Source organism: Phalacrocorax aristotelis, chromosome 26 (genome assembly GCF_949628215.1).
Source record: "Phalacrocorax aristotelis chromosome 26, bGulAri2.1, whole genome shotgun sequence".
NCBI classification, from domain to species: Eukaryota; Metazoa; Chordata; class Aves; order Suliformes; family Phalacrocoracidae; genus Phalacrocorax; species Phalacrocorax aristotelis.
In genome coordinates, this window is record NC_134301.1 from 427,753 (window position 1) to 494,282 (window position 66,530).

Consider the following 66,530-nt stretch of genomic DNA (forward strand, 5'->3'; position numbering starts at 1 on the left):
CCCCGCGCGCGCCAGCCCACCCGCCTCACGGCCCGCTCCCGGCCTCACGTGGTACGGGACGAGCAGCCCATTGGCCAGGCGGGCTCAGCTGGCCTGGCTGTGGCCCCGCCCCTGCCGGCCTCTCGCCCGCGCGCGGAGCCCGGGAAGCTGGAGCGGCCCCTCACGGCTCTGGGCGCTGCGGGGCGGGAGTTAACTCTTGCTCGGCCGCAGGCGCCGCAGCCTCCTACAGTAAAAGACATGTATTTTTCCCCCTGCCCCGTGTAATTCTCCTCTGCAGAAGGAAGCAGGAAACCCTGGCAAAACCAGGAGCCGTCCGTGGGTGTCTGGGGTAGAAAGGGGGCCGGCAGGCGGAGCGCTGGGTCCCGCCAGCCCCGGGTGTAACCGGGGTGATGAAGTGAACCAACCGTGGATGCTGCTGTGTCACGCAACTGAACGTTAAGTCTGGGGACAAGCAGTGTATTCTTTAATCATTAATGCAATAGATAATGTGCTTCTGTCAGAACCCCGCTCCTTTCAGACTCAAAGCCTAAGTTTTAGATCCGCAAAGCCTCACTCCTAGAGCTTAGGGGCCAAACCTCTGTTTTAAGGGCTAAATTACAGCCTCACGTTTAGGCAGCGATGATTCAGGGTATAAATGGTTGGGAGTTACTAATACAGTCTAGCGCAGCTCAGCTAAGGCTGGGACCCGGAGCCAAAACCTGGCCGGGATAAGGAGGCAGCCGAAACAAGAACAGCCTGCACGATGACTAAAGCTTGTTGCTTTAGGGAGTCAGAGAGGCCTCGAGATTCGAAGTACCTAAACAAAGTCACGATGACGTTTGGCCTTAAGAAAAGCAGCCGTACAGAGCCACAAAGGTGAGGAACTGCAGAGCAGAGACTCGACCAGAACAGAGCAGCCCTCACGGGCAGCACGGGCGTCATCTCAGAAGCGAGTTTGCGGGAACACAAGGGTTAAGTAGCGGACACAGGGAGGAAGAGTGTGTCCTTCATCCAGAGCCCCCTGAGGAGCAGCCGGAGACACCAGCAGGCGTGGGCAAGTAACCTCTGCCTATCTGTAGCTGTTATCAGAAAGCTAATGAATGTGCCTAGGAAGCACGTACTTAACGGGCACAAAGAGACCTGGGGGGTGCCCGGTAGGAGGAGGATCCCCCGTGCAGCCGCCGCCCCCCGCAAATACAGAATGCTGCCTTTTAACTCTGCGCTGGTGTCACCAGGCTCAGCCCCGAGCTCGGGGACATCAAGAGCAAAACCAAAGCTGCGCCTGGAGAAGGGGCTGCGCTCGGGCACCTCGGGGAAGCCCGGGTCGCTCTGTAAACCAGCAATTGCCAAGGCAGCTGCCAGCGTGTTGCAGCCCCCGGAGGCCGGGGGAGATGCAGACCCCCGCGGAGCCCGCACTTCACTACAACCCACTTGGCTTTTCCCTCCGGGGTGGCTTTCTTTTGTTCCGAAGTTGCAGAGATGCCCGGCCCGGGCTGAAACCGACCCCAGCCCCCGGCCCTGCTCCTTGCGAGGAGGGAGCGCAATCCGGCTGGGCTCTCCTTGTGCACAGGGGAGAAGGAAAACGGGAAAAACCAGCGTTCTCCTTTCTTTCGAAGGGCGATAATTGCATTTCAGGGGCAGGGCGGCAGGGACTGGTCCCACCCCGCCCAGCCCCGCAGCCAGGGCTCTTCACTGGCTCAGACCCCCACGGCAATGAAGGGTCATTGCCCAAGCGGAGGAGAGCTCAGGGCTCCCGGCCACCGGGAGCTTTCCCCTCCGGGCAGGCAGAGGCGGCGGGTCGGAGCAGCCAGCGCAGCCCCGCGCTCAGAGCACAGGAAGGCAGCGCGGACAGGGCGCGCACGGGCGTCACGGGGGAAGAGCAGCAGGAAAACCCAGCCTTTGCCCCCTGCCCTTTCTCCAAGCCTCGATTTTTAGCCTCCTCTCCTTTTCAAAGAGCTAACCCAGCCTCCTCCCCCTCCGACAGTTACCGTGCCGAGCTGGCTCCGGCCAAAGTACCCTTTGCAAAACCCCATCCCCTAAGAGGGGGAGTTACTGAATGCCGCCTTTGCCTGGGTCTTTACTGCTAAGGCCGGCCCTCAGGCATCTCAGCCCCCAGAGGAGAGAGCACAAATCGGGAGAAGGGAAGACTTACCAGCGGGGCAGAAGGACTGGCTCAGAGACCACCTGTGCAAACTGGGTCCTCGCCAATCCACGGGCCCCGATGGCATGCACCCACGGGTGCTGAGGGAGCTGGCGGAGGGATTCTGGCCGAGCCCCTGTGCATCATCTTTGAAAGGCCGTGGGGGACAGGAGAGGTGCCCGAGGGCTGGAGAACAGCAAATGTCACTCCAGCCCTGAAAAAGGGCAGGAAGGAGGAGCTGGGGAACTCTAGGCCAGGCAGCCTCACCTCCGTCCCTGGAGAGGGGATGGAGCACTTCATCCTGGAGGTCATCTCCAGGCACGTAGGGGACAAGAAGGTTATCGGGAAGAGTCAGCATGGACGCACCAAGGGAAGCTCATGCTTGACCAACCCGACAGCCTTCTCTGATGGCGTGACTGGCTGGGTGGACGACGGGAGAGCAGTGGGTGTTGTCTGTCTTGACTTCAGTAAGGCATTCGACACTGTCTCCCGCAGCATCCTCACAGGCAAGCTAAGGCAGTGGGGGTTGGAGGAGGGGACAGTGAGGTGGCCAGAGCCCCGGCTCAACAACAGATCATCAGAGGGTCGTGATCAGTGGAGCAGAGCCTGGCTGGAGGCCTGTCACTAGTGGTGTTCCCCAGGGGTCTGTGCTGGGCCCAGTCCTGGCCAACATATCCATCAGTGACCTGGATGATGGGATCGAGTGTCACCTCAGCAAGTTCCCTGACATTCCCAAGCTGGGAGGAGCGGCCGATGCACCAGAGGGCCGTGCTGCCACCCAGCGAGACCTGGCCAGGCTGGAGAGCTGGGCCCAGGGGACCTGATGAAATTCAACACGAGCACGTGCAGGGTCCTGCCCCAGGGGAGGAAGAACCCCCCGCACCGGCACAGGCTGGGGGCTGAACTGCTGGGGAGCGGCTCTGTTGAGAAGGCCCTGGGAGTGCTGGGGGACAAGAAGGTGACCCTGAGCCAGCACCGTGCCCTTGGGGCCAGGAAGGCCAATGGTACCCAAGGATGCATGAAAAGGCGTGTGGAGCATCTCCCTTGGGAGGAAAGGCTGAGAGAGCAGGGTCTGTTCAGCCGCAGAAGAGGACGCTGAGGGGGGATCCCATCAGTACCTATAAATATCTGAAGGGCGGGTGTCAGGGGGATGAGGCCGGGCTCTTTTCAGCGGTGCCCAACGACAGGCCAAGGGGCAACAGGCACAAGTGGGAACACGGGAAGTTCCGCCTCAGTATGAGGACAAACCCCTTCCCTGTGCGGGTGCCAGAGCAGGGGCACAGGCTGCCCAGAGGGGCTGTGGAGTCCCTTCCCTGGAGACATCCACGCCCCGCCTGGACGCGGTCCTGTGCCCCTGCTCTGGCTGTGCCTGCTCAAGCAGGGGGTGGGACGGGGTGAGCTCCCGAGGGCCCTGCCAGCCCCCACCATGCTGGCATACTGTGAAAAGCCCTCTGATGTTGGCCTTTGCTTGTGACGTGCTGCTTTCATCCTCCCAGAGCCATTTTGTATTTATATCAACTGTATATTTTCTATAACCTCACTCATCTTCATTTTCGCTCCCCTTTGCAAGGAGCGACAACCTGCCGTTGGCATCTCGGGTTGGGTCGATGCACGAAAAGGCTCCCGCAGCGGATGGGAGAAGCCAACGGCAGGAGGGGGTGCGGCCCCGTCCCAGCTGGGCATGGGGCACCGCCTGCAGATGCCAAGAGCCTGGAGCCCGTGCTGAGCCCACAGCGAGGCACAGGGATGCAAGGGCACCTTTTCTTCCGGGTCCTCCTCTCCTCCCAGGCTCCAGAGCCGCCCGACCCGACCGCGCGTGCCGGGGGTGACACCACGGCCCAGCAACCCCCCGGACTGCGAAGGGAGCACAACAACCAGCTCTGCTTGATGGCTTCTTCCTGCAAAGCCGCAGGAAGGGAAAGGCAGGAGGGAAAAAGCACCTGCCCGCTTCCCTCCTGGCTCGTCCCTCCCTGTGAGAGAAAAGGCTTTGCAAGGACAGGGGTGAAGAAGAAACCACACAGAGTCCCCGGGAGGTAAAAGGCAGGGAAGCGGCGGAACAAGGCAGGGGACAGCCCCGGGGCGCAGAGCCCCACGCCTCACCTGCCCGCTCCCATGACCACACGCTGCACTCAAGGCGCTCCATGTTCAGTGCTCCCTTCCATTCAGGTGACAGCCAGGGAACAAGAAGGGGGCATTTCTGCACTTTGCACCTTCCCGGTCGACGGCAGAGCCAAAGCAAAGGCGAGAAGTCAAAAAAAGAACCAAAGGGGGCGGAACTGGAGCGCAGGCAGCAAATGCTCGTCCTTCGCCTGGGCCCAACTGCTCGGAGGGTCCTTCCGCTGCCCCGCCACGGAGGGTGTCCCTCTCGGCCCAGGGAGAGACGCCGGAGTGAACTCAAGGGAGGAGCCCGAGCCAGAGCACGAACCTTTTTGGGACGAAGAGGCAAGCGCAGAACACGTCACACCTCACAGAAGGTGTTTGTGTACATTCAGAGTTTATATTTGGAGAAAAGAGAAAGGCGAGGAGGAATTGGAGACTGAAAAAATAGCCCTGAATGAGGGAGCGGTAGCAGCCCCTCGACCACTACAAAACCGCACCAACACACGCACGTACACACGGAGGCGTAACGACACCCAGCTCCCACGGACTGTGATGCGCCCCTCACTTTGCTGCTCTGGAGATACCGAACGCCTGAAGCACCCCCAGGGTAACCGACAACATCTGCATGGCTTTAATGGGAATCCTCCGGCTGAAGGGAAGCGGTTTCTCCCCGGGCCTGCGTCGGCACATCCCGCAGTCACGTTCTCACTCCTCTCCTTCAGAGTCAACATTCCTAGTCGTGAAAACCGGGGCAGGGGGAAAGAGAAGAAGAGGGAGAGCGTCGTCAGCGCCAGAGCGGCCGGCTGCTGCCGATTCAGCCCCGTGTGTGGCACCAGCCCGGCAGGGAGGAGCTGGTTTGCATGCCACGGCCCCTGCTGCCTGTGGCCAGGGCTCGCTCGGCAGTGCTGGCCAGAGCACGGCACAGCCGTAGGCACGCGCCGTCGCCGCAGAGGAGCACGGTCGCACTCACGGGCCAGCCTTTACCTCTTTCCTCCCCAGAGTCAGAGCGTTTCCCTCTTCATCGTCAGCGCCTTCCACACGGTCGTGTTGGACATCTCCTCTGAGATATTAATCTCCGAAGGATCAGCCCTGCAATAAATATTGCCCAGGGCAACGCGTGATTCTGGGAACTGACGGCACCAAGTGCGTTAGCATCGGCGAGAGGAACAGGGGGGCTCGGAGGAGCAAAGCTCAGCACAAGCACAGGGGCCTTTGCCGCGTGAGGAGGTTTGGGAGGCGAGCCCGAGAGCTGCAGAGCAACGGCTCCGTGCAACGGCTCTCGCTGCTGCGCAGCCCTGGAGCGGGCTCCTAAGCCACTGCTGCTACAGATCATGCCTGCAGCTCCTCAGCTGGAAGCACGAGGCTCTCCAGCTGCGTAAAGTCCCTGACGATGAGGGTGCCCGGGCTCAAACGTGAGCTGTGCAGCCACTCTGCTTGGAGGCAGAGCCCTGCCATCGCCTCCTGCAGCCCTGATTTTCCCCCCAAGCTGACTGCTGGTGCCTAAGGGATGCTCAGGAAAGAGGCAAGTGGAGAAAATTGGGCCAAACCCCTGCAGATCCATCCTGCCAGGGGCCCTGGGCCTCCACGGGGCTTTACCTGTCACTGGGTTGCTGTGGGATATCCAAGCCGCTGGTCTCCCCCAGTTCCAGCTGAACGGAATTTGCAGCAGCAGCTGCCATCGTCTTCTGGGACTCCTGGCGTAAAAAGGGACAAATCAATTTCTCCGTCTGTGACCAAAGTGGAGAGAAACACACCAGGCGGTAAAAGCGCTGCATGTGCCCTCTCCTTGGGACCCATGGCAGCTTCAGCTCTTAATGCAGCAGGGTATCGACCTCCGCTCCAAACCTTTTGCAAGGGTTAAAAACACTATTAGCAGCAAATCTTCCCACCGTGAGTATCATCATCATCATCTTCCTCACCTTTTTTCCTCAAAGACTACTTTTTAAAATTCTCCCTCACTCAAGTGTTAAGCTCACTGCTAATTCAGGGAAAGACACGCTGAAGCTGTGGGATCTGGGCTATTGGGATCTATTTCTATTGCGTTCTGCTCCTCCCCCAACATTTCAAGACCAGCTGGGACAGAAAGAGGCCATCTCACAGCCCAAGGGAGACGACCGGCCCCGAGCCCCCAGCAAGCATTACCTCTTCTTCTTGGGCTTCGGTTTTGGCGTCGCCCAACCTCTGCTTCTTGCTTTCTGGCATCAGGTCATCCAGAAAGCTGAGCTCTCGCTTGGAGAAGCAGAAATCCATCGCTTTGCGCACAAAAACGAGAGCCAACACCTTTGTGAGGAAGAGGGAAGATGCGGTGAGGCCAGAGGCGACGCTACATCTCCCTCCAACGCTGCAAACCTCCCGCTGCCGACACCGGCAGCGGCTCTTACCATCATGGGAAAGATGATGGCGGCACGGGACGCCTTGATGCCCCAGAGCAGGACGAGGCAGATCAGCTGGATGGCGGTGAAGAAATGCACCTTTCGCAAGGGCACGTGCCGCAGGTAGACGAAATCCGGCTGGTGTTTCGCCGGCATCCAGAACAGCTTCAAGCGATCGAAGAACTGCAAAAAGCCAAGGGGGAAAAGTTGCCACCGTGGGACTGCGGAAGGTTTCTGGCCCCGTGGAGACGCGGAGGCAGTTCTCAGGGTCTCGCTTGCAAGGAGAGATCGCGGAGCCCACTCGCTTCCTCCTGGGAGCAGCCCCCAGTTGCCCTTCGCTCCACCCAGCTTGCCCGCCAGAGCTGCCCACCACATTGCAAGGAGTCCACGGTCTTCTCTCGGCGGCATTTCTTGGCCCACCCAATCCCCCGGCAAGGATTTCCACCGGTGGCAGAAACTGCCTTCCCTTGGCACTGAATTCCCCCGCTTCCACCTCACCAAAGCCCGACCTGCCCTAAGCCGTGACACAGAGAGCCCTGACCGTGCCCGCTCCCCCAGCCCTACACCCCTCCTGGGCCTCCCCCGAGCTGCTGCTCACACAAAACACTTTCAGCGCTTGCTCCCGGAGAGGTGTTTTCCCACGCCACTGCTTTCTGCCCGCTCCTACGGCCGGGAAATACCAGGGAGCAGACGTGCCGCGCGCTGTAACAGAGCCCGTACCTGAATTCCTCTGAGGGACGACACACCCATGTAGAGGAAGACGCCGTAAAGCACAGGCATTGGGATGAACTGAAAACAAGAATGGAATCCTCCGTTCTGTTCTCCATCACATTTTCACTCTTACCACTCTCTTCTACGGGCACTGCCTGAAGTTGCCCAAAGCTCTGCAGCTCCCACGGGCTTGGAGGTGGGTCGGACTTTAACCGGGAGAGATTTTGTGCGTGCGAGGGAGCCAACGCTCTGCTTCAGGCTGAACGTCTGAGTTCCCTTTTGTCACAATAAGCCTCTCTTCCAGAGAGGTGGGAGGAAAAGAGGTCACTTCACCCGTGCTACCGCGTACCGCGCTCTGTGATGGTAGAAAACCATTTCTACGTGTTCTTGTGGCAACGCGCAAAGGCGCTGGGCCTCCTTTTAGCCTAGAGATGGCATTATTTTGTGGGAGGAACACGCAAGGAAGCCCTCGGGGACCATTTCGGCGTGTTTGGCTACTTGGAATGGCTGTTCTGAGGCGCTTGCGGGAGCCAATCGCCACCGAGAAGGTGCTGCCTGTTTGAAAGGGAGCAGAGGTACTGCTCGGAACGCGCCTAATTGTAACCCACGAACACGGGTGGGCCTGAAAGACGCCTGAACATTAAAGCGGTCGTCGTGCTCGCTTGCCGAGAGCGCAGCACACTGGGGCCTGAAGGGCTGGAAAGCGTGACCGAGGCTGGTTCCCACCGCCGGTCAAGCCCCAAGGGCTGGGATTCACCTCCTCCTCTGCTCCACAACTACTCAGGCCTGGGAAGGGGGGACTCTTGTTTTTCAGAACCCCCCAAAAGCACGTGGTTGTTGGGTGTTTTCCATTTTCCTCTTACCTTTAACACAGAAGTGAAGAAGACGGAGCAGCCCATGAGCACAAAGATCATCAAGCCAGTGACTCTCTGCTCTCGTATCCCCAAAAACTTGGGTTGCTCCCCGGGAGCTGAGCAGTCAGACTCTACTTTGAGGCTGTTCACATGGGTGATGGACAGGACGGTGGCAGCCACAAACCAGGGCAGCCCCATCACGGAGCACACCCCGAGCATCACGGCCACCACAAAAAGGTCCAGGTGGTACCCGCATCCTTTCTGCAGGGAGCAAAGCAAGAGGCAGAGTGTCCCACAGCAGAAGAGCAACGACAATGCCGCAAGTCACGCTCCCACCCTACTGAGCTGAAGTCAGCTTCTTGAAAATTTAAAGCAAGGATTGGAAACAAATCAGGATGTAGCCAGTCTCTGCGCAAGCCCCTCGCATGGAAATCTGACAGGGGCTCAGACAAAGCGGATTGCGAGAGTCTGCGCGATATCGACTTCTCACAAAAAAGACATAAAACGACTTTTTCTCTTCATTCACAGAGAAATTGCCACCACTTGCAAAGAAGATGCGACTCTGAGCTATCCCTGGCAGCTCTTCAGAACGATTCCTTCCCCCAGCTGCCGCTGGCATTTTCAAACAAAAGCCCTCCTCTCTCTTGCTCCCCGACTGATTTGCTGCTCCGAAAGATTGCCCACCTCCCCTCCCCTGCCCTTTGCTCCCCGTGTCATCAGTAACCCAGGAGAGCATCCTGCCACACAGCCCGACCTCGTCCCACACCAACGCCTTCCCAAAGCTTTTGGAATAGGAGCTTCTCCCCACTCCTGCAGCCCACAGTGGGCTGGGGACGGGCTCATCTCTTGCAGCCCCTTACCTTCAGCCTGTGCTCCTTCCTGTTGACAATAACAGCCGTGATCTGCTGGTCCATGAAGATCAGGATGGTGCAAAGCAGAGCTGGGATGAGCGCAGCTGGCACCGTCCACCACGGGTTGGGGCCGATGGGGCTGATGAACCACCCGCGGTCATCTCTGGTCGGCTGCGACAAAGCACACGCATGTCACGATCCTCTCCCAGCCCAGCCGCCTCACTGCCTTTCAGTTTCCCCTCCAGCCCTGGGGCAGAGCAGCTCCCAGCCCTGGCTTCAAGTCACCCTCTCCCAGGGGGTTCAGCAGTGCCAGCGGCCTCTTTGCCAGCACCTACAGCTGCTTCTCCTGCGCGTCTCCAGAGCGCCGGGGCCGTCTTCTCGTTCCCACAAGGAAAGGATGCGCTCGGAGGTGGAAGAGGAGATGCTCACACCACCCGCATCTCCTCCAGACTCAGCCCCGTCCTGCCCTGCCCTGCCACCACCTTGTGGCATCCCCAGGGGCCGCAAACAGCTCCGCGCCAAAACACCCCCTTACCTTGAACACATGGGGCACGTGGAGCTTCGGGGACGGGATCCCAGTCACCAAGTCAATGAGCATCATGATGACGATGGTGAGGAAAACGGCAAAGTCGCTCACTGTGGCCCGTACCTGGGGCAAGAAACCAGAGCTGAAAGGGGCAGGTCGGAAATGCTACAGTGGTTTTGCACTCATGGAGCTGCGTGAGGGACAGCCCAGCCGATGGAGGGCTTGGCCTTCAAGGGCAACGTTTCCCAGCTCGACCAAGCGGTGGCAAATACTGCTGAGTGCTCCAGGAGAGCCCTCTGGGGAAAAGAGCGTGGAGACTGCTGCCGGCCACCAGCTTCTACCTACTCTGCTTGGGAAGTAACGGCTGGTTTTGAACTTCTTCAGCAAGCTCGACAGGACAAAGGTGGAGAAGAAGAGGATGCAGCACCACAAGAGGACATTAGGTGCGTAGGGGCCATCGCGCCCACAGGCAGCTCCTTGAAACTCGCCGTGCAAATACCGACATTCCTGCCGAAACAGAGCGTCAGCGCACAAAGGCAGTGCCCGTGCGGCAAGGAAACCTCGGGGAACCGGGGGGTTGTGAGGCTCTTGGGCCAAGAGCCACGACCCTGTAACTGCTGCTGCCCACGGAGATTTCTAGGTAACCAGCAGCAGCAGCAGCACCTGAACAAGCGACACATTCAACTGCACAGAGGAGAGCGGAGAGAGGAGCTGTGACGGGACACCACGCCACAGAGCCACGCCACATCCTCCGCTTGAATGGCAGGTAACCACGGCTGGAGGTGACGCCGGAGGGGAAGGACGTGCTGGCAGCTCTTGGGGACAGGGCAAGGGAACAGGGCAGGAGGGCTGAGACAGACGCGACAGGAAGGGAGAAGAGGCAAAGCGTCCCTTCCCAGGGCAGGGCTCCCAGGACACGGCCGAGAGGGGACGAAGACGCCCATACGAGCCCCCCACCCTGTGCCTGAGCTCTGCTTCCAGCAACAACAGCCCGAGAGACTGCTCAGACATGCAAATTCATGCCTGCGCCTACAGACACGCTGGGTGAGCAAGCCAGGCCTGCAGGTATTAGGAACCACTTCAGGAAGCCAATGACTCCCTTCCAGCATGAACTCAAGTCCTCCAACTGCTCCAAGAATCAAACCACCCACTTAACCTCGCTCCCGGGCGGAAACACTGTCCTGCAACAGGCTTGAGGAGGACAGTTATTCCCCACAGCGCTGGGGACCAGGTGGCCGGGACAAGGCAGACTCTCCTTCGCAGGACCAAGCAGGTTAAACCCCCCCATCAGACTGAAGCCGTGACTTTTCAGAGCAGCACCAGCACAGCTGGAAGCCCATCAGCACCGGAAGGCCTCTGACTCTTGCACCGTGCAAATGCCCCTGAGCCCGTGGCCGCGGCGCGAGGAAGCAGTGGCTCGGGCCACTTACAGTCACCGTGAGGTTTTCCCAGGCGATACCGGACACGTTGATCTTGTTGCTCTCCCAGAAGCGCAGGGTTTCGTTGCTGGGATGGGTCGGTGCCTCACACTTACAGCTGGGAGGAGAGAAGCCAAGGCAGGGGTAAGGGAAAGACGACGGAGGCGCAACCCTGAGCTCCTGCCAAGGGGCAGCGGCGTTTCAGGAGGACAAAAAACCCACGAGTAGAGGGTGAGGAGGTCGAGCTGGCTGTGCATGTGCACAGGGTAGGTCTCTCGCAGGTGACTCAGCTTCTCCAGAGCCTCGTAGATGAAGATGACGCAGATGAGGGAGGCGAAGGCTTCTTCGGTGAAGCGGGTGATGTAGCACACCAAAGAGCTGGCGTCGGTGGCCACCAGCACCATGCAGAAGGCGGCAGTCCACAGCCCGATGCACGCCCGCAGACAGAGATAGGAGAGCTTGTACTCCCTGGGAAACCAACAGAAAAAGAAGGGTGCAGAGGCCAGCAAGAGGCTCCGAGCCGTGCCTGCCTGCCTTGCTTCGGGGAAAATCGGCAGCGATTCAGGAGCGTGTCAAGGCTGGGGATGGTAAATGCACTTGCCCTGTTCTACTACGGGCGGCCTCAGGGCTGCGGTGCAGGGGGGGGACCCGCAGGAGGCGGCCAATTCTTCCCTTATCACCATTTAGCAATTATCTTGTGTTAACGCCCTGGAAGCTAACGGAGGTCAGGGCCCTGTGGTGGAAGGTAGTGTTCTGCCACATCACCCCGACGCCCCAACACCAACCCCGGCTGGGTTTGCACCCAGTCATCTGCTGCCAGCGAGTTGGGGCTCAATAGAAGTGCAATTGCACTAACAGGGCAATAAGGATCCAAGTCATCCCAACCAAAGGATTGTCCTGGACAATCCCCATTTCACATGAAAAGGTCCTGCTTTTCAATACAATCATCAAAACACAGAAAACAACTTCAATCTAACAACTGCCACCGACAAAACCATCTTTGCTCCATGGCTGCCTTCTTGCGAAGGCTCTTGCAGCACCCAGCCGCGGCAGCCAGCCTTACTTGCAGAACTTGTAAAGGATCTTCTCAAACACAAGGACGGGTCCGGTGCTCCCGAGGATGGTGAGAGGCTGCCCAGCAAAGAGGGAATACACCATGCCGGTCATGGATGCGCCCAGCAGCGACTCCATGGCACTCTGGCCGGGGAAGAGAGGCAGCCGTGAATACGTAAATCATTAGCAGGGGAGGGGGAAAACACCCCCAAACCCAAAGCAAATTCCCCGCAGCAAGGACTTTTGCGAGAGTTTCATCCTCCCCCATGCCACCCAACAGAGAGAGGTGCTCACTATGTGGCCATTGGTCGCCTCCCCCAGCAGCCCCCCAAAGGTGATGACAGGGGACATGCAGGCACAGTAGAGGAAGAGGAAGGACGCCAGACACTGCAGCCTCAGACCATCCCGAAAGTCGCTCCAGAACCACGGGGCCTTTCGCTTCACGTCCAGGATCAAACCTCCAAAGAGCCTGGAGGAAGGGAAAAAAAGAGACTCGTTTCCTGGAAGAGCCCATGGAGTTGTCCCTGCTGCAAAAGGACGCTCGCAGGCACAGAAGAGCTCTCATGGCTAAGAAGCAGCAGTCTCCTTTACCCATTTTAGACCCAGCAAAAACTGACGCTCCCCAAACAATCCCTCCAACAACAAGAGAAAGGAAATAACCCGGGAGCCTATCCTCTCTTCTTGCAACAGGCCCTTGCTTTCCGAAGCAGCAGAGCTCTGCCTGGAGCTATTTACACATCTGCTTCCACCCCAAAGCAAGAAACCTTGTGTGCAGTGATGCTGTGGCTCAGCTCAGCTGCCCACATCTCCCACCTGGCCCCTTCACTAACCCCTAAATCCTGCTGGGCAGGAGCTGCATGCTCAGATTTCAGAGGCAAACAGGAAAAAAACCCAAACTATCACAGCTCCCACCTTCCCGTCCGCTCCAGTTCAGGACCACTGTGTTTCTCCGGCTCGCTGTGAGAAGCACTGTCACCGAGAGCTCCTGGCACCTTCCTTTTTTCCTGTTCAAATCCAAATAAGATAATGAAGAGTCGTATTTGTCACCACGGGCTTGTTTTGCTTCTGGTCCAGGTGTGTGACTGGGTCAAACTGGGACCTCGTGACTTGGGGCCTCTGAGCACCATCCCCAGCCGTGCCGCCGTCCTGCCCCTCCCCCTCGCATCCCCCTCGGCCGCAGCACCCACCTGCGAAGGGACGTTTTTGGGGGGCTCGATTCGGATCGACGGATCCCACTCTCCTGGTGGCAAGACCGTGACCTGATCCAGAAACTCGTCGACGCCAGCCACGAGGTCAGCCCGGTTCTTGGCTTTGTAGGCAACGTCGTGGAAAACCTGCCGAGGGGAGACAACCTGCTGAGAGGAGAACCCATCTCGCACGCCCTAACCAGCGCAATAAGCCCTTGGCTAAATGCACAACAACTTCCCTAGAACCGCAGACCGGTGCGGGTTGGAAGGGACCTTTCGAGGCCATCGAGTCCAACCCCCTGCCGTGAGCAGGGACGTCTCCAACTCCATCAGGTTTCCCCCACGTTTCCTGCTGGAAACGGCAGGAAATATTCCCCCAAGAGGAAAAACCCGTCCATCGTGGTACTTGGACTCATCTCTTCCACAAGGCCCCCGGCCCCCAAGGCACACCACACCCTTTGGCTTAAAGGGGAGACGTTTGGCTGGCCCTGGCAATGCCACCGCTGGGGACAGCGTGCTGGGGAACCCGGGGAGAAGGACGAGCCACAGGATGCACCCAGTGGGATTTCAGCCTCCAGGGGGTGGTGGGGGGTGCAAATCCACAGGTTTGCTTTGGGGCGCCAGCAAAGGGTGGGCTCTCTGGAAAGCTGTGGGCAGCTGGGACAGCAAAGCCTCTTCCTCGCTGCCTCGGACACAGGGAAAAGGGAAGGAAGCCCAAAACAACCCAGAGGCATCTCTTATCTCCTCGCACCTCATCCGTCATGAGAGTAGCCATGGACCTGCCGATCTCATGGTACTGATGGGCTTTTCCTTCCGGTCCAAGCAAAACAAACAGGAACCTGGGCAAAAGGAACAAAGTGAGGGAGAAGAACGTGTCCTTGCTCAAAGGGCACCCCAGGGAATGCCCGGGAGCTGCCAGCCCAGAGCACGGCTCGAGACGGGACACAGAGGCTCACCGCCTCCGCCATGCATTTGAAATTCATCACAACCGATGGTGGCAAATTTCAGTTTTGGGCCAACTCTCATTAAAATTGGCCAAGGGCTTTCAAAGATCCAGCAGGGAAGGGAGAAATGAGGGTGAGGAGATGGGAGTGGGAGAAACGTGCTTGCTCCCACTGCCCGCGTTCCCTCAGGACACCAAACTGATGCACGCAACTGGGTGTTGTGTTCTTGGGGGTTTGGAAAAGAAAAGCTTTGTGCTCCTCACGCAGACCTTGTGGGGATGGGAACTTCCATCAGGCCCGAGAGGAGGACAGCCGGGGTCAGGCGGACGAATGCCACGATGGGCTGGCGAAGGAAATCCAGCTCTCCTACAAGCACGTTGGACGCTTCAGCACCGGTGGGAATCTTCTTCATGAAGTGCTGCTCCGCCTGGGCACGACAAGCCATGTTCAGGCCCTTCCCCCAAACCCAAAGCCCACAGCACTCTACAGCACACTCTGCGGCCCCGTTTGCAAGAGCAAATCTGCGCCTAAAGGCTTCAGAAAGCCACAAGCGTCTCACCTTGCTTAAATCCATCGCGCTGCTCTTGTGGCTCACCCCATTTTTAGCTTCCGCAGCGGTGGCAGAAGGGTGAGGGGTGAGTGTTTGGGCTGGCAGGAAAAGGAAAGACACTCAGAAAGACGGACAAGGAGCAAGTGCGACGCTTCTCCTTTTTCAGGACAAGTCTCACGGGGCCAAAGCCCAGCAGAAACCCTCACCTGGCTTGTCGAGGAGGTGCGGGTCCGACTGCTTCTTGCTCACATCAGCAAACAAGCAGACAATGGGGAGAAGGTTGTTTCTTTTCTTCTCGTTCTGGTGGTGATGCTTCTTCAGAAGCACTTCTCGAACTTTTGCCCGCACGCCCTCGTCAAACTCGGCGGACTCTTCTTGCTGGCCCAGGATCATATCTGGGGACAGCAAAGGGAAATCAAGCCGGCAGAGAAGAAACCCCCGCCAAGTCCCGACCCCCGCAGCCCCTGGAGAAGGCTGCGCCACGCAGGATACCCTAAGGAGGGCTCAGCCTTGCTTAGCAAGACATTTTCATACAGTTCAGCCTTTGCAACGAAAGCAAGACTTTTCCTGCGCTAAAAGACGCCATCAAAGCGCTTATTCAGCCCTCTGCAAAGATAAGTATTTCCCGTTCTAACCAATGCCTCTTTCTGGCCAGACCTGGCCTTTCTGTCTGACTCTGCGCACCTAACCCAATTCTAGGCAATCTAGAGCACAGGCTCTCCCAGAGCTTCCTTGGCCGATCGACTGCAATTTGCCAAGCCCAGGGAGAAATGTGCTAAGAACGGCTCCGGCTCCTGCACCTCCTGAAAGGGCTGAATGGAGACCTCCCAGTCACAGATCAGTTCTCCAGAGCCGCTTTCTCAGTCAACTTCAGTTACCTTCCCCACAAACAGACACTGCTTGGGCATCTGCCAGGTAAACCCTGCCTTTAAACCCCTTCAATCCCGGCATGTTAAGAAGGCAAAGGGGAAAAAAAAGAATGTGAGGAAACGGCTTGTAAGAAAGAGTTGATTTAAGGAGGTTCAGCTCCTACGCAGACGCCGTATTTCTAAGAGCAGCCTGTTACGCCCTCACACACACTCCTGTTTGGCTGCAGAATATTCTCTAATTGCTTCTGCAACCCCACAAATTGCTCTCAAAAGGATCCCGTGTGGGAAGAAAAAGCTGGTGCGACTGTTGCACGCCCAGGCTACATCCAAACCCAACCCATGACTTAAAAACCCAGTGGGGCTTCTGGAAAAGGACCCGCCGCTGGGGCAGGGCTCGATTTGGGAGTGAACGTGGCCGAGCTCGGCCCTTCCCGGAGGGATGTGGCGCCCACGGTACCTGCAATCTCTTCGATGCTGTTGGCACAAATGTCCAGCAGCACCGTGCCCTTGGTGATGCAGCTCCTCAGCTCAAAGAGGCTGTGCAAGGACAGTGTGGCCACGTAGGGCTTGCTCCAGCGCTCGCCGCCGTCTTCCACATCCTCCTCAAACTTCAGCCACCTGCGGACAGCGGGTGCCATCAGCCCCATTGCAAGAAAACAGCCCCGGCTCTGCAAGGCCTTTCCTAGAGCTACGGGGCAGCAAGAGGAGGCGACTCCTCCCATCGGCACCTGCAGCTGCCAAAGCTCCTTCCGTCCCGCAGAGAGGAAAGCGGAGCCCAGGGGCGCCGCCAGCGTGGGGACCCCTCTCCCACCGCGCCCGCAGCAGGCATTTACCTTGCCCTTTCCTTCCACTCAGCACCTTCCCCCTCTTTCACGCAGATCTCATCCAGCTCGCTGAACAAGTCATGGGGGACGTGCTGCTCATCCTCCTCGGTCCCAAGGATGACCTGCACCCGCTGGGATGGGGTGTCTGGGGGCAGAAGACAAAGCCCCGTCCCGTTACCATGCCTCAATACGGCCCGTCACGCTCACATCCAAAGGGGCCATCGGCCTGGCACCAGCTCAGCCAGAAATACTGGGCTCGCCCCTCTCCCCTGCCTCTGCCTGGCCTTGCACGCAGCCACGGAGAAGCATCTGCTCCACCTCTGCACAACGACGGGCAGCTCTCCTGCCCCACGTTCCCACTTTTAAACCCGGGATCCCTCTAAGGAAGGCGAGCCTAAACCCATTAGGCATTTAACTGCCTTACAAACTTGAGAAAAGTTGGGGAAAAAGAGGGTCTTGCTAAATAACGCCACTTTCCCTCGGGAGAACAGCACATCACTCAAACCAGCCCCAGGCACTGCTTGCAGAAGACCCCAGCACCCAAGTAGCCCCGAGGAGCTCAGGGAACGCTGCGGCGGCACTTACAGCGGTAGCCCGGCTCCGTCAGGGCAGAGTCCTTCTCCCGTTCCCGTGGCTTCTGGCTGTGGGGTCGGTGATGCCGGTGGCTCTGCCTCCCCAGCGGCATCCGCACGCCCACGTACAGGGTCCGGTGGCCTGCGAAAAAGCACCATTGGCAGCACTTTCGGCATCGCAGCGACGGTCGATGCGGCCGGTGCCTCTCGAAGCCATGCTTAAATCCCAGGAGAAGCACCGACTTCTCTGAATTTGATTGTCGCGGGACCTCCTTTTCCCAAGCCTATTTTCCTCAAACTTGGCAGAAACAGAGCAACAAGTGACGGCTCCGGCTCATCAAAGTGCCCTGAAAGTACCAAACCCCTTCTCCACCTCCAGCCTCGGCTGGACAACACGCAGACTTGCTCATGAAGCAGCGACAGAAGGTCGCTCTGCTGTTTTAGTGAGAAGCCCGGCACGTCCTGCTGCACGTGACGCGACACCGAGCAAGGCACCTTGTAGGGATTTTGTGCAAGGGGAAAACGTGCTGGGCTGGCGGCCCCTCTAGCAGGGGTTCAGCAGAGCCTCACCTTCCAGCTCCTCCTTCTCATAGTGAATATTGGCGACGGTGCTCGTTCTTCCCTGGTCAATGACCGCCTCTTCGTCATGCCTCTGCTCAGCAACGAGAAGGGGAAAGTTGGGGCTGGCTGTGGAGAGCTCCCGTACGGGCCCCCGGCCACCATCCACCCCTGCGCCTGGGCAACTCCACGGGCATCACGCCTCTGCCTGCCTCCTCCTCCTCCAGGCACGGCCCCCGCTTCAAGAAGGGCCAGGAGCTGCTCGAGCAAGGCCAGCGCAGACCTGCCAAGATGCTCAGGGGCTGGAGCATCTCCCTTGGGAGGAAAGGCTGAGAGACCTGCGTCTGTTCAGCCGCAGAAGAGGAGGCTGCGCGGGGATCTCATCAGTGCTTATAAATATCTGAAGGGCAGGTGTCAGGACGATGGGGCCGGACTCTTTTCAGTGGTGCCCAACGACCTTCGAGGCACAAAGGGGAAGCTTTGGGACTATTGAATTGATGAGGTAAAAGCGCAACTGAAATAAATCCGCAGGCTCGAGCGCGTTCTGCGGGTGTCACAGTGGGATTTGGGAGTCGCAGCTTCCAAACGCCCCAAAGCGGGCGACACAGGGAAAGTCTCCTTCTCTCTCAGAAACCACTTTGCCTCCGTGCCCCGCACAGCGACGCTAAATCTGCCCCCCGCAGCCCTCCCCGGTGCAAAGCATCTCCCCCCGCCCGTCCTGCCGCGCTCCGGGGAAACGCCAAATGGGATTTTGGGGGGAGTTTCCCAACTGTTTGGGGGTGCTTGGCCCCTCGGCAGAGCCCCGGCCGGGCTACCTGTAACTCTTCCAGAAGGGTCATTTTGGAACCCCCAGTTGGGTCCATCCTCACGTCGGTCACCAGGTTGGGGGGAGAACTGAACCTCCCGATCAATCCGGAGGCCAGAGTCCCTCAGGACACTGGGGCGAGCCCTTATAAAGTGACCGCTGATGACATCAGCCTCTCGGGTAACAATGCAGGCCATTATTTCATCCCCAAGATTCTGCCCGCTTGCAACACTCGGGGCACGGGGAGACACCAGTTCTGCTTGGAGCAAAAGCTACCCCAAATAGAGAAATGGGGTGGCAACGCTGCATCCTGCTGGGCCAAGGGCTACCCGCCGTGGCAGGGAGGATTCATCTCGTTCATCCCACCCAAAGTGGAATTCATTACACTGATGCCAGCGTTATCATGGGCTGTGGGTAAGAGTGTCCACGGGGACAAACCGGGGGCTGCTCCGCCGGTGGAGCAGGAGATGCCCTCGTCGCCCCCCTCCTTGCCCCCACGTTTCCTTACTGGCAATAGAGGAGTATTAGATTCTGATTCACATTCCACCAAAAGCCCCTGTTCTAAATAATTGGTAATTAACCCCTCTCACCCTTTTCGAGCCTCCCACTTCACAGGATATTGGTGTTGTCTTACCGGCCTGGCTCCAGGTTTTAATGTTGCTTTTACCGGCTCTGCCAACTTAGATCGTCCCGGGACTTCGCTCGCCCAAACCAAAGGAATTACTGCATTTTCCACTTCTGCGGGAACCTGCTCCTCCCTGGGGAATCCTGTAACATAAACACTCTCGCCTCTGTGGCTTTTGATTCTGGTATCCGTAATTTCATCTCTCCACCTTCAAAAGTTCTTTGTGCACCCAATTTACTTAATAGCTCTCGTCCTCCCAGAGGCAGCGGGCATTCGGGCATATACAGAAACTGGCGAGTTACCCATTGTTTCCCCAATTTGAACTTTAAGGGCTCTCAGAAGGGCCAATTTTCGTTCTGCCCCGGCGCACCAACAACATCTGCCGATTTATGACTGAATTTCCCTTTACATGTATTCAACACCAAATAAGTGGCCCGCGAATCTACTAAAAATTCTATTTCTCATTCCCTAGCTTCAAGGTAACCAGGGGTTCAGCTCGGCTTGATTCCCCCGCTCTCCTTCGTGCCGAGCTACTTCAAGCATTTGACCCAAACCTCTAGGTTCAAGTGCTTCCAGTTTCTGAAGTTTCTTTCTAATATCTGGGCCGATTGCCCCATGAATATAGAGGCCAAGTGTATTGCTGCTTCTGGGTTGTTTGTTTTTCTTTTTCTGGGTCCAAACTGGTACATTTTCTGGCAGCCACATTCAGTCTTTCCATAAAGGCGGAAGGGGACTCATTTAATTCTTGCCTCACTTCAAAAATTTTGACCAATTTCTTCCTTTTGCCATTGCCTGTCCTACACCAAATAAAATCCACCCCGATATCCAGTCAGCATTCCCCTGGCTCCCAGACGATTAGGGTCCCACTCGGGATTTGGAGATGGAGAATTCGGATCCACTCTCCCCTGTAAATCCCCATTAGCGTGTGCTCCCTGCACCTGCCTTCTGGCTGGATTCCGTACCCTTGTCTTTTCAGTTTCATCAAGCAAAGTATCCAGTGTCACAACTAGAGCAACACTTTTTCGAGTTCTCACCACAGTTTCCTCCTTTCAAACCCGCTGCCACAGAATTTTGGGGATATATCCCACACTGGTTCTGCCACTCTGGAGGATTCCGCAATGGAAAGGGTAAATCCACGTAAGCCATGTCATGCCATTTCCCTTCTCTTTTGCAAAATAACATCAACTGCAAAATGGTGCTATATTGCTGTAATTACAGGGCAGATTAATTACTTCCCCTCCTCTCATTTGCAGCTCCTCCAGCCGGGTCCCATGGGTGCAGCGGGGGAGTGGGCAGAGCCGCCCCTGGACAAGCAGCCCACACCCGGGGCCGCCCGAAAAAGCAGCTCCTCCACAGAAACAGGGAGAACGGACAAAAAAAATACGGAAAGAAAATAGGAAAATAAAGAAATAAAAAACCCCAAACCAAGCCCCTCGTTTCCCCTCTTTCCCCAGGCAGCTGCTCCTGCCCAGGGAGGTGGATTTCCCCAAAACACCCCCCCGTAAAAAAGCCCCAGAGACTCCTCCAGCTCCCCCCCACCCTTCACAACACACGGCAGCGCCACAGCGAGACCTGCCAGGCTTTTATTGTCTCCTTTTCCCCATTCAAGGGGCGACAAGAGGAGAAAAGTCCCAGCGAGAGCCCGTCAGGCAACAGCAGCGCTTCGCGGCCGGGGCCCACGCGGCGACGGCGCGGATCCAGGGGGTCGGAGCGGCACAGAACGGGCCCGAAATTAACCCCGGTTCTTTTTTTTTTCGCCCAAAGGGACCAACCCCATCAACATCCGAAGCCATAAATAACACGGATTCCGCCCCCCCCCCCTCGGTTTTATTGACAGCACGCAGCGATGCCAAACGAGAGCGTCTCTCGGCGGCTCGGGCGCAGCTCGGCCCCACACAGCCGCTCGCTCAGCCCCCACCGGCGGGGCGGGGAGAGACCCAGAAGGGCAAAGCTCGGGCCCGGAGGGAGGAACAGGTCAATAACTACAATAAAACAGAAGCAGCGACAACAACGCAACGGAAAGGAAAACACTGAGAGGGGCGCGAAACCCGGGCGGGGGGGGGGGGGGACGGGACGGGGGCGGGGAAGGAGGGGACCGAAGGCCCCGAACAACCCGCCCGTGACGCAGCCGCTCACCGCCCGCCGACCCGACGCCGCCAGGCCCCGAGCCGCAACCGCCCCGCGCGCGCCAGCCCACCCGCCTCACGGCCCGCTCCCGGCCTCACGTGGTACGGGACGAGCAGCCCATTGGCCAGGCGGGCTCAGCTGGCCTGGCTGTGGCCCCGCCCCTGCCGGCCTCTCGCCCGCGCGCGGAGCCCGGGAAGCTGGAGCGGCCCCTCACGGCTCTGGGCGCTGCGGGGCGGGAGTTAACTCTTGCTCGGCCGCAGGCGCCGCAGCCTCCTACAGTAAAAGACATGTATTTTTCCCCCTGCCCCGTGTAATTCTCCTCTGCAGAAGGAAGCAGGAAACCCTGGCAAAACCAGGAGCCGTCCGTGGGTGTCTGGGGTAGAAAGGGGGCCGGCAGGCGGAGCGCTGGGTCCCGCCAGCCCCGGGTGTAACCGGGGTGATGAAGTGAACCAACCGTGGATGCTGCTGTGTCACGCAACTGAACGTTAAGTCTGGGGACAAGCAGTGTATTCTTTAATCATTAATGCAATAGATAATGTGCTTCTGTCAGAACCCCGCTCCTTTCAGACTCAAAGCCTAAGTTTTAGATCCGCAAAGCCTCACTCCTAGAGCTTAGGGGCCAAACCTCTGTTTTAAGGGCTAAATTACAGCCTCACGTTTAGGCAGCGATGATTCAGGGTATAAATGGTTGGGAGTTACTAATACAGTCTAGCGCAGCTCAGCTAAGGCTGGGACCCGGAGCCAAAACCTGGCCGGGATAAGGAGGCAGCCGAAACAAGAACAGCCTGCACGATGACTAAAGCTTGTTGCTTTAGGGAGTCAGAGAGGCCTCGAGATTCGAAGTACCTAAACAAAGTCACGATGACGTTTGGCCTTAAGAAAAGCAGCCGTACAGAGCCACAAAGGTGAGGAACTGCAGAGCAGAGACTCGACCAGAACAGAGCAGCCCTCACGGGCAGCACGGGCGTCATCTCAGAAGCGAGTTTGCGGGAACACAAGGGTTAAGTAGCGGACACAGGGAGGAAGAGTGTGTCCTTCATCCAGAGCCCCCTGAGGAGCAGCCGGAGACACCAGCAGGCGTGGGCAAGTAACCTCTGCCTATCTGTAGCTGTTATCAGAAAGCTAATGAATGTGCCTAGGAAGCACGTACTTAACGGGCACAAAGAGACCTGGGGGGTGCCCGGTAGGAGGAGGATCCCCCGTGCAGCCGCCGCCCCCCGCAAATACAGAATGCTGCCTTTTAACTCTGCGCTGGTGTCACCAGGCTCAGCCCCGAGCTCGGGGACATCAAGAGCAAAACCAAAGCTGCGCCTGGAGAAGGGGCTGCGCTCGGGCACCTCGGGGAAGCCCGGGTCGCTCTGTAAACCAGCAATTGCCAAGGCAGCTGCCAGCGTGTTGCAGCCCCCGGAGGCCGGGGGAGATGCAGACCCCCGCGGAGCCCGCACTTCACTACAACCCACTTGGCTTTTCCCTCCGGGGTGGCTTTCTTTTGTTCCGAAGTTGCAGAGATGCCCGGCCCGGGCTGAAACCGACCCCAGCCCCCGGCCCTGCTCCTTGCGAGGAGGGAGCGCAATCCGGCTGGGCTCTCCTTGTGCACAGGGGAGAAGGAAAACGGGAAAAACCAGCGTTCTCCTTTCTTTCGAAGGGCGATAATTGCATTTCAGGGGCAGGGCGGCAGGGACTGGTCCCACCCCGCCCAGCCCCGCAGCCAGGGCTCTTCACTGGCTCAGACCCCCACGGCAATGAAGGGTCATTGCCCAAGCGGAGGAGAGCTCAGGGCTCCCGGCCACCGGGAGCTTTCCCCTCCGGGCAGGCAGAGGCGGCGGGTCGGAGCAGCCAGCGCAGCCCCGCGCTCAGAGCACAGGAAGGCAGCGCGGACAGGGCGCGCACGGGCGTCACGGGGGAAGAGCAGCAGGAAAACCCAGCCTTTGCCCCCTGCCCTTTCTCCAAGCCTCGATTTTTAGCCTCCTCTCCTTTTCAAAGAGCTAACCCAGCCTCCTCCCCCTCCGACAGTTACCGTGCCGAGCTGGCTCCGGCCAAAGTACCCTTTGCAAAACCCCATCCCCTAAGAGGGGGAGTTACTGAATGCCGCCTTTGCCTGGGTCTTTACTGCTAAGGCCGGCCCTCAGGCATCTCAGCCCCCAGAGGAGAGAGCACAAATCGGGAGAAGGGAAGACTTACCAGCGGGGCAGAAGGACTGGCTCAGAGACCACCTGTGCAAACTGGGTCCTCGCCAATCCACGGGCCCCGATGGCATGCACCCACGGGTGCTGAGGGAGCTGGCGGAGGGATTCTGGCCGAGCCCCTGTGCATCATCTTTGAAAGGCCGTGGGGGACAGGAGAGGTGCCCGAGGGCTGGAGAACAGCAAATGTCACTCCAGCCCTGAAAAAGGGCAGGAAGGAGGAGCTGGGGAACTCTAGGCCAGGCAGCCTCACCTCCGTCCCTGGAGAGGGGATGGAGCACTTCATCCTGGAGGTCATCTCCAGGCACGTAGGGGACAAGAAGGTTATCGGGAAGAGTCAGCATGGACGCACCAAGGGAAGCTCATGCTTGACCAACCCGACAGCCTTCTCTGATGGCGTGACTGGCTGGGTGGACGACGGGAGAGCAGTGGGTGTTGTCTGTCTTGACTTCAGTAAGGCATTCGACACTGTCTCCCGCAGCATCCTCACAGGCAAGCTAAGGCAGTGGGGGTTGGAGGAGGGGACAGTGAGGTGGCCAGAGCCCCGGCTCAACAACAGATCATCAGAGGGTCGTGATCAGTGGAGCAGAGCCTGGCTGGAGGCCTGTCACTAGTGGTGTTCCCCAGGGGTCTGTGCTGGGCCCAGTCCTGGCCAACATATCCATCAGTGACCTGGATGATGGGATCGAGTGTCACCTCAGCAAGTTCCCTGACATTCCCAAGCTGGGAGGAGCGGCCGATGCACCAGAGGGCCGTGCTGCCACCCAGCGAGACCTGGCCAGGCTGGAGAGCTGGGCCCAGGGGACCTGATGAAATTCAACACGAGCACGTGCAGGGTCCTGCCCCAGGGGAGGAAGAACCCCCCGCACCGGCACAGGCTGGGGGCTGAACTGCTGGGGAGCGGCTCTGTTGAGAAGGCCCTGGGAGTGCTGGGGGACAAGAAGGTGACCCTGAGCCAGCACCGTGCCCTTGGGGCCAGGAAGGCCAATGGTACCCAAGGATGCATGAAAAGGCGTGTGGAGCATCTCCCTTGGGAGGAAAGGCTGAGAGAGCAGGGTCTGTTCAGCCGCAGAAGAGGACGCTGAGGGGGGATCCCATCAGTACCTATAAATATCTGAAGGGCGGGTGTCAGGGGGATGAGGCCGGGCTCTTTTCAGCGGTGCCCAACGACAGGCCAAGGGGCAACAGGCACAAGTGGGAACACGGGAAGTTCCGCCTCAGTATGAGGACAAACCCCTTCCCTGTGCGGGTGCCAGAGCAGGGGCACAGGCTGCCCAGAGGGGCTGTGGAGTCCCTTCCCTGGAGACATCCACGCCCCGCCTGGACGCGGTCCTGTGCCCCTGCTCTGGCTGTGCCTGCTCAAGCAGGGGGTGGGACGGGGTGAGCTCCCGAGGGCCCTGCCAGCCCCCACCATGCTGGCATACTGTGAAAAGCCCTCTGATGTTGGCCTTTGCTTGTGACGTGCTGCTTTCATCCTCCCAGAGCCATTTTGTATTTATATCAACTGTATATTTTCTATAACCTCACTCATCTTCATTTTCGCTCCCCTTTGCAAGGAGCGACAACCTGCCGTTGGCATCTCGGGTTGGGTCGATGCACGAAAAGGCTCCCGCAGCGGATGGGAGAAGCCAACGGCAGGAGGGGGTGCGGCCCCGTCCCAGCTGGGCATGGGGCACCGCCTGCAGATGCCAAGAGCCTGGAGCCCGTGCTGAGCCCACAGCGAGGCACAGGGATGCAAGGGCACCTTTTCTTCCGGGTCCTCCTCTCCTCCCAGGCTCCAGAGCCGCCCGACCCGACCGCGCGTGCCGGGGGTGACACCACGGCCCAGCAACCCCCCGGACTGCGAAGGGAGCACAACAACCAGCTCTGCTTGATGGCTTCTTCCTGCAAAGCCGCAGGAAGGGAAAGGCAGGAGGGAAAAAGCACCTGCCCGCTTCCCTCCTGGCTCGTCCCTCCCTGTGAGAGAAAAGGCTTTGCAAGGACAGGGGTGAAGAAGAAACCACACAGAGTCCCCGGGAGGTAAAAGGCAGGGAAGCGGCGGAACAAGGCAGGGGACAGCCCCGGGGCGCAGAGCCCCACGCCTCACCTGCCCGCTCCCATGACCACACGCTGCACTCAAGGCGCTCCATGTTCAGTGCTCCCTTCCATTCAGGTGACAGCCAGGGAACAAGAAGGGGGCATTTCTGCACTTTGCACCTTCCCGGTCGACGGCAGAGCCAAAGCAAAGGCGAGAAGTCAAAAAAAGAACCAAAGGGGGCGGAACTGGAGCGCAGGCAGCAAATGCTCGTCCTTCGCCTGGGCCCAACTGCTCGGAGGGTCCTTCCGCTGCCCCGCCACGGAGGGTGTCCCTCTCGGCCCAGGGAGAGACGCCGGAGTGAACTCAAGGGAGGAGCCCGAGCCAGAGCACGAACCTTTTTGGGACGAAGAGGCAAGCGCAGAACACGTCACACCTCACAGAAGGTGTTTGTGTACATTCAGAGTTTATATTTGGAGAAAAGAGAAAGGCGAGGAGGAATTGGAGACTGAAAAAATAGCCCTGAATGAGGGAGCGGTAGCAGCCCCTCGACCACTACAAAACCGCACCAACACACGCACGTACACACGGAGGCGTAACGACACCCAGCTCCCACGGACTGTGATGCGCCCCTCACTTTGCTGCTCTGGAGATACCGAACGCCTGAAGCACCCCCAGGGTAACCGACAACATCTGCATGGCTTTAATGGGAATCCTCCGGCTGAAGGGAAGCGGTTTCTCCCCGGGCCTGCGTCGGCACATCCCGCAGTCACGTTCTCACTCCTCTCCTTCAGAGTCAACATTCCTAGTCGTGAAAACCGGGGCAGGGGGAAAGAGAAGAAGAGGGAGAGCGTCGTCAGCGCCAGAGCGGCCGGCTGCTGCCGATTCAGCCCCGTGTGTGGCACCAGCCCGGCAGGGAGGAGCTGGTTTGCATGCCACGGCCCCTGCTGCCTGTGGCCAGGGCTCGCTCGGCAGTGCTGGCCAGAGCACGGCACAGCCGTAGGCACGCGCCGTCGCCGCAGAGGAGCACGGTCGCACTCACGGGCCAGCCTTTACCTCTTTCCTCCCCAGAGTCAGAGCGTTTCCCTCTTCATCGTCAGCGCCTTCCACACGGTCGTGTTGGACATCTCCTCTGAGATATTAATCTCCGAAGGATCAGCCCTGCAATAAATATTGCCCAGGGCAACGCGTGATTCTGGGAACTGACGGCACCAAGTGCGTTAGCATCGGCGAGAGGAACAGGGGGGCTCGGAGGAGCAAAGCTCAGCACAAGCACAGGGGCCTTTGCCGCGTGAGGAGGTTTGGGAGGCGAGCCCGAGAGCTGCAGAGCAACGGCTCCGTGCAACGGCTCTCGCTGCTGCGCAGCCCTGGAGCGGGCTCCTAAGCCACTGCTGCTACAGATCATGCCTGCAGCTCCTCAGCTGGAAGCACGAGGCTCTCCAGCTGCGTAAAGTCCCTGACGATGAGGGTGCCCGGGCTCAAACGTGAGCTGTGCAGCCACTCTGCTTGGAGGCAGAGCCCTGCCATCGCCTCCTGCAGCCCTGATTTTCCCCCCAAGCTGACTGCTGGTGCCTAAGGGATGCTCAGGAAAGAGGCAAGTGGAGAAAATTGGGCCAAACCCCTGCAGATCCATCCTGCCAGGGGCCCTGGGCCTCCACGGGGCTTTACCTGTCACTGGGTTGCTGTGGGATATCCAAGCCGCTGGTCTCCCCCAGTTCCAGCTGAACGGAATTTGCAGCAGCAGCTGCCATCGTCTTCTGGGACTCCTGGCGTAAAAAGGGACAAATCAATTTCTCCGTCTGTGACCAAAGTGGAGAGAAACACACCAGGCGGTAAAAGCGCTGCATGTGCCCTCTCCTTGGGACCCATGGCAGCTTCAGCTCTTAATGCAGCAGGGTATCGACCTCCGCTCCAAACCTTTTGCAAGGGTTAAAAACACTATTAGCAGCAAATCTTCCCACCGTGAGTATCATCATCATCATCTTCCTCACCTTTTTTCCTCAAAGACTACTTTTTAAAATTCTCCCTCACTCAAGTGTTAAGCTCACTGCTAATTCAGGGAAAGACACGCTGAAGCTGTGGGATCTGGGCTATTGGGATCTATTTCTATTGCGTTCTGCTCCTCCCCCAACATTTCAAGACCAGCTGGGACAGAAAGAGGCCATCTCACAGCCCAAGGGAGACGACCGGCCCCGAGCCCCCAGCAAGCATTACCTCTTCTTCTTGGGCTTCGGTTTTGGCGTCGCCCAACCTCTGCTTCTTGCTTTCTGGCATCAGGTCATCCAGAAAGCTGAGCTCTCGCTTGGAGAAGCAGAAATCCATCGCTTTGCGCACAAAAACGAGAGCCAACACCTTTGTGAGGAAGAGGGAAGATGCGGTGAGGCCAGAGGCGACGCTACATCTCCCTCCAACGCTGCAAACCTCCCGCTGCCGACACCGGCAGCGGCTCTTACCATCATGGGAAAGATGATGGCGGCACGGGACGCCTTGATGCCCCAGAGCAGGACGAGGCAGATCAGCTGGATGGCGGTGAAGAAATGCACCTTTCGCAAGGGCACGTGCCGCAGGTAGACGAAATCCGGCTGGTGTTTCGCCGGCATCCAGAACAGCTTCAAGCGATCGAAGAACTGCAAAAAGCCAAGGGGGAAAAGTTGCCACCGTGGGACTGCGGAAGGTTTCTGGCCCCGTGGAGACGCGGAGGCAGTTCTCAGGGTCTCGCTTGCAAGGAGAGATCGCGGAGCCCACTCGCTTCCTCCTGGGAGCAGCCCCCAGTTGCCCTTCGCTCCACCCAGCTTGCCCGCCAGAGCTGCCCACCACATTGCAAGGAGTCCACGGTCTTCTCTCGGCGGCATTTCTTGGCCCACCCAATCCCCCGGCAAGGATTTCCACCGGTGGCAGAAACTGCCTTCCCTTGGCACTGAATTCCCCCGCTTCCACCTCACCAAAGCCCGACCTGCCCTAAGCCGTGACACAGAGAGCCCTGACCGTGCCCGCTCCCCCAGCCCTACACCCCTCCTGGGCCTCCCCCGAGCTGCTGCTCACACAAAACACTTTCAGCGCTTGCTCCCGGAGAGGTGTTTTCCCACGCCACTGCTTTCTGCCCGCTCCTACGGCCGGGAAATACCAGGGAGCAGACGTGCCGCGCGCTGTAACAGAGCCCGTACCTGAATTCCTCTGAGGGACGACACACCCATGTAGAGGAAGACGCCGTAAAGCACAGGCATTGGGATGAACTGAAAACAAGAATGGAATCCTCCGTTCTGTTCTCCATCACATTTTCACTCTTACCACTCTCTTCTACGGGCACTGCCTGAAGTTGCCCAAAGCTCTGCAGCTCCCACGGGCTTGGAGGTGGGTCGGACTTTAACCGGGAGAGATTTTGTGCGTGCGAGGGAGCCAACGCTCTGCTTCAGGCTGAACGTCTGAGTTCCCTTTTGTCACAATAAGCCTCTCTTCCAGAGAGGTGGGAGGAAAAGAGGTCACTTCACCCGTGCTACCGCGTACCGCGCTCTGTGACGGTAGAAAACCATTTCTACGTGTTCTTGTGGCAACGCGCAAAGGCGCTGGGCCTCCTTTTAGCCTAGAGATGGCATTATTTTGTGGGAGGAACACGCAAGGAAGCCCTCGGGGACCATTTCGGCGTGTTTGGCTACTTGGAATGGCTGTTCTGAGGCGCTTGCGGGAGCCAATCGCCACCGAGAAGGTGCTGCCTGTTTGAAAGGGAGCAGAGGTACTGCTCGGAACGCGCCTAATTGTAACCCACGAACACGGGTGGGCCTGAAAGACGCCTGAACATTAAAGCGGTCGTCGTGCTCGCTTGCCGAGAGCGCAGCACACTGGGGCCTGAAGGGCTGGAAAGCGTGACCGAGGCTGGTTCCCACCGCCGGTCAAGCCCCAAGGGCTGGGATTCACCTCCTCCTCTGCTCCACAACTACTCAGGCCTGGGAAGGGGGGACTCTTGTTTTTCAGAACCCCCCAAAAGCACGTGGTTGTTGGGTGTTTTCCATTTTCCTCTTACCTTTAACACAGAAGTGAAGAAGACGGAGCAGCCCATGAGCACAAAGATCATCAAGCCAGTGACTCTCTGCTCTCGTATCCCCAAAAACTTGGGTTGCTCCCCGGGAGCTGAGCAGTCAGACTCTACTTTGAGGCTGTTCACATGGGTGATGGACAGGACGGTGGCAGCCACAAACCAGGGCAGCCCCATCACGGAGCACACCCCGAGCATCACGGCCACCACAAAAAGGTCCAGGTGGTACCCGCATCCTTTCTGCAGGGAGCAAAGCAAGAGGCAGAGTGTCCCACAGCAGAAGAGCAACGACAACGTCGCAAGTCACGCTCCCACCCTACTGAGCTGAAGTCAGCTTCTTGAAAATTTAAAGCAAGGATTGGAAACAAATCAGGATGTAGCCAGTCTCTGCGCAAGCCCCTCGCATGGAAATCTGACAGGGGCTCAGACAAAGCAGATTGCGAGAGTCTGCGTGATATCGACTTCTCACAAAAAAGACATAAAACGACTTTTTCTCTTCATTCACAGAGAAATTGCCACCACTTGCAAAGAAGATGCAACTCTGAGCTATCCCTGGCAGCTCTTCAGAACGATTCCTTCCCCCAGCTGCCGCTGGCATTTTCAAACAAAAGCCCTCCTCTCTCTTGCTCCCCGACTGATTTGCTGCTCCGAAAGATTGCCCACCTCCCCTCCCCTGCCCTTTGCTCCCCGTGTCATCAGTAACCCAGGAGAGCATCCTGCCACACAGCCCGACCTCGTCCCACACCAACGCCTTCCCAAAGCTTTTGGAATAGGAGCTTCTCCCCACTCCTGCAGCCCACAGTGGGCTGGGGACGGGCTCATCTCTTGCAGCCCCTTACCTTCAGCCTGTGCTCCTTCCTGTTGACAATAACAGCCGTGATCTGCTGGTCCATGAAGATCAGGATGGTGCAGAGCAGAGCTGGGATGAGCGCAGCCGGCACCGTCCACCACGGGTTGGGGCCGATGGGGCTGATGAACCACCCGCGGTCATCTCTGGTCGGCTGCGACAAAGCACACGCATGTCACGATCCTCTCCCAGCCCAGCCGCCTCACTGCCTTTCAGTTTCCCCTCCAGCCCTGGGGCAGAGCAGCTCCCAGCCCTGGCTTCAAGTCACCCTCTCCCAGGGGGTTCAGCAGTGCCAGCGGCCTCTTTGCCAGCACCTACAGCTGCTTCTCCTGCGCGTCTCCAGAGCGCCGGGGCCGTCTTCTCGTTCCCACAAGGAAAGGATGCGCTCGGAGGTGGAAGAGGAGATGCTCACACCACCCGCATCTCCTCCAGACTCAGCCCCGTCCTGCCCTGCCCTGCCACCACCTTGTGGCATCCCCAGGGGCCGCAAACAGCTCCGCGCCAAAACACCCCCTTACCTTGAACACATGGGGCACGTGGAGCTTCGGGGACGGGATCCCAGTCACCAAGTCAATCAGCACCATGATGACGATGGTGAGGAAAACGGCAAAGTCGCTCACTGTGGCCCGTACCTGGGGCAAGAAACCAGAGCTGAAAGGGGCAGGTCGGAAATGCTACAGTGATTTTGCACTCATGGAGCTGCGTGAGGGACAGCCCAGCCGATGGAGGGCTTGGCCTTCAAGGGCAACGTTTCCCAGCTCGACCAAGCGGTGGCAAATACTGCTGAGTGCTCCAGGAGAGCCGTCTGGGGAAAAGAGCGTGGAGACTGCTGCTGGCCACCAGCTTCTACCTACTCTGCTTGGGAAGTAACGGCTGGTTTTGAACTTCTTCAGCAAGCTCGACAGGACAAAGGTGGAGAAGAAGAGGATGCAGCACCACAAGAGGACATTAGGTGCGTAGGGGCCATCGCGCCCACAGGCAGCTCCTTGAAACTCGCCGTGCAAATACCGACATTCCTGCCAAAACAGAGCGTCAGCGCACAAAGGCAGTGCCCGTGCGGCAAGGAAACCTCGGGGAACCGGGGGGTTGTGAGGCTCTTGGGCCAAGAGCCACGACCCTGTAACTGCTGCTGCCCACGGAGATTTCTAGGTAACCAGCAGCAGCAGCACCTCCTGAACAAGCGACACATTCAACTGCACAGAGGAGAGCGGAGAGAGGAGCTGTGACGGGACACCACGCCACAGAGCCACACCACATCCTCCGCTTGAATGGCAGGTAACCACGGCTGGAGGTGACACCGGAGGGGAAGGACGTGCTGGCAGCTCTTGGGGACAGGGCAAGGGAACAGGGCAGGAGGGCTGAGACAGACGCGACAGGAAGGGAGAAGAGGCAAAGCGTCCCTTCCCAGGGCAGGGCTCCCAGGACACGGCCGAGAGGGGATGAAGACGCCCATACGAGCCCCCCACCCTGTGCCTGAGCTCTGCTTCCAGCAACAACAGCCCGAGAGACTGCTCAGACATGCAAATTCATGCCTGCGCCTACAGACACGCTGGGTGAGCAAGCCAGGCCTGCAGGTATTAGGAACCACTTCAGGAAGCCAATGACTCCCTTCCAGCATGAACTCAAGTCCTCCAACTGCTCCAAGAATCAAACCACCCACTTAACCTCGCTCCCGGGCGGAAACACTGTCCTGCAACAGGCTTGAGGAGGACAGTTATTCCCCACAGTGCTGGGGACCAGGTGGCCGGGACAAGGCAGACTCTCCTTCGCAGGACCAAGCAGGTTAAACCCCCCCATCAGACTGAAGCCGTGACTTTTCAGAGCAGCACCAGCACAGCTGGAAGCCCATCAGCACCGGAAGGCCTCTGACTCTTGCACCGTGCAAATGCCCCTGAGCCCGTGACCGCGGCGCGAGGAAGCAGTGGCTCGGGCCACTTACAGTCACCGTGAGGTTTTCCCAGGCGATACCGGACACGTTGATCTTGTTGCTCTCCCAGAAGCGCAGGGTTTCGTTGCTGGGATGGGTCGGTGCCTCACACTTACAGCTGGGAGGAGAGAAGCCAAGGCAGGGGTAAGGGAAAGACGACGGAGGCGCAACCCTGAGCTCCTGCCAAGGGGCAGCGGCGTTTCAGGAGGACAAAAAACCCACGAGTAGAGGGTGAGGAGGTCGAGCTGGCTGTGCATGTGCACAGGGTAGGTCTCTCGCAGGTGACTCAGCTTCTCCAGAGCCTCGTAGATGAAGATGACGCAGATGAGGGAGGCGAAGGCTTCTTCGGTGAAGCGGGTGATGTAGCACACCAAAGAGCTGGCGTCGGTGGCCACCAGCACCATGCAGAAGGCGGCAGTCCACAGCCCGATGCACGCCCGCAGACAGAGATAGGAGAGCTTGTACTCCCTGGGAAACCAACAGAAAAAGAAGGGTGCAGAGGCCAGCAAGACGCTCCGAGCTGTGCCTGCCTGCCTTCCTTCGGGGAAAATCGGCAGCGATTCAAGAGCGTGTCAAGGCTGGGGATGGTAAATGCACTTGCCCTGTTCTGCTACGGGCGGCCTCAGGGCTGTGGTGCAGGGGGGGGACCCGCAGGAGGCGGCCAATTCTTCCCTTATCACCATTTAGCAATTATCTTGGGTTAACGCCCTGGAAGCTAACGGAGGTCAGGGCCCTGTGGTGGAAGGTGGTGTTCTGCCGCATCACCCCGACGCCCCAACACCAACCCCGGCTGGGTTTGCACCCAGTCATCTGCTGCCAGCGAGTTGGGGCTCAATAGAAGTGCAATTGCACTAACAGGGCAATAAGGATCCAAGTCATCCCAACCAAAGGATTGTCCTGGACAACCCCCATTTCACATGAAAAGGTCCTGCTTTTCAATACAATCATCAAAACACAGAAAACAACTTCAATCTAACAACTGCCACCGACAAAACCATCTTTGCTCCATGGCTGCCTTCTTGCAAAGGCTCTCGCAGCACCCAGCCGCGGCAGCCAGCCTTACTTGCAGAACTTGTAAAGGATCTTCTCAAACACAAGGACGGGTCCGGTGCTCCCGAGGATGGTGAGAGGCTGCCCAGCAAAGAGGGAATACACCACGCCGGTCATGGATGCGCCCAGCAGCGACTCCATGGCACTCTGGCCGGGGAAGAGAGGCAGCCGTGAATACGTAAATCATTAGCAGGGGAGGGGGGAAACACCCCCAAACCCAAAGCAAATTCCCCGCAGCAAGGACTTTTGCGAGAGTTTCATCCTCCCCCATGCCACCCAACAGAGAGAGGTGCTCACTATGTGGCCATTGGTCGCCTCCCCCAGCAGCCCCCCAAAGGTGATGACAGGGGACATGCAGGCACAGTAGAGGAAGAGGAAGGACGCCAGACACTGCAGCCTCAGACCATCCCGAAAGTCGCTCCAGAACCACGGGGCCTTTCGCTTCACGTCCAGGATCAAACCTCCAAAGAGCCTGGAGGAAGGGAAAAAAAGAGACTCGTTTCCTGGAAGAGCCCATGGAGTTGTCCCTGCTGCAAAAGGACGCTCGCAGGCACAGAAGAGCTCTCATGGCTAAGAAGCAGCAGTCTCCTTTACCCATTTTAGACCCAGCAAAAACTGACGCTCCCCAAACAATCCCTCCAACAACAAGAGAAAGGAAATAACCCGGGAGCCTATCCTCTCTTCTTGCAACAGGCCCTTGCTTTCCGAAGCAGCAGAGCTCTGCCTGGAGCTATTTACACATCTGCTTCCACCCCAAAGCAAGAAACCTTGTGTGCAGTGATGCTGTGGCTCAGCTCAGCTGCCCACATCTCCCACCTGGCCCCTTCACTAACCCCTAAATCCTGCTGGGCAGGAGCTGCATGCTCAGATTTCAGAGGCAAACAGGAAAAAAACCCAAACTATCACAGCTCCCACCTTCCCGTCCGCTCCAGTTCAGGACCACCGTGTTTCTCCGGCTCGCTGTGAGAAGCACTGTCACCAAGAGCTCCTGGCACCTTCCTTTTTTCCTGTTCAAATCCAAATAAGATAATGAAGAGTCGTATTTGTCACCACGGGCTTGCTTTGCTTCTGGTCCAGGTGTGTGACTGGGTCAAACTGGGACCTCGTAACTTGGGGCCTCTGAGCACCATCCCCAGCCGTGCCGCCGTCCTGCCCCTCCCCCTCGCATCCCCCTCGGCCGCAGCACCCACCTGCGAAGGGACGTTTTTGGGGGGCTCGATTCGGATCGACGGATCCCACTCTCCTGGTGGCAAGACCGTGACCTGATCCAGAAACTCGTCGACGCCAGCCACGAGGTCAGCCCGGTTCTTGGCTTTGTAGGCAACGTCGTGGAAAACCTGCCGAGGGGAGACAACCTGCTGAGAGGAGAACCCATCTCGCACGCCCTAACCAGCGCAATAAGCCCTTGGCTAAATGCACAACAACTTCCCTAGAACCGCAGACCGGTGCGGGTTGGAAGGGACCTTTCGAGGCCATCGAGTCCAACCCCCTGCCGTGAGCAGGGACGTCTCCAACTCCATCAGGTTTCCCCCACGTTTCCTGCTGGAAACGGCAGGAAATATTCCCCCAAGAGGAAAAACCCATCCATCGTGGTACTTGGACTCATCTCTTCCACAAGGCCCCCGGCCCCCAAGGCACACCACACCCTTTGGCTTAAAGGGGAGACGTTTGGCTGGCCCTGGCAATGCCACCGCTGGGGACAGCGTGCTGGGGAACCCGGGGAGAAGGACGAGCCACAGGATGCACCCAGTGGGATTTCAGCCTCCAGGGGGTGGTGGGGGGTGCAAATCCACAGGTTTGCTTTGGGGCGCCAGCAAAGGGTGGGCTCTCTGGAAAGCTGTGGGCAGCTGGGACAGCAAAGCCTCTTCCTCGCTGCCTCGGACACAGGGAAAAGGGAAGGAAGCCCAAAACAACCCAGAGGCATCTCTTATCTCCTCGCACCTCATCCGTCATGAGAGTAGCCATGGACCTGCCGATCTCATGGTACTGATGGGCTTTTCCTTCCGGTCCAAGCAAAACAAACAGGAACCTGGGCAAGAGGAACAAAGTGAGGGAGAAGAACGTGTCCTTGCTCAAAGGGCACCCCAGGGAATGCCCGGGAGCTGCCAGCCCAGAGCACGGCTCGAGACGGGACACAGAGGCTCACCGCCTCCGCCATGCATTTGAAATTCATCACAACCGATGGTGGCAAATTTCAGTTTTGGGCCAACTCTCATTAAAATTGGCCAAGGGCTTTCAAAGATCCAGCAGGGAAGGGAGAAATGAGGGTGAGGAGATGGGAGTGGGAGAAACGTGCTTGCTCCCACTGCCCGCGTTCCCTCGGGACACCAAACTGATGCACGCAACTGGGTGTTGTGTTCTTGGGGGTTTGGAAAAGAAAAGCTTTGTGCTCCTCACGCAGACCTTGTGGGGATGGGAACTTCCATCAGGCCCGAGAGGAGGACAGCCGGGGTCAGGCGGACGAATGCCACGATGGGCTGGCGAAGGAAATCCAGCTCTCCTACAAGCACGTTGGACGCTTCAGCACCGGTGGGAATCTTCTTCATGAAGTGCTGCTCCGCCTGGGCACGACAAGCCATGTTCAGGCCCTTCCCCCAAACCCAAAGCCCACAGCACTCTACAGCACACTCTGCGGCCCCGTTTGCAAGAGCAAATCTGCGCCTAAAGGCGTCAGAAAGCCACAAGCGTCTCACCTTGCTTAAATCCATCGCGCTGCTCTCGTGGCTCACCCCATTTTTAGCTTCCGCAGCGGTGGCAGAAGGGTGAGGGGTGAGTGTTTGGGCTGGCAGGAAAAGGAAAGACACTCAGAAAGACGGACAAGGAGCAAGTGCGACGCTTCTCCTTTTTCAGGACAAGTCTCACGGGGCCAAAGCCCGGCAGAAGCCCTCACCTGGCTTGTCGAGGAGGTGCGGGTCCGACTGCTTCTTGCTCACATCAGCAAACGAGCAGACGATGGGGAGAAGGTTGTTTCTTTTCTTCTCGTTCTGGTGGTGATGCTTCTTCAGAAGCACTTCTCGAACTTTTGCCCGCATGCCCTCGTCAAACTCGGCGGACTCTTCTTGCTGGCCCAGGATCATATCTGGGGACAGCAAAGGGAAATCAAGCCGGCAGAGAAGAAACCCCCGCCAAGTCCCGACCCCCGCAGCCCCTGGAGAAGGCTGCGCCACGCAGGATACCCTAAGCAGGGCTCAGCCTTGCTTAGCAAGACGTTTTCATACAGTTCAGCCTTTGCAACGAAAGCAAGACTTTTCCTGCGCTAAAAGACGCCATCAAAGCGCTTATTCAGCCCTCTGCAAAGATAAGTATTTCCCGTTCTAACCAATGCCTCTTTCTGGCCAGACCTGGCCTTTCTGTCTGACTCTGCGCACCTAACCCAATTCTAGGCAATCTAGAGCACAGGCTCTCCCAGAGCTTCCTTGGCCGATCGACTGCAATTTGCCAAGCCCAGGGAGAAATGTGCTAAGAACGGCTCCGGCTCCTGCACCTCCTGAAAGGGCTGAATGGAGACCTCCCAGTCACAGATCAGTTCTCCAGAGCCGCTTTCTCAGTCAACTTCAGTTGCCTTCCCCACAAACAGACACTGCTTGGGCATCTGCCAGGTAAACCCTGCCTTTAAACCCCTTCAATCCCGGCATGTTAAGAAGGCAAAGGGGAAAACAAAGAATGTGAGGAAACGGCTTGTAAGAAAGAGTTGATTTAAGGAGGTTCAGCTCCTACGCAGACGCCGTATTTCTAAGAGCAGCCTGTTACGCCCTCACACACACTCCTGTTTGGCTGCAGAATATTCTCTAATCGCTTCTGCAACCCCACAAATTGCTCTCAAAAGGATCCCGTATGGGAAGAAAAAGCTGGTGCGACTGTTGCACGCCCAGGCTACATCCAAACCCAACCCATGACTTAAAAACCCAGTGGGGCTTCTGGAAAAGGACCCGCCGCTGGGGCAGGGCTCGATTTGGGAGTGAACGTGGCCGAGCTCGGCCCTTCCCGGAAGGATGTGGCGCCCACGGTACCTGCAATCTCTTCGATGCTGTTGGCACAAACGTCCAGCAGCACCGTGCCCTTGGTGATGCAGCTCCTCAGCTCAAAGAGGCTGTGCAAGGACAGCGTGGCCACGTAGGGCTTGCTCCAGCGCTCGCCGCCGTCTTCCACGTCCTCCTCAAACTTCAGCCACCTGCGGACAGCGGGTGCCATCAGCCCCATTGCAAGCAAACAGCCCCGGCTCTGCAAGGCCTTTCCTAGAGCTACGGGGCAGCAAGAGGAGGCGACTCCTCCCATCGGCACCTGCAGCTGCCAAAGCTCCTTCCGTCCCGCAGAGAGGAAAGCGGAGCCCAGGGGCGCCGCCAGCATGGGGACCCCTCTCCCACCGCGCCCGCAGCAGGCATTTACCTTGCCCTTTCCTTCCACTCAGCACCTTCCCCCTCTTTCACGCAGATCTCATCCAGCTCGCTGAACAAGTCATGGGGGACGTGCTGCTCATCCTCCTCGGTCCCAAGGATGAACTGCACCCGCTGGGATGGGGTGTCTGGGGGCAGAAGACAAAGCCCCGTCCCGTTACCATGCCTCAATACGGCCCGTCACGCTCACATCCAAAGGGGCCATCGGCCTGGCACCAGCTCAGCCAGAAATACTGGGCTCGCCCCTCTCCCCTGCCTCTGCCTGGCCTTGCACGCAGCCACGGAGAAGCATCTGCTCCACCTCTGCACAACGACGGGCAGCTCTCCTGCCCCACGTTCCCACTTTTAAACCCGGGATCCCTCTAAGGAAGGCGAGCCTAAACCCATTAGGCATTTAACTGCCTTACAAACTTGAGAAAAGTTGGGGAAAAAGAGGGTCTTGCTAAATAACGCCACTTTCCCTCGGGAGAACAGCACATCACTCAAACCAGCCCCAGGCACTGCTTGCAGAAGACCCCAGCACCCAAGTAGCCCCGAGGAGCTCAGGGAACGCTGCGGCGGCACTTACAGCGGTAGCCCGGCTCCGTCAGGGCAGAGTCCTTCTCCCGTTCCCGTGGCTTCTGGCTGTGGGGTCGGTGATGCCGGTGGCTCTGCCTCCCCAGCGGCATCCGCACGCCCACGTACAGGGTCCGGTGGCCTGCGAAAAAGCACCATTGGCAGCACTTTCGGCATCGCAGCAACGGTCGATGCGGCCGGTGCCTCTCGAAGCCATGCTTAAATCCCAGGAGAAGCACCGACTTCTCTGAATTTGATTGTCGCGGGACCTCCTTTTCCCAAGCCTATTTTCCTCAAACTTGGCAGAAACAGAGCAACAAGTGACGGCTCCGGCTCATCAAAGTGCCCTGAAAGTACCAAACCCCTTCTCCACCTCCAGCCTCGGCTGGACAACACGCAGACTTGCTCATGAAGCAGCGACAGAAGGTCGCTCTGCTGTTTTAGTGAGAAGCCCGGCACGTCCTGCTGCACGTGACGCGACACCGAGCAAGGCACCTTGTAGGGATTTTGTGCAAGGGGAAAACGTGCTGGGCTGGCGGCCCCTCTAGCAGGGGCTCAGCAGAGCCTCACCTTCCAGCTCCTCCTTCTCATAGTGAATATTGGCGACGGTGCTCGTTCTTCCCTGGTCAATGACCGCCTCTTCGTCATGCCTCTGCTCAGCAACGAGAAGGGGAAAGTTGGGGCTGGCTGTGGAGAGCTCCCTACGGGCCCCCGGCCACCATCCACCCCTGCGCCTGGGCAACTCCACGGGCATCACGCCTCTGCCTGCCTCCTCCTCCTCCAGGCACGGCCCCCGCTTCAAGAAGGGCCGGGAGCTGCTCGAGCAAGGCCAGCGCAGACCTGCCAAGATGCTCAGGGGCTGGAGCATCTCCCTTGGGAGGAAAGGCTGAGAGACCTGGGTCTGTTCAGCCGCAGAAGAGGAGGCTGCGCGGGGATCTCATCAGTGCTTATAAATATCTGAAGGGCAGGTGTCAGGACGATGGGGCCGGACTCTTTTCAGTGGTGCCCAACGACCTTCGAGGCACAAAGGGGAAGCTTTGGGACTATTGAATTGATGAGGTAAAAGCGCAACTGAAATAAATCCGCAGGCTCGAGCGCGTTCTGCGGGTGTCACAGTGGGATTTGGGAGTCGCAGCTTCCAAACGCCCCAAAGCGGGCGACACAGGGAAAGTCTCCTTCTCTCTCAGAAACCACTTTGCCTCCGTGCCCCGCACAGCGACGCTAAATCTGCCCCCCGCAGCCCTCCCCGGTGCAAAGCATCTCCCCCCGCCCGTCCTGCCACGCTCTGGGGAAACGCCAAATGGGATTTTGGGGGGAGTTTCCCAACTGTTTGGGGGTGCTTGGCCCCTCGGCAGAGCCCCGGCCGGGCTACCTGTAACTCTTCCAGAAGGGTCATTTTGGAACCCCCAGTTGGGTCCATCCTCACGTCGGTCACCAGGTTGGGGGGAGAACTGAACCTCCCGATCAATCCGGAGGCCAGAGTCCCTCAGGACACTGGGGCGAGCCCTTATAAAGTGACCGCTGATGACATCAGCCTCTCGGGTAACAATGCAGGCCATTATTTCATCCCCAAGATTCTGCCCGCTTGCAACACTCGGGGCACGGGGAGACACCAGTTCTGCTTGGAGCAAAAGCTACCCCAAATAGAGAAATGGGGTGGCAACGCTGCATCCTGCTGGGCCAAGGGCTACCCGCCGTGGCAGGGAGGATTCATCTCGTTCATCCCACCCAAAGTGGAATTCATTACACTGATGCCAGCGTTATCATGGGCTGTGGGTAAGAGTGTCCACGGGGACAAACCGGGGGCTGCTCCGCCGGTGGAGCAGGAGATGCCCTCGTCGCCCCCCTCCTTGCCCCCACGTTTCCTTACTGGCAATAGAGGAGTATTAGATTCTGATTCACATTCCACCAAAAGCCCCTGTTCTAAATAATTGGTAATTAACCCCTCTCACCCTTTTCGAGCCTCCCACTTCACAGGATATTGGTGTTGTCTTACCGGCCTGGCTCCAGGTTTTAATGTTGCTTTTACCGGCTCTGCCAACTTAGATCGTCCCGGGACTTCGCTCGCCCAAACCAAAGGAATTACTGCATTTTCCACTTCTGCGGGAACCTGCTCCTCCCTGGGGAATCCTGTAACATAAACACTCTCGCCTCTGTGGCTTTTGATTCTGGTATCCGTAATTTCATCTCTCCACCTTCAAAAGTTCTTTGTGCACCCAATTTACTTAATAGCTCTCGTCCTCCCAGAGGCAGCGGGCATTCGGGCATATACAGAAACTGGCGAGTTACCCATTGTTTCCCCAATTTGAACTTTAAGGGCTCTCAGAAGGGCCAATTTTCGTTCTGCCCCGGCGCACCAACAACATCTGCCGATTTATGACTGAATTTCCCTTTACATGTATTCAACACCAAATAAGTGGCCCGCGAATCTACTAAAAATTCTATTTCTCATTCCCTAGCTTCAAGGTAACCAGGGGTTCAGCTCGGCTTGATTCCCCCGCTCTCCTTCGTGCCGAGCTACTTCAAGCATTTGACCCAAACCTCTAGGTTCAAGTGCTTCCAGTTTCTGAAGTTTCTTTCTAATATCTGGGCCGATTGCCCCATGAATATAGAGGCCAAGTGTATTGCTGCTTCTGGGTTGTTTGTTTTTCTTTTTCTGGGTCCAAACTGGTACATTTTCTGGCAGCCACATTCAGTCTTTCCATAAAGGCGGAAGGGGACTCATTTAATTCTTGCCTCACTTCAAAAATTTTGACCAATTTCTTGCTTTTGCCATTGCCTGTCCTACACCAAATAAAATCCACCCCGATATCCAGTCAGCATTCCCCTGGCTCCCAGACGATTAGGGTCCCACTCGGGATTTGGAGATGGAGAATTCGGATCCACTCTCCCCTGTAAATCCCCATTAGCGTGTGCTCCCTGCACCTGCCTTCTGGCTGGATTCCGTACCCTTGTCTTTTCACTTTCATCAAGCAAAGTATCCAGTGTCACAACTAGAGCAACACTTTTTCGAGTTCTCACCACAGTTTCCTCCTTTCAAACCCGCTGCCACAGAATTTTGGGGATATATCCCACACTGGTTCTGCCACTCTGGAGGATTCCGCAATGGAAAGGGTAAATCCACGTAAGCCATGTCATGCCATTTCCCTTCTCTTTTGCAAAATAACATCAACTGCAAAATGGTGCTATATTGCTGTAATTACAGGGCAGATTAATTACTTCCCCTCCTCTCATTTGCAGCTCCTCCAGCCGGGTCCCATGGGTGCAGCGGGGGAGTGGGCAGAGCCGCCCCTGGACAAGCAGCCCACACCCGGGGCCGCCCGAAAAAGCAGCTCCTCCACAGAAACAGGGAGAACGGACAAAAAAAATACGGAAAGAAAATAGGAAAATAAAGAAATAAAAAACCCCAAACCAAGCCCCTCGTTTCCCCTCTTTCCCCAGGCAGCTGCTCCTGCCCAGGGAGGTGGATTTCCCCAAAACACCCCCCCGTAAAAAAGCCCCAGAGACTCCTCCAGCTCCCCCCCACCCTTCACAACACACGGCAGCGCCACAGCGAGACCTGCCAGGCTTTTATTGTCTCCTTTTCCCCATTCAAGGGGCGACAAGAGGAGAAAAGTCCCAGCGAGAGCCCGTCAGGCAACAGCAGCGCTTCACGGCCGGGGCCCACGCGGCGACGGCGCGGATCCAGGGGGTCGGAGCGGCACAGAACGGGCCCGAAATTAACCCCGGTTCTTTTTTTTTTCGCCCAAAGGGACCAACCCCACCAACATCCGAAGCCATAAATAACACGGATTCCGCCCCCCCCCCCTCGGTTTTATTGACAGCACGCAGCGATGCCAAACGAGAGCGTCTCTCGGCGGCTCGGGCGCAGCTCGGCCCCACACAGCCGCTCGCTCAGCCCCCACCGGCGGGGCGGGGAGAGACCCAGAAGGGCAAAGCTCGGGCCCGGAGGGAGGAACAGGTCAATAACTACAATAAAACAGAAGCAGCGACAACAACGCAACGGAAAGGAAAACACTGACAGGGGCGCGAAACCCGGGCGGGGGGGGGGGGACGGGACGGGGGGGGGGAAGGAGGGGACCGAAGGCCCCGAACAACCCGCCCGTGACGCAGCCGCTCACCGCCCGCCGACCCGACGCCGCCAGGCCCCGAGCCGCAACCGCCCCGCGCGCGCCAGCCCACCCGCCTCACGGCCCGCTCCCGGCCTCACGTGGTACGGGACGAGCAGCCCATTGGCCAGGCGGGCTCAGCTGGCCTGGCTGTGGCCCCGCCCCTGCCGGCCTCTCGCCCGCGCGCGGAGCCCGGGAAGCTGGAGCGGCCCCTCACGGCTCTGGGCGCTGCGGGGCGGGAGTTAACTCTTGCTCGGCCGCAGGCGCCGCAGCCTCCTACAGTAAAAGACATGTATTTTTCCCCCTGCCCCGTGTAATTCTCCTCTGCAGAAGGAAGCAGGAAACCCTGGCAAAACCAGGAGCCGTCCGTGGGTGTCTGGGGTAGAAAGGGGGCCGGCAGGCGGAGCGCTGGGTCCCGCCAGCCCCGGGTGTAACCGGGGTGATGAAGTGAACCAACCGTGGATGCTGCTGTGTCACGCAACTGAACGTTAAGTCTGGGGACAAGCAGTGTATTCTTTAATCATTAATGCAATAGATAATGTGCTTCTGTCAGAACCCCGCTCCTTTCAGACTCAAAGCCTAAGTTTTAGATCCGCAAAGCCTCACTCCTAGAGCTTAGGGGCCAAACCTCTGTTTTAAGGGCTAAATTACAGCCTCACGTTTAGGCAGCGATGATTCAGGGTATAAATGGTTGGGAGTTACTAATACAGTCTAGCGCAGCTCAGCTAAGGCTGGGACCCGGAGCCAAAACCTGGCTGGGATAAGGAGGCAGCCGAAACAAGAACAGCCTGCACGATGACTAAAGCTTGTTGCTTTAGGGAGTCAGAGAGGCCTCGAGATTCGAAGTACCTAAACAAAGTCACGATGACGTTTGGCCTTAAGAAAAGCAGCCGTACAGAGCCACAAAGGTGAGGAACTGCAGAGCAGAGACTCGACCAGAACAGAGCAGCCCTCACGGGCAGCACGGGCGTCATCTCAGAAGCGAGTTTGCGGGAACACAAGGGTTAAGTAGCGGACACAGGGAGGAAGAGTATGTCCTTCATCCAGAGCCCCCTGAGGAGCAGCCGGAGACACCAGCAGGCGTGGGCAAGTAACCTCTGCCTATCTGTAGCTGTTATCAGAAAGCTAATGAATGTGCCTAGGAAGCACGTACTTAACGGGCACAAAGAGACCTGGGGGGTGCCCGGTAGGAGGAGGATCCCCCGTGCAGCCGCCGCCCCCCGCAAATACAGAATGCTGCCTTTTAACTCTGCGCTGGTGTCACCAGGCTCAGCCCCGAGCTCGGGGACATCAAGAGCAAAACCAAAGCTGCGCCTGGAGAAGGGGCTGCGCTCGGGCACCTCGGGGAAGCCCGGGTCGCTCTGTAAACCAGCAATTGCCAAGGCAGCTGCCAGCGTGTTGCAGCCCCCTGAGGCCGGGGGAGATGCAGACCCCCGCGGAGCCCGCACTTCACTACAACCCACTTGGCTTTTCCCTCCGGGGTGGCTTTCTTTTGTTCCGAAGTTGCAGAGATGCCCGGCCCGGGCTGAAACCGACCCCAGCCCCCGGCCCTGCTCCTTGCGAGGAGGGAGCGCAATCCGGCTGGGCTCTCCTTGTGCACAGGGGAGAAGGAAAACGGGAAAAACCAGCGTTCTCCTTTCTTTCGAAGGGCGATAATTGCATTTCAGGGGCAGGGCGGCAGGGACTGGTCCCACCCCGCCCAGCCCCGCAGCCAGGGCTCTTCACTGGCTCAGACCCCCACGGCAATGAAGGGTCATTGCCCAAGCGGAGGAGAGCTCAGGGCTCCCGGCCACCGGGAGCTTTCCCCTCCGGGCAGGCAGAGGCGGCGGGTCGGAGCAGCCAGCGCAGCCCCGCGCTCAGAGCACAGGAAGGCAGCGCGGACAGGGCGCGCACGGGCGTCACGGGGGAAGAGCAGCAGGAAAACCCAGCCTTTGCCCCCTGCCCTTTCTCCAAGCCTCGATTTTTAGCCTCCCCTCCTTTTCAAAGAGCTAACCCAGCCTCCTCCCCCTCCGACAGTTACCGTGCCGAGCTGGCTCCGGTCAAAGTACCCTTTGCAAAACCCCATCCCCTAAGAGGGGGAGTTACTGAATGCCGCCTTTGCCTGGGTCTTTACTGCTAAGGCCGGCCCTCAGGCATCTCAGCCCCCAGAGGAGAGAGCACAAATCGGGAGAAGGGAAGACTTACCAGCGGGGCAGAAGGACTGGCTCAGAGACCACCTGTGCAAACTGGGTCCTCGCCAATCCACGGGCCCCGATGGCATGCACCCACGGGTGCTGAGGGAGCTGGCGGAGGGATTCTGGCCGAGCCCCTGTGCATCATCTTTGAAAGGCCGTGGGGGACAGGAGAGGTGCCCGAGGGCTGGAGAACAGCAAATGTCACTCCAGCCCTGAAAAAGGGCAGGAAGGAGGAGCTGGGGAACTCTAGGCCAGGCAGCCTCACCTCCGTCCCTGGAGAGGGGATGGAGCACTTCATCCTGGAGGTCATCTCCAGGCACGTAGGGGACAAGAAGGTTATCGGGAAGAGTCAGCATGGACGCACCAAGGGAAGCTCATGCTTGACCAACCCGACAGCCTTCTCTGATGGCGTGACTGGCTGGGTGGACGACGGGAGAGCAGTGGGTGTTGTCTGTCTTGACTTCAGTAAGGCATTCGACACTGTCTCCCACAGCATCCTCACAGGCAAGCTAAGGCAGTGGGGGTTGGAGGAGGGGACAGTGAGGTGGCCAGAGCCCTGGCTCAACAACAGATCATCAGAGGGTCGTGATCAGTGGAGCAGAGCCTGGCTGGAGGCCTGTCACTAGTGGTGTTCCCCAGGGGTCTGTGCTGGGCCCAGTCCTGGCCAACATATCCATCAGTGACCTGGATGATGGGATCGAGTGTCACCTCAGCAAGTTCCCTGACATTCCCAAGCTGGGAGGAGCGGCCGATGCACCAGAGGGCCGTGCTGCCACCCAGCGAGACCTGGCCAGGCTGGAGAGCTGGGCCCAGGGGACCTGATGAAATTCAACACGAGCACGTGCAGGGTCCTGCCCCGGGGGAAGGAAGAACCCCCCGCACCGGCACAGGCTGGGGGCTGAACTGCTGGGGAGCGGCTCTGTTGAGAAGGCCCTGGGGGTGCTGGGGGACAAGAAGGTGACCCTGAGCCAGCACCGTGCCCTTGGGGCCAGGAAGGCCAATGGTACCCAAGGATGCATGAAAAGGTGTGTGGAGCATCTCCCTTGGGAGGAAAGGCTGAGAGAGCAGGGTCTGTTCAGCCGCAGAAGAGGACGCTGAGGGGGGATCCCATCAGTACCTATAAATATCTGAAGGGCGGGTGTCAGGGGGATGGGGCCGGGCTCTTTTCGGTGGTGCCCAACAACAGGCCAAGGGGCAACGGGCACAAGTGGGAACACGGGAAGTTCCGCCTCAGTATGAGGACAAACCCCTTCCCTGTGCGGGTGCCAGAGCAGGGGCACAGGCTGCCCAGAGGGGCTGTGGAGTCCCTTCCCTGGAGACATCCACGCCCCGCCTGGACGCGGTCCTGTGCCCCTGCTCTGGCTGTGCCTGCTCAAGCAGGGGGTGGGACGGGGTGAGCTCCCGAGGGCCCTGCCAGCCCCCACCATGCTGGCATTCTGTGAAAAGCCCTCTGATGTTGGCCTTTGCTTGTGACGTGCTGCTTTCATCCTCCCAGAGCCATTTTGTATTTATATCAACTGTATATTTTCTATAACCTCACTCATCTTTATTTTCGCTCCCCTTTGCAAGGAGCGACAACCTGCCGTTGGCATCTCGGGTTGGGTCGATGCACGAAAAGGCTCCCGCAGCGGATGGGAGAAGCCAACGGCAGGAGGGGGTGCGGCCCCGTCCCAGCTGGGCACGCGGCACCGCCTGCAGATGCCAAGAGCCTGGAGCCCGTGCTGAGCCCACAGCGAGGCACAGGGATGCAAGGGCACCTTTTCTTCCGGGTCCTCCTCTCCTCCCAGGCTCCAGAGCCGCCCGACCCGACCGCGCGTGCCGGGGGTGACACCACGGCCCAGCAACCCCCCGGACTGCGAAGGGAGCACAACAACCAGCTCTGCTTGACGGCTTCTTCCTGCAAAGCGGCAGGAAGGGAAAAGCAGGAGGGAAAAAGCACCTGCCCGCTTCCCTCCTGGCTCGTCCCTCCCTGTGAGAGAAAAGGCTTTGCAAGGACAGGGGTGAAGAAGAAACCACACAGAGTCCCCGGGAGGTAAAAGGCAGGGAAGCGGCGGAACAAGGCAGGGGACAGCCCCGGGGCGCAGAGCCCCACGCCTCACCTGCCCGCTCCCATGACCACACGCTGCACTCAAGGCGCTCCATGTTCAGTGCTCCCTTCCATTCAGGTGACAGCCAGGGAACAAGAAGGGGGCATTTCTGCACTTTGCACCTTCCCGGTCGACGGCAGAGCCAAAGCAAAGGCGAGAAGTCAAAAAAAGAACCAAAGGGGGCGGAACTGGAGCGCAGGCAGCAAATGCTCGTCCTTCGCCTGGGCCCAACTGCTCGGAGGGTCCTTCCGCTGCCCCGCCACGGAGGGTGTCCCTCTCGGCCCAGGGAGAGACGCGGGAGTGAACTCAAGGGAGGAGCCCGAGCCAGAGCACGAACCTTTTTGGGACGAAGAGGCAAGCGCAGAACACGTCACACCTCACAGAAGGTGTTTGTGTACATTCAGAGTTTATATTTGGAGAAAAGAGAAAGGCGAGGAGGAATTGGAGACTGAAAAAATAGCCCTGAATGAGGGAGCGGTAGCAGCCCCTCGACCACTACAAAACCGCACCAACACACGCACGTACACACGGAGGCGTAACGACACCCAGCTCCCACGGACTGTGATGCGCCCCTCACTTTGCTGCTCTGGAGATACCGAACGCCTGAAGCACACCCAGGGTAACCGACAACATCTGCATGGCTTTAATGGGAATCCTCCGGCTGAAGGGAAGCGGTTTCTCCCCGGGCCTGTGTCGGCACATCCCGCAGTCACGTTCTCACTCCTCTCCTTCAGAGTCAACATTCCTAGTCGTGAAAACCGGGGCAGGGGGAAAGAGAAGAAGAGGGAGAGCGTCGTCAGCGCCAGAGCGGCCGGCTGCTGCCGATTCAGCCCCGTGTGTGGCACCAGCCCGGCAGGGAGGAGCTGGTTTGCATGCCACGGCCCCTGCTGCCTGTGCCCAGGGCTCGCTCGGCAGTGCTGGCCAGAGCACGGCACAGCCGTAGGCACGCGCCGTCGCCGCAGAGGAGCACGGTCGCACTCACGGGCCAGCCTTTACCTCTTTCCTCCCCAGAGTCAGAGCGTTTCCCTCTTCATCGTCAGCGCCTTCCACACGGTCGTGTTGGACATCTCCTCTGAGATATTAATCTCCGAAGGATCAGCCCTGCAATAAATATTGCCCAGGGCAACGCGTGATTCTGGGAACTGACGGCACCAAGTGCGTTAGCATCGGCGAGAGGAACAGGGGGGCTCGGAGGAGCAAAGCTCAGCACAAGCACAGGGGCCTTTGCCGCGTGAGGAGCTTTGGGAGGCGAGCCCGAGAGCTGCAGAGCAACGGCTCCGTGCAACGGCTCTCGCTGCTGCGCAGCCCTGGAGCGGGCTCCTAAGCCACTGCTGCTACAGATCATGCCTGCAGCTCCTCAGCTGGAAGTACGAGGCTCTCCAGCTGCGTAAAGTCCCTGATCATGAGGGTGCCCGGGCTCAAACGTGAGCTGTGCAGCCACTCTGCTTGGAGGCAGAGCCCTGCCATCGCCTCCTGCAGCCCTGATTTTCCCCCCAAGCTGACTGCTGGTGCCTAAGGGATGCTCAGGAAAGAGGCAAGTGGAGAAAATTGGGCCAAACCCCTGCAGATCCATCCTGCCAGGGGCCCTGGGCCTCCACGGGGCTTTACCTGTCACTGGGTTGCTGTGGGATATCCAAGCCGCTGGTCTCCCCCAGTTCCAGCTGAACGGAATTTGCAGCAGCAGCTGCCATCGTCTTCTGGGACTCCTGGCGTAAAAAGGGACAAATCAATTTCTCCGTCTGTGACCAAAGTGGAGAGAAACACACCAGGCGGTAAAAGCGCTGCATGTGCCCTCTCCTTGGGACCCATGGCAGCTTCAGCTCTTAGTGCAGCAGGGTATCGACCTCCGCTCCAAACCTTTTGCAAGGGTTAAAAACACTATTAGCAGCAAATCTTCCCACCGTGAGTATCATCATCATCATCATCATCATCTTCCTCACCTTTTTTCCTCAAAGACTACTTTTTAAAATTCTCCCTCACTCAAGTGTTAAGCTCACTGCTAATTCAGGGAAAGACACGCTGAAGCTGTGGGATCTGGGCTATTGGGATCTATTTCTATTGCGTTCTGCTCCTCCCCCAACATTTCAAGACCAGCTGGGACAGAAAGAGGCCATCTCACAGCCCAAGGGAGACGACCGGCCCCGAGCCCCCAGCAAGCATTACCTCTTCTTCTTGGGCTTCGGTTTTGGCGTCGCCCAACCTCTGCTTCTTGCTTTCTGGCATCAGGTCATCCAGAAAGCTGAGCTCTCGCTTGGAGAAGCAGAAATCCATCGCTTTGCGCACAAAAACGAGAGCCAACACCTTTGTGAGGAAGAGGGAAGATGCGGTGAGGCCAGAGGCGACGCTACATCTCCCTCCAACGCTGCAAACCTCCCGCTGCCGACACCGGCAGCGGCTCTTACCATCATGGGAAAGATGATGGCGGCACGGGACGCCTTGATGCCCCAGAGCAGGACGAGGCAGATCAGCTGGATGGCGGTGAAGAAATGCACCTTTCGCAAGGGCACGTGCCGCAGGTAGACGAAATCCGGCTGGTGTTTCGCCGGCATCCAGAACAGCTTCAAGCGATCAAAGAACTGCAAAAAGCCAAGGGGGAAAAGTTGCCACCGGGGGACTGCGGAAGGTTTCTGGCCCCGTGGAGACGCGGAGGCAGTTCTCAGGGTCTCGCTTGCAAGGAGAGATCGCGGAGCCCACTCGCTTCCTCCTGGGAGCAGCCCCCAGTTGCCCTTCGCTCCACCCAGCTTGCCCGCCAGAGCTGCCCACCACATTGCAAGGAGTCCACGGTCTTCTCTCAGCGGCATTTCTTGGCCCACCCAATCCCCCGGGGCAAGGATTTCCACCGGTGGCAGAAACTGCCTTCCCTTGGCACTGAATTCCCCCGCTTCCACCTCACCAAAGCCCGACCTGCCCTAAGCCGTGACACAGAGAGCCCTGACCGTGCCCGCTCCCCCAGCCCTGCACCCCTCCTGGGCCTCCCCCGAGCTGCTGCTCACACAAAACACTTTCAGCGCTTGCTCCCGGAGAGGTGTTTTCCCACGCCACGGCTTTCTGCCCGCTCCTACGGCCGGGAAATACCAGGGAGCAGACGTGCCGCGCGCTGTAACAGAGCCCGTACCTGAATTCCTCTGAGGGACGACACACCCATGTAGAGGAAGACGCCGTAAAGCACAGGCATTGGGATGAACTGAAAACAAGAATGGAATCCTCCGTTCTGTTCTCCATCACATTTTCACTCTTACCACTCTCTTCTACGGGCACTGCCTGAAGTTGCCCAAAGCTCTGCAGCTCCCACGGGCTTGGAGGTGGGTCGGACTTTAACCGGGAGAGATTTTGTGCGTGCGAGGGAGCCAACGCTCTGCTTCAGGCTGAACGTCTGAGTTCCCTTTTGTCACAATAAGCCTCTCTTCCAGAGAGGTGGGAGGAAAAGAGGTCACTTCACCCGTGCTACCGCGTACCGCGCTCTGTGACGGTAGAAAACCATTTCTACGTGTTCTTGTGGCAACGCGCAAAGGCGCTGGGCCTCCTTTTAGCCTAGAGATGGCATTATTTTGTGGGAGGAACACGCAAGGAAGCCCTCGGGGACCATTTCGGCGTGTTTGGCTACTTGGAATGGCTGTTCTGAGGCGCTTGCGGGAGCCAATCGCCACCGAGAAGGTGCTGCCTGTTTGAAAGGGAGCAGAGGTACTGCTCGGAACGCGCCTAATTGTAACCCACGAACACGGGTGGGCCTGAAAGACGCCTGAACATTAAAGCGGTCGTCGTGCTCGCTTGCCGAGAGCGCAGCACACTGGGGCCTGAAGGGCTGGAAAGCGTGACCGAGGCTGGTTCCCACCGCCGGTCAAGCCCCAAGGGCTGGGATTCACCTCCTCCTCTGCTCCACAACTACTCAGGCCTGGGAAGGGGGGACTCTTGTTTTTCAGAACCCCCCAAAAGCGCGTGGTTGTTGGGTGTTTTCCATTTTCCTCTTACCTTTAACACAGAAGTGAAGAAGACGGAGCAGCCCATGAGCACAAAGATCATCAAGCCAGTGACTCTCTGCTCTCGTATCCCCAAAAACTTGGGTTGCTCCCCGGGAGCTGAGCAGTCAGACTCTACTTTGAGGCTGTTCACATGGGTGATGGACAGGACGGTGGCAGCCACAAACCAGGGCAGCCCCATCACGGAGCACACCCCGAGCATCACGGCCACCACAAAAAGGTCCAGGTGGTACCCGCATCCTTTCTGCAGGGAGCAAAGCAAGAGGCAGAGTGTCCCACAGCAGAAGAGCAACGACAATGCCGCAAGTCACGCTCCCACCCTACTGAGCTGAAGTCAGCTTCTTGAAAATTTAAAGCAAGGATTGGAAACAAATCAGGATGTAGCCAGTCTCTGCGCAAGCCCCTCGCATGGAAATCTGACAGGGGCTCAGACAAAGCGGATTGCGAGAGTCTGCGCGATATCGACTTCTCACAAAAAAGACATAAAACGACTTTTTCTCTTCATTCACAGAGAAATTGCCACCACTTGCAAAGAAGATGCGACTCTGAGCTATCCCTGGCAGCTCTTCAGAACGATTCCTTCCCCCAGCTGCCGCTGGCATTTTCAAACAAAAGCCCTCCTCTCTCTTGCTCCCCGACTGATTTGCTGCTCCGAAAGATTGCCCACCTCCCCTCCCCTGCCCTTTGCTCCCCGTGTCATCAGTAACCCAGGAGAGCATCCTGCCACACAGCCCGACCTCGTCCCACACCAACGCCTTCCCAAAGCTTTTGGAATAGGAGCTTCTCCCCACTCCTGCAGCCCACAGTGGGCTGGGGACGGGCTCATCTCTTGCAGCCCCTTACCTTCAGCCTGTGCTCCTTCCTGTTGACAATAACAGCCGTGATCTGCTGGTCCATGAAGATCAGGATGGTGCAAAGCAGAGCTGGGATGAGCGCAGCTGGCACCGTCCACCACGGGTTGGGGCCGATGGGGCTGATGAACCACCCGCGGTCATCTCTGGTCGGCTGCGACAAAGCACACGCATGTCACGATCCTCTCCCAGCCCAGCCGCCTCACTGCCTTTCAGTTTCCCCTCCAGCCCTGGGGCAGAGCAGCTCCCAGCCCTGGCTTCAAGTCACCCTCTCCCAGGGGGTTCAGCAGTGCCAGCGGCCTCTTTGCCAGCACCTACAGCTGCTTCTCCTGCGCGTCTCCAGAGCGCCGGGGCCGTCTTCTCGTTCCCACAAGGAAAGGATGCGCTCGGAGGTGGAAGAGGAGATGCTCACACCACCCGCATCTCCTCCAGACTCAGCCCCGTCCTGCCCTGCCCTGCCACCACCTTGTGGCATCCCCAGGGGCCGCAAACAGCTCCGCGCCAAAACACCCCCTTACCTTGAACACATGGGGCACGTGGAGCTTCGGGGACGGGATCCCAGTCACCAAGTCAATGAGCATCATGATGACGATGGTGAGGAAAACGGCAAAGTCGCTCACTGTGGCCCGTACCTGGGGCAAGAAACCAGAGCTGAAAGGGGCAGGTCGGAAATGCTACAGTGGTTTTGCACTCATGGAGCTGCGTGAGGGACAGCCCAGCCGATGGAGGGCTTGGCCTTCAAGGGCAACGTTTCCCAGCTCGACCAAGCGGTGGCAAATACTGCTGAGTGCTCCAGGAGAGCCCTCTGGGGAAAAGAGCGTGGAGACTGCTGCCGGCCACCAGCTTCTACCTACTCTGCTTGGGAAGTAACGGCTGGTTTTGAACTTCTTCAGCAAGCTCGACAGGACAAAGGTGGAGAAGAAGAGGATGCAGCACCACAAGAGGACATTAGGTGCGTAGGGGCCATCGCGCCCACAGGCAGCTCCTTGAAACTCGCCGTGCAAATACCGACATTCCTGCCGAAACAGAGCGTCAGCGCACAAAGGCAGTGCCCGTGCGGCAAGGAAACCTCGGGGAACCGGGGGGTTGTGAGGCTCTTGGGCCAAGAGCCACGACCCTGTAACTGCTGCTGCCCACGGAGATTTCTAGGTAACCAGCAGCAGCAGCAGCACCTGAACAAGCGACACATTCAACTGCACAGAGGAGAGCGGAGAGAGGAGCTGTGACGGGACACCACGCCACAGAGCCACGCCACATCCTCCGCTTGAATGGCAGGTAACCACGGCTGGAGGTGACGCCGGAGGGGAAGGACGTGCTGGCAGCTCTTGGGGACAGGGCAAGGGAACAGGGCAGGAGGGCTGAGACAGACGCGACAGGAAGGGAGAAGAGGCAAAGCGTCCCTTCCCAGGGCAGGGCTCCCAGGACACGGCCGAGAGGGGACGAAGACGCCCATACGAGCCCCCCACCCTGTGCCTGAGCTCTGCTTCCAGCAACAACAGCCCGAGAGACTGCTCAGACATGCAAATTCATGCCTGCGCCTACAGACACGCTGGGTGAGCAAGCCAGGCCTGCAGGTATTAGGAACCACTTCAGGAAGCCAATGACTCCCTTCCAGCATGAACTCAAGTCCTCCAACTGCTCCAAGAATCAAACCACCCACTTAACCTCGCTCCCGGGCGGAAACACTGTCCTGCAACAGGCTTGAGGAGGACAGTTATTCCCCACAGCGCTGGGGACCAGGTGGCCGGGACAAGGCAGACTCTCCTTCGCAGGACCAAGCAGGTTAAACCCCCCCATCAGACTGAAGCCGTGACTTTTCAGAGCAGCACCAGCACAGCTGGAAGCCCATCAGCACCGGAAGGCCTCTGACTCTTGCACCGTGCAAATGCCCCTGAGCCCGTGGCCGCGGCGCGAGGAAGCAGTGGCTCGGGCCACTTACAGTCACCGTGAGGTTTTCCCAGGCGATACCGGACACGTTGATCTTGTTGCTCTCCCAGAAGCGCAGGGTTTCGTTGCTGGGATGGGTCGGTGCCTCACACTTACAGCTGGGAGGAGAGAAGCCAAGGCAGGGGTAAGGGAAAGACGACGGAGGCGCAACCCTGAGCTCCTGCCAAGGGGCAGCGGCGTTTCAGGAGGACAAAAAACCCACGAGTAGAGGGTGAGGAGGTCGAGCTGGCTGTGCATGTGCACAGGGTAGGTCTCTCGCAGGTGACTCAGCTTCTCCAGAGCCTCGTAGATGAAGATGACGCAGATGAGGGAGGCGAAGGCTTCTTCGGTGAAGCGGGTGATGTAGCACACCAAAGAGCTGGCGTCGGTGGCCACCAGCACCATGCAGAAGGCGGCAGTCCACAGCCCGATGCACGCCCGCAGACAGAGATAGGAGAGCTTGTACTCCCTGGGAAACCAACAGAAAAAGAAGGGTGCAGAGGCCAGCAAGAGGCTCCGAGCCGTGCCTGCCTGCCTTGCTTCGGGGAAAATCGGCAGCGATTCAGGAGCGTGTCAAGGCTGGGGATGGTAAATGCACTTGCCCTGTTCTACTACGGGCGGCCTCAGGGCTGCGGTGCAGGGGGGGGACCCGCAGGAGGCGGCCAATTCTTCCCTTATCACCATTTAGCAATTATCTTGTGTTAACGCCCTGGAAGCTAACGGAGGTCAGGGCCCTGTGGTGGAAGGTAGTGTTCTGCCACATCACCCCGACGCCCCAACACCAACCCCGGCTGGGTTTGCACCCAGTCATCTGCTGCCAGCGAGTTGGGGCTCAATAGAAGTGCAATTGCACTAACAGGGCAATAAGGATCCAAGTCATCCCAACCAAAGGATTGTCCTGGACAATCCCCATTTCACATGAAAAGGTCCTGCTTTTCAATACAATCATCAAAACACAGAAAACAACTTCAATCTAACAACTGCCACCGACAAAACCATCTTTGCTCCATGGCTGCCTTCTTGCGAAGGCTCTTGCAGCACCCAGCCGCGGCAGCCAGCCTTACTTGCAGAACTTGTAAAGGATCTTCTCAAACACAAGGACGGGTCCGGTGCTCCCGAGGATGGTGAGAGGCTGCCCAGCAAAGAGGGAATACACCACGCCGGTCATGGATGCGCCCAGCAGCGACTCCATGGCACTCTGGCCGGGGAAGAGAGGCAGCCGTGAATACGTAAATCATTAGCAGGGGAGGGGGAAAACACCCCCAAACCCAAAGCAAATTCCCCGCAGCAAGGACTTTTGCGAGAGTTTCATCCTCCCCCATGCCACCCAACAGAGAGAGGTGCTCACTATGTGGCCATTGGTCGCCTCCCCCAGCAGCCCCCCAAAGGTGATGACAGGGGACATGCAGGCACAGTAGAGGAAGAGGAAGGACGCCAGACACTGCAGCCTCAGACCATCCCGAAAGTCGCTCCAGAACCACGGGGCCTTTCGCTTCACGTCCAGGATCAAACCTCCAAAGAGCCTGGAGGAAGGGAAAAAAAGAGACTCGTTTCCTGGAAGAGCCCATGGAGTTGTCCCTGCTGCAAAAGGACGCTCGCAGGCACAGAAGAGCTCTCATGGCTAAGAAGCAGCAGTCTCCTTTACCCATTTTAGACCCAGCAAAAACTGACGCTCCCCAAACAATCCCTCCAACAACAAGAGAAAGGAAATAACCCGGGAGCCTATCCTCTCTTCTTGCAACAGGCCCTTGCTTTCCGAAGCAGCAGAGCTCTGCCTGGAGCTATTTACACATCTGCTTCCACCCCAAAGCAAGAAACCTTGTGTGCAGTGATGCTGTGGCTCAGCTCAGCTGCCCACATCTCCCACCTGGCCCCTTCACTAACCCCTAAATCCTGCTGGGCAGGAGCTGCATGCTCAGATTTCAGAGGCAAACAGGAAAAAAACCCAAACTATCACAGCTCCCACCTTCCCGTCCGCTCCAGTTCAGGACCACTGTGTTTCTCCGGCTCGCTGTGAGAAGCACTGTCACCGAGAGCTCCTGGCACCTTCCTTTTTTCCTGTTCAAATCCAAATAAGATAATGAAGAGTCGTATTTGTCACCACGGGCTTGTTTTGCTTCTGGTCCAGGTGTGTGACTGGGTCAAACTGGGACCTCGTGACTTGGGGCCTCTGAGCACCATCCCCAGCCGTGCCGCCGTCCTGCCCCTCCCCCTCGCATCCCCCTCGGCCGCAGCACCCACCTGCGAAGGGACGTTTTTGGGGGGCTCGATTCGGATCGATGGATCCCACTCTCCTGGCGGCAAGACCGTGACCTGATCCAGAAACTCGTCGACGCCGGCCACGAGGTCAGCCCGGTTCTTGGCTTTGTAGGCAACGTCGTGGAAAACCTGCCGAGGGGAGACAACCTGCTGAGAGGAGAACCCATCTCGCACGCCCTAACCAGCGCAATAAGCCCTTGGCTAAATGCACAACAACTTCCCTAGAACCGCAGACCGGTGCGGGTTGGAAGGGACCTTTCGAGGCCATCGAGTCCAACCCCCTGCCGTGAGCAGGGACGTCTCCAACTCCATCAGGTTTCCCCCACGTTTCCTGCTGGAAACGGCAGGAAATATTCCCCCAAGAGGAAAAACCCGTCCATCGTGGTACTTGGACTCATCTCTTCCACAAGGCCCCCGGCCCCCAAGGCACACCACACCCTTTGGCTTAAAGGGGAGACGTTTGGCTGGCCCTGGCAATGCCACCGCTGGGGACAGCGTGCTGGGGAACCCGGGGAGAAGGACGAGCCACAGGATGCACCCAGTGGGATTTCAGCCTCCAGGGGGTGGTGGGGGGTGCAAATCCACAGGTTTGCTTTGGGGCGCCAGCAAAGGGTGGGCTCTCTGGAAAGCTGTGGGCAGCTGGGACAGCAAAGCCTCTTCCTCGCTGCCTCGGACACAGGGAAAAGGGAAGGAAGCCCAAAACAACCCAGAGGCATCTCTTATCTCCTCGCACCTCATCCGTCATGAGAGTAGCCATGGACCTGCCGATCTCATGGTACTGATGGGCTTTTCCTTCCGGTCCAAGCAAAACAAACAGGAACCTGGGCAAAAGGAACAAAGTGAGGGAGAAGAACGTGTCCTTGCTCAAAGGGCACCCCAGGGAATGCCCGGGAGCTGCCAGCCCAGAGCACGGCTCGAGACGGGACACAGAGGCTCACCGCCTCCGCCATGCATTTGAAATTCATCACAACCGATGGTGGCAAATTTCAGTTTTGGGCCAACTCTCATTAAAATTGGCCAAGGGCTTTCAAAGATCCAGCAGGGAAGGGAGAAATGAGGGTGAGGAGATGGGAGTGGGAGAAACGTGCTTGCTCCCACTGCCCGCGTTCCCTCAGGACACCAAACTGATGCACGCAACTGGGTGTTGTGTTCTTGGGGGTTTGGAAAAGAAAAGCTTTGTGCTCCTCACGCAGACCTTGTGGGGATGGGAACTTCCATCAGGCCCGAGAGGAGGACAGCCGGGGTCAGGCGGACGAATGCCACGATGGGCTGGCGAAGGAAATCCAGCTCTCCTACAAGCACGTTGGACGCTTCAGCACCGGTGGGAATCTTCTTCATGAAGTGCTGCTCCGCCTGGGCACGACAAGCCATGTTCAGGCCCTTCCCCCAAACCCAAAGCCCACAGCACTCTACAGCACACTCTGCGGCCCCGTTTGCAAGAGCAAATCTGCGCCTAAAGGCTTCAGAAAGCCACAAGCGTCTCACCTTGCTTAAATCCATCGCGCTGCTCTTGTGGCTCACCCCATTTTTAGCTTCCGCAGCGGTGGCAGAAGGGTGAGGGGTGAGTGTTTGGGCTGGCAGGAAAAGGAAAGACACTCAGAAAGACGGACAAGGAGCAAGTGCGACGCTTCTCCTTTTTCAGGACAAGTCTCACGGGGCCAAAGCCCAGCAGAAACCCTCACCTGGCTTGTCGAGGAGGTGCGGGTCCGACTGCTTCTTGCTCACATCAGCAAACAAGCAGACGATGGGGAGAAGGTTGTTTCTTTTCTTCTCGTTCTGGTGGTGATGCTTCTTCAGAAGCACTTCTCGAACTTTTGCCCGCACGCCCTCGTCAAACTCGGCGGACTCTTCTTGCTGGCCCAGGATCATATCTGGGGACGGCAAAGGGAAATCAAGCCGGCAGAGAAGAAACCCCCGCCAAGTCCCGACCCCCGCAGCCCCTGGAGAAGGCTGCGCCACGCAGGATACCCTAAGGAGGGCTCAGCCTTGCTTAGCAAGACATTTTCATACAGTTCAGCCTTTGCAACGAAAGCAAGACTTTTCCTGCGCTAAAAGACGCCATCAAAGCGCTTATTCAGCCCTCTGCAAAGATAAGTATTTCCCGTTCTAACCAATGCCTCTTTCTGGCCAGACCTGGCCTTTCTGTCTGACTCTGCGCACCTAACCCAATTCTAGGCAATCTAGAGCACAGGCTCTCCCAGAGCTTCCTTGGCCGATCGACTGCAATTTGCCAAGCCCAGGGAGAAATGTGCTAAGAACGGCTCCGGCTCCTGCACCTCCTGAAAGGGCTGAATGGAGACCTCCCAGTCACAGATCAGTTCTCCAGAGCCGCTTTCTCAGTCAACTTCAGTTACCTTCCCCACAAACAGACACTGCTTGGGCATCTGCCAGGTAAACCCTGCCTTTAAACCCCTTCAATCCCGGCATGTTAAGAAGGCAAAGGGGAAAAAAAAGAATGTGAGGAAACGGCTTGTAAGAAAGAGTTGATTTAAGGAGGTTCAGCTCCTACGCAGACGCCGTATTTCTAAGAGCAGCCTGTTACGCCCTCACACACACTCCTGTTTGGCTGCAGAATATTCTCTAATTGCTTCTGCAACCCCACAAATTGCTCTCAAAAGGATCCCGTGTGGGAAGAAAAAGCTGGTGCGACTGTTGCACGCCCAGGCTACATCCAAACCCAACCCATGACTTAAAAACCCAGTGGGGCTTCTGGAAAAGGACCCGCCGCTGGGGCAGGGCTCGATTTGGGAGTGAACGTGGCCGAGCTCGGCCCTTCCCGGAGGGATGTGGCGCCCACGGTACCTGCAATCTCTTCGATGCTGTTGGCACAAATGTCCAGCAGCACCGTGCCCTTGGTGATGCAGCTCCTCAGCTCAAAGAGGCTGTGCAAGGACAGCGTGGCCACGTAGGGCTTGCTCCAGCGCTCGCCGCCGTCTTCCACATCCTCCTCAAACTTCAGCCACCTGCGGACAGCGGGTGCCATCAGCCCCATTGCAAGAAAACAGCCCCGGCTCTGCAAGGCCTTTCCTAGAGCTACGGGGCAGCAAGAGGAGGCGACTCCTCCCATCGGCACCTGCAGCTGCCAAAGCTCCTTCCGTCCCGCAGAGAGGAAAGCGGAGCCCAGGGGCGCCGCCAGCGTGGGGACCCCTCTCCCACCGCGCCCGCAGCAGGCATTTACCTTGCCCTTTCCTTCCACTCAGCACCTTCCCCCTCTTTCACGCAGATCTCATCCAGCTCGCTGAACAAGTCATGGGGGACGTGCTGCTCATCCTCCTCGGTCCCAAGGATGACCTGCACCCGCTGGGATGGGGTGTCTGGGGGCAGAAGACAAAGCCCCGTCCCGTTACCATGCCTCAATACGGCCCGTCACGCTCACATCCAAAGGGGCCATCGGCCTGGCACCAGCTCAGCCAGAAATACTGGGCTCGCCCCTCTCCCCTGCCTCTGCCTGGCCTTGCACGCAGCCACGGAGAAGCATCTGCTCCACCTCTGCACAACGACGGGCAGCTCTCCTGCCCCACGTTCCCACTTTTAAACCCGGGATCCCTCTAAGGAAGGCGAGCCTAAACCCATTAGGCATTTAACTGCCTTACAAACTTGAGAAAAGTTGGGGAAAAAGAGGGTCTTGCTAAATAACGCCACTTTCCCTCGGGAGAACAGCACATCACTCAAACCAGCCCCAGGCACTGCTTGCAGAAGACCCCAGCACCCAAGTAGCCCCGAGGAGCTCAGGGAACGCTGCGGCGGCACTTACAGCGGTAGCCCGGCTCCGTCAGGGCAGAGTCCTTCTCCCGTTCCCGTGGCTTCTGGCTGTGGGGTCGGTGATGCCGGTGGCTCTGCCTCCCCAGCGGCATCCGCACGCCCACGTACAGGGTCCGGTGGCCTGCGAAAAAGCACCATTGGCAGCACTTTCGGCATCGCAGCGACGGTCGATGCGGCCGGTGCCTCTCGAAGCCATGCTTAAATCCCAGGAGAAGCACCGACTTCTCTGAATTTGATTGTCGCGGGACCTCCTTTTCCCAAGCCTATTTTCCTCAAACTTGGCAGAAACAGAGCAACAAGTGACGGCTCCGGCTCATCAAAGTGCCCTGAAAGTACCAAACCCCTTCTCCACCTCCAGCCTCGGCTGGACAACACGCAGACTTGCTCATGAAGCAGCGACAGAAGGTCGCTCTGCTGTTTTAGTGAGAAGCCCGGCACGTCCTGCTGCACGTGACGCGACACCGAGCAAGGCACCTTGTAGGGATTTTGTGCAAGGGGAAAACGTGCTGGGCTGGCGGCCCCTCTAGCAGGGGTTCAGCAGAGCCTCACCTTCCAGCTCCTCCTTCTCATAGTGAATATTGGCGACGGTGCTCGTTCTTCCCTGGTCAATGACCGCCTCTTCGTCATGCCTCTGCTCAGCAACGAGAAGGGGAAAGTTGGGGCTGGCTGTGGAGAGCTCCCGTACGGGCCCCCGGCCACCATCCACCCCTGCGCCTGGGCAACTCCACGGGCATCACGCCTCTGCCTGCCTCCTCCTCCTCCAGGCACGGCCCCCGCTTCAAGAAGGGCCAGGAGCTGCTCGAGCAAGGCCAGCGCAGACCTGCCAAGATGCTCAGGGGCTGGAGCATCTCCCTTGGGAGGAAAGGCTGAGAGACCTGCGTCTGTTCAGCCGCAGAAGAGGAGGCTGCGCGGGGATCTCATCAGTGCTTATAAATATCTGAAGGGCAGGTGTCAGGACGATGGGGCCGGACTCTTTTCAGTGGTGCCCAACGACCTTCGAGGCACAAAGGGGAAGCTTTGGGACTATTGAATTGATGAGGTAAAAGCGCAACTGAAATAAATCCGCAGGCTCGAGCGCGTTCTGCGGGTGTCACAGTGGGATTTGGGAGTCGCAGCTTCCAAACGCCCCAAAGCGGGCGACACAGGGAAAGTCTCCTTCTCTCTCAGAAACCACTTTGCCTCCGTGCCCCGCACAGCGACGCTAAATCTGCCCCCCGCAGCCCTCCCCGGTGCAAAGCATCTCCCCCCGCCCGTCCTGCCGCGCTCCGGGGAAACGCCAAATGGGATTTTGGGGGGAGTTTCCCAACTGTTTGGGGGTGCTTGGCCCCTCGGCAGAGCCCCGGCCGGGCTACCTGTAACTCTTCCAGAAGGGTCATTTTGGAACCCCCAGTTGGGTCCATCCTCACGTCGGTCACCAGGTTGGGGGGAGAACTGAACCTCCCGATCAATCCGGAGGCCAGAGTCCCTCAGGACACTGGGGCGAGCCCTTATAAAGTGACCGCTGATGACATCAGCCTCTCGGGTAACAATGCAGGCCATTATTTCATCCCCAAGATTCTGCCCGCTTGCAACACTCGGGGCACGGGGAGACACCAGTTCTGCTTGGAGCAAAAGCTACCCCAAATAGAGAAATGGGGTGGCAACGCTGCATCCTGCTGGGCCAAGGGCTACCCGCCGTGGCAGGAAGGATTCATCTCGTTCATCCCACCCAAAGTGGAATTCATTACACTGATGCCAGCGTTATCATGGGCTGTGGGTAAGAGTGTCCACGGGGACAAACCGGGGGCTGCTCCGCCGGTGGAGCAGGAGACGCCCTCGTCGCCCCCCTCCTTGCCCCCACGTTTCCTTACTGGCAATAGAGGAGTATTAGATTCTGATTCACATTCCACCAAAAGCCCCTGTTCTAAATAATTGGTAATTAACCCCTCTCACCCTTTTCGAGCCTCCCACTTCACAGGATATTGGTGTTGTCTTACCGGCCTGGCTCCAGGTTTTAATGTTGCTTTTACCGGCTCTGCCAACTTAGATCGTCCTGGGACTTCGCTCGCCCAAACCAAAGGAATTACTGCATTTTCCACTTCTGCGGGAACCTGCTCCTCCCTGGGGAATCCTGTAACATAAACACTCTCGCCTCTGTGGCTTTTGATTCTGGTATCCGTAATTTCATCTCTCCACCTTCAAAAGTTCTTTGTGCACCCAATTTACTTAATAGCTCTCGTCCTCCCAGAGGCAGCGGGCATTCGGGCATATACAGAAACTGGCGAGTTACCCATTGTTTCCCCAATTTGAACTTTAAGGGCTCTCAGAAGGGCCAATTTTCGTTCTGCCCCGGCGCACCAACAACATCTGCCGATTTATGACTGAATTTCCCTTTACATGTATTCAACACCAAATAAGTGGCCCGCGAATCTACTAAAAATTCTATTTCTCATTCCCTAGCTTCAAGGTAACCAGGGGTTCAGCTCGGCTTGATTCCCCCGCTCTCCTTCGTGCCGAGCTACTTCAAGCATTTGACCCAAACCTCTAGGTTCAAGTGCTTCCAGTTTCTGAAGTTTCTTTCTAATATCTGGGCCGATTGCCCCATGAATATAGAGGCCAAGTGTATTGCTGCTTCTGGGTTGTTTGTTTTTCTTTTTCTGGGTCCAAACTGGTACATTTTCTGGCAGCCACATTCAGTCTTTCCATAAAGGCGGAAGGGGACTCATTTAATTCTTGCCTCACTTCAAAAATTTTGACCAATTTCTTGCTTTTGCCATTGCCTGTCCTACACCAAATAAAATCCACCCCGATATCCAGTCAGCATTCCCCTGGCTCCCAGACGATTAGGGTCCCACTCGGGATTTGGAGATGGAGAATTCGGATCCACTCTCCCCTGTAAATCCCCATTAGCGTGTGCTCCCTGCACCTGCCTTCTGGCTGGATTCCGTACCCTTGTCTTTTCAGTTTCATCAAGCAAAGTATCCAGTGTCACAACTAGAGCAACACTTTTTCGAGTTCTCACCACAGTTTCCTCCTTTCAAACCCGCTGCCACAGAATTTTGGGGATATATCCCACACTGGTTCTGCCACTCTGGAGGATTCCGCAATGGAAAGGGTAAATCCACGTAAGCCATGTCATGCCATTTCCCTTCTCTTTTGCAAAATAACATCAACTGCAAAATGGTGCTATATTGCTGTAATTACAGGGCAGATTAATTACTTCCCCTCCTCTCATTTGCAGCTCCTCCAGCCGGGTCCCATGGGTGCAGCGGGGGAGTGGGCAGAGCCGCCCCTGGACAAGCAGCCCACACCCGGGGCCGCCCGAAAAAGCAGCTCCTCCACAGAAACAGGGAGAACGGACAAAAAAAATACGGAAAGAAAATAGGAAAATAAAGAAATAAAAAACCCCAAACCAAGCCCCTCGTTTCACCTCTTTCCCCAGGCAGCTGCTCCTGCCCAGGGAGGTGGATTTCCCCAAAACACCCCCCCGTAAAAAAGCCCCAGAGACTCCTCCAGCTCCCCCCCACCCTTCACAACACACGGCAGCGCCACAGCGAGACCTGCCAGGCTTTTATTGTCTCCTTTTCCCCATTCAAGGGGCGACAAGAGGAGAAAAGTCCCAGCGAGAGCCCGTCAGGCAACAGCAGCGCTTCGCGGCCGGGGCCCACGCGGCGACGGCGCGGATCCAGGGGGTCGGAGCGGCACAGAACGGGCCCGAAATTAACCCCGGTTCTTTTTTTTTTCGCCCAAAGGGACCAACCCCATCAACATCCGAAGCCATAAATAACACGGATTCCGCCCCCCCCCCCCTCGGTTTTATTGACAGCACGCAGCGATGCCAAACGAGAGCGTCTCTCGGCGGCTCGGGCGCAGCTCGGCCCCACACAGCCGCTCGCTCAGCCCCCACCGGCGGGGCGGGGAGAGACCCAGAAGGGCAAAGCTCGGGCCCGGAGGGAGGAACAGGTCAATAACTACAATAAAACAGAAGCAGCGACAACAACGCAACGGAAAGGAAAACACTGAGAGGGGCGCGAAACCCGGGCGGGGGGGGGGGGGGACGGGACGGGGGCGGGGAAGGAGGGGACCGAAGGCCCCGAACAACCCGCCCGTGACGCAGCCGCTCACCGCCCGCCGACCCGACGCCGCCAGGCCCCGAGCCGCAACCGCCCCGCGCGCGCCAGCCCACCCGCCTCACGGCCCGCTCCCGGCCTCACGTGGTACGGGACGAGCAGCCCATTGGCCAGGCGGGCTCAGCTGGCCTGGCTGTGGCCCCGCCCCTGCCGGCCTCTCGCCCGCGCGCGGAGCCCGGGAAGCTGGAGCGGCCCCTCACGGCTCTGGGCGCTGCGGGGCGGGAGTTAACTCTTGCTCGGCCGCAGGCGCCGCAGCCTCCTACAGTAAAAGACATGTATTTTTCCCCCTGCCCCGTGTAATTCTCCTCTGCAGAAGGAAGCAGGAAACCCTGGCAAAACCAGGAGCCGTCCGTGGGTGTCTGGGGTAGAAAGGGGGCCGGCAGGCGGAGCGCTGGGTCCCGCCAGCCCCGGGTGTAACCGGGGTGATGAAGTGAACCAACCGTGGATGCTGCTGTGTCACGCAACTGAACGTTAAGTCTGGGGACAAGCAGTGTATTCTTTAATCATTAATGCAATAGATAATGTGCTTCTGTCAGAACCCCGCTCCTTTCAGACTCAAAGCCTAAGTTTTAGATCCGCAAAGCCTCACTCCTAGAGCTTAGGGGCCAAACCTCTGTTTTAAGGGCTAAATTACAGCCTCACGTTTAGGCAGCGATGATTCAGGGTATAAATGGTTGGGAGTTACTAATACAGTCTAGCGCAGCTCAGCTAAGGCTGGGACCCGGAGCCAAAACCTGGCCGGGATAAGGAGGCAGCCGAAACAAGAACAGCCTGCACGATGACTAAAGCTTGTTGCTTTAGGGAGTCAGAGAGGCCTCGAGATTCGAAGTACCTAAACAAAGTCACGATGACGTTTGGCCTTAAGAAAAGCAGCCGTACAGAGCCACAAAGGTGAGGAACTGCAGAGCAGAGACTCGACCAGAACAGAGCAGCCCTCACGGGCAGCACGGGCGTCATCTCAGAAGCGAGTTTGCGGGAACACAAGGGTTAAGTAGCAGACACAGGGAGGAAGAGTATGTCCTTCATCCAGAGCCCCCTGAGGAGCAGCCGGAGACACCAGCAGGCGTGGGCAAGTAACCTCTGCCTATCTGTAGCTGTTATCAGAAAGCTAATGAATGTGCCTAGGAAGCACGTACTTAACGGGCACAAAGAGACCTGGGGGGTGCCCGGTAGGAGGAGGATCCCCCGTGCAGCCGCCGCCCCCCGCAAATACAGAATGCTGCCTTTTAACTCTGCGCTGGTGTCACCAGGCTCAGCCCCGAGCTCGGGGACATCAAGAGCAAAACCAAAGCTGCGCCTGGAGAAGGGGCTGCGCTCGGGCACCTCGGGGAAGCCCGGGTCGCTCTGTAAACCAGCAATTGCCAAGGCAGCTGCCAGCGTGTTGCAGCCCCCTGAGGCCGGGGGAGATGCAGACCCCCGCGGAGCCCGCACTTCACTACAACCCACTTGGCTTTTCCCTCCGGGGTGGCTTTCTTTTGTTCCGAAGTTGCAGAGATGCCCGGCCCGGGCTGAAACCGACCCCAGCCCCCGGCCCTGCTCCCTGCGAGGAGGGAGCGCAATCCGGCTGGGCTCTCCTTGTGCACAGGGGAGAAGGAAAACGGGAAAAACCAGCGTTCTCCTTTCTTTCGAAGGGCGATAATTGCATTTCAGGGGCAGGGCGGCAGGGACTGGTCCCACCCCGCCCAGCCCCGCAGCCAGGGCTCTTCACTGGCTCAGACCCCCACGGCAATGAAGGGTCATTGCCCAAGCGGAGGAGAGCTCAGGGCTCCCGGCCACCGGGAGCTTTCCCCTCCGGGCAGGCAGAGGCGGCGGGTCGGAGCAGCCAGCGCAGCCCCGCGCTCAGAGCACAGGAAGGCAGCGCGGACAGGGCGCGCACGGGCGTCACGGGGGAAGAGCAGCAGGAAAACCCAGCCTTTGCCCCCTGCCCTTTCTCCAAGCCTCGATTTTTAGCCTCCCCTCCTTTTCAAAGAGCTAACCCAGCCTCCTCCCCCTCCGACAGTTACCGTGCCGAGCTGGCTCCGGCCAAAGTACCCTTTGCAAAACCCCATCCCCTAAGAGGGGGAGTTACTGAATGCCGCCTTTGCCTGGGTCTTTACTGCTAAGGCCGGCCCTCAGGCATCTCAGCCCCCAGAGGAGAGAGCACAAATCGGGAGAAGGGAAGACTTACCAGCGGGGCAGAAGGACTGGCTCAGAGACCACCTGTGCAAACTGGGTCCTCGCCAATCCACGGGCCCCGATGGCATGCACCCACGGGTGCTGAGGGAGCTGGCGGAGGGATTCTGGCCGAGCCCCTGTGCATCATCTTTGAAAGGCCGTGGGGGACAGGAGAGGTGCCCGAGGGCTGGAGAACAGCAAATGTCACTCCAGCCCTGAAAAAGGGCAGGAAGGAGGAGCTGGGGAACTCTAGGCCAGGCAGCCTCACCTCCGTCCCTGGAGAGGGGATGGAGCACTTCATCCTGGAGGTCATCTCCAGGCACGTAGGGGACAAGAAGGTTATCGGGAAGAGTCAGCATGGACGCACCAAGGGAAGCTCATGCTTGACCAACCCGACAGCCTTCTCTGATGGCGTGACTGGCTGGGTGGACGACGGGAGAGCAGTGGGTGTTGTCTGTCTTGACTTCAGTAAGGCATTCGACACTGTCTCCCACAGCATCCTCACAGGCAAGCTAAGGCAGTGGGGGTTGGAGGAGGGGACAGTGAGGTGGCCAGAGCCCTGGCTCAACAACAGATCATCAGAGGGTCGTGATCAGTGGAGCAGAGCCTGGCTGGAGGCCTGTCACTAGTGGTGTTCCCCAGGGGTCTGTGCTGGGCCCAGTCCTGGCCAACATATCCATCAGTGACCTGGATGATGGGATCGAGTGTCACCTCAGCAAGTTCCCTGACATTCCCAAGCTGGGAGGAGCGGCCGATGCACCAGAGGGCCGTGCTGCCACCCAGCGAGACCTGGCCAGGCTGGAGAGCTGGGCCCAGGGGACCTGATGAAATTCAACACGAGCACGTGCAGGGTCCTGCCCCGGGGGAGGAAGAACCCCCCGCACCGGCACAGGCTGGGGGCTGAACTGCTGGGGAGCGGCTCTGTTGAGAAGGCCCTGGGAGTGCTGGGGGACAAGAAGGTGACCCTGAGCCAGCACTGTGCCCTTGGGGCCAGGAAGGCCAATGGTACCCAAGGATGCATGAAAAGGCGTGTGGAGCATCTCCCTTGGGAGGAAAG

The 66,530-nt window shown here is 58.3% G+C and overlaps 3 protein-coding genes across 3 annotated transcripts; all 3 read right to left on the reverse strand.

Annotated features, from left to right (window-relative positions):
• Positions 1-4,827: 4,827 nt before the first annotated feature.
• On the reverse strand, positions 4,828-17,678 carry LOC142048618 (electroneutral sodium bicarbonate exchanger 1-like). The gene is made up of 24 exons (XM_075075690.1): positions 17,521-17,678; positions 16,964-17,092; positions 16,388-16,523; positions 16,012-16,172; positions 14,892-15,080; positions 14,695-14,783; positions 14,405-14,562; positions 13,943-14,030; positions 13,192-13,338; positions 12,917-13,008; positions 12,299-12,473; positions 12,015-12,148; positions 11,174-11,419; positions 10,964-11,069; positions 9,879-10,040; positions 9,543-9,656; positions 9,017-9,178; positions 8,166-8,417; positions 7,312-7,380; positions 6,601-6,774; positions 6,362-6,499; positions 5,816-5,913; positions 5,204-5,308; positions 4,828-4,952 (listed from the first exon to the last, which is right to left on the reverse strand). Exons 2-23 carry the CDS (start codon positions 17,061-17,063, stop codon positions 5,221-5,223), a joined length of 3,078 nt encoding a protein of 1,025 aa, XP_074931791.1. The 5' UTR covers positions 17,064-17,092; positions 17,521-17,678; the 3' UTR covers positions 4,828-4,952; positions 5,204-5,220.
• An 8,264-nt stretch (positions 17,679-25,942) lies between these two features.
• Positions 25,943-38,729, reverse strand: LOC142048610 (electroneutral sodium bicarbonate exchanger 1-like). Its single transcript, XM_075075675.1, has 24 exons — positions 38,636-38,729; positions 38,079-38,207; positions 37,503-37,638; positions 37,127-37,287; positions 36,007-36,195; positions 35,810-35,898; positions 35,520-35,677; positions 35,058-35,145; positions 34,307-34,453; positions 34,032-34,123; positions 33,414-33,588; positions 33,130-33,263; positions 32,289-32,534; positions 32,079-32,184; positions 30,994-31,155; positions 30,658-30,771; positions 30,132-30,293; positions 29,281-29,532; positions 28,427-28,495; positions 27,716-27,889; positions 27,477-27,614; positions 26,931-27,028; positions 26,319-26,423; positions 25,943-26,067 (listed from the first exon to the last, which is right to left on the reverse strand). The coding sequence occupies exons 2-23, from the start codon at positions 38,176-38,178 to the stop codon at positions 26,336-26,338; spliced, it is 3,078 nt and encodes a 1,025-aa protein (XP_074931776.1). The 5' UTR covers positions 38,179-38,207; positions 38,636-38,729; the 3' UTR covers positions 25,943-26,067; positions 26,319-26,335.
• An 8,093-nt stretch (positions 38,730-46,822) lies between these two features.
• On the reverse strand, positions 46,823-59,917 carry LOC142048611 (electroneutral sodium bicarbonate exchanger 1-like). The gene is made up of 24 exons (XM_075075676.1): positions 59,760-59,917; positions 59,203-59,331; positions 58,627-58,762; positions 58,251-58,411; positions 57,131-57,319; positions 56,934-57,022; positions 56,644-56,801; positions 56,182-56,269; positions 55,431-55,577; positions 55,156-55,247; positions 54,538-54,712; positions 54,254-54,387; positions 53,413-53,658; positions 53,203-53,308; positions 52,118-52,279; positions 51,782-51,895; positions 51,256-51,417; positions 50,405-50,656; positions 49,551-49,619; positions 48,838-49,011; positions 48,599-48,736; positions 48,044-48,141; positions 47,432-47,536; positions 46,823-47,180 (listed from the first exon to the last, which is right to left on the reverse strand). Exons 2-23 carry the CDS (start codon positions 59,300-59,302, stop codon positions 47,449-47,451), a joined length of 3,078 nt encoding a protein of 1,025 aa, XP_074931777.1. The 5' UTR covers positions 59,303-59,331; positions 59,760-59,917; the 3' UTR covers positions 46,823-47,180; positions 47,432-47,448.
• Between the last annotated feature and the right edge of the window lie 6,613 nt (positions 59,918-66,530).

Bases quoted from the DNA above. Each gene is read 5' to 3' on its own strand.
- LOC142048618 (XM_075075690.1), bottom strand. From the start codon at position 17,063: ATGCCGCTGGGGAGGCAGAGCCACCGGCATCACCGACCCCACAGCCAG. The intron at 13,339-13,942 runs GTGCGAGGAGAT...TCCCCTCGGCAG, and splicing joins CTACTCTCATGACGGATGAG to GTTTTCCACGACGTTGCCTA. The intron at 8,418-9,016 runs GTAAGGGGCTGC...TGCTCCCTGCAG, and splicing joins GGAAGGAGCACAGGCTGAAG to AAAGGATGCGGGTACCACCT.
- LOC142048610 (XM_075075675.1), bottom strand. From the start codon at position 38,178: ATGCCGCTGGGGAGGCAGAGCCACCGGCATCACCGACCCCACAGCCAG. The intron at 37,288-37,502 runs GTAAATGCCTGC...CGCTGTCCGCAG, and splicing joins GAGTGGAAGGAAAGGGCAAG to GTGGCTGAAGTTTGAGGAGG. The intron at 30,772-30,993 runs GTAGGTAGAAGC...TTCTTGCCCCAG, and splicing joins GCCGTTACTTCCCAAGCAGA to GTACGGGCCACAGTGAGCGA.
- LOC142048611 (XM_075075676.1), bottom strand. From the start codon at position 59,302: ATGCCGCTGGGGAGGCAGAGCCACCGGCATCACCGACCCCACAGCCAG. The intron at 56,802-56,933 runs GTGAGACGCTTG...TGTCGTGCCCAG, and splicing joins GCGCGATGGATTTAAGCAAG to GCGGAGCAGCACTTCATGAA. The intron at 53,659-54,253 runs GTAAGGCTGGCT...TTGGTTTCCCAG, and splicing joins ATCCTTTACAAGTTCTGCAA to GGAGTACAAGCTCTCCTATC.